Source organism: Cloeon dipterum, chromosome 2 (assembly GCF_949628265.1).
Source record: "Cloeon dipterum chromosome 2, ieCloDipt1.1, whole genome shotgun sequence".
Lineage (NCBI taxonomy): Eukaryota > Metazoa > Arthropoda > Insecta > Ephemeroptera > Baetidae > Cloeon > Cloeon dipterum.
This window is the reverse complement of record NC_088787.1, coordinates 37,247,770-37,319,858: the sequence shown is the minus strand read 5'-3', so window position 1 is coordinate 37,319,858 and position 72,089 is coordinate 37,247,770. Positions and strand designations below refer to the sequence as shown.

At 31.8% G+C, this 72,089-nt stretch overlaps 2 protein-coding genes and 3 long non-coding RNA genes across 5 annotated transcripts; 2 read left to right on the top strand and 3 right to left on the bottom strand.

Moving 5' to 3' along the window:
- Window positions 1-25,646: 25,646 nt before the first annotated feature.
- On the bottom strand, window positions 25,647-29,633 carry LOC135936170 (uncharacterized). The gene is made up of 8 exons (XM_065478889.1): window positions 28,109-29,633; window positions 27,740-28,060; window positions 27,516-27,686; window positions 27,074-27,465; window positions 26,929-27,027; window positions 26,814-26,873; window positions 26,716-26,760; window positions 25,647-26,666 (listed from the first exon to the last, which is right to left on the bottom strand). The coding sequence occupies exons 2-8, from the start codon at window positions 28,005-28,007 to the stop codon at window positions 26,616-26,618; spliced, it is 1,086 nt and encodes a 361-aa protein (XP_065334961.1). The 5' UTR covers window positions 28,008-28,060; window positions 28,109-29,633; the 3' UTR covers window positions 25,647-26,615.
- A 5,645-nt stretch (window positions 29,634-35,278) lies between these two features.
- Window positions 35,279-41,249, top strand: LOC135937757 (uncharacterized). The gene is made up of 10 exons (XM_065480985.1): window positions 35,279-36,393; window positions 36,448-36,532; window positions 36,589-36,710; window positions 36,762-36,882; window positions 38,271-38,407; window positions 38,470-38,593; window positions 38,644-38,715; window positions 38,769-40,676; window positions 40,728-40,994; window positions 41,052-41,249. Exons 1-10 carry the CDS (start codon window positions 36,220-36,222, stop codon window positions 41,105-41,107), a joined length of 3,066 nt encoding a protein of 1,021 aa, XP_065337057.1. The 5' UTR covers window positions 35,279-36,219; the 3' UTR covers window positions 41,108-41,249.
- Window positions 41,250-50,459: 9,210 nt separating this feature from the next.
- LOC135936622 (uncharacterized) lies at window positions 50,460-52,062 on the top strand. The gene is made up of 2 exons (XR_010574347.1): window positions 50,460-51,479; window positions 51,903-52,062. It is a non-coding gene; the product is annotated as an uncharacterized LOC135936622 (long non-coding RNA).
- A 1,110-nt stretch (window positions 52,063-53,172) lies between these two features.
- Window positions 53,173-53,897, bottom strand: LOC135937063 (uncharacterized). The gene is made up of 2 exons (XR_010574439.1): window positions 53,756-53,897; window positions 53,173-53,332 (listed from the first exon to the last, which is right to left on the bottom strand). It is a non-coding gene; the product is annotated as an uncharacterized LOC135937063 (long non-coding RNA).
- Window positions 53,898-55,801: 1,904 nt separating this feature from the next.
- Window positions 55,802-58,340, bottom strand: LOC135938203 (uncharacterized). The gene is made up of 3 exons (XR_010574619.1): window positions 58,007-58,340; window positions 57,771-57,895; window positions 55,802-55,859 (listed from the first exon to the last, which is right to left on the bottom strand). It is a non-coding gene; the product is annotated as an uncharacterized LOC135938203 (long non-coding RNA).
- Window positions 58,341-72,089: the final 13,749 nt, after the last annotated feature.

The window sequence follows — 72,089 nt, the reverse complement described above, 5'->3', positions numbered from 1 at the left end:
TACATATAACATTTCATTTAAAAGCATTTTAAAATGTTACATTATACATTTACATATTACATTTTATTAAAAAGCAAGTACATATTATAACATTACATTTAATATTCACATATAACATTTCATTTTATTAGGTAACATTAAGTATTTACGCATAACATTTCATTTAAAATCATTTTAAAAGGTTACATTGAACATTTACATATAAGATTTCATTTAATAGCAAATACATATTAGAATATTATATTTAGTATTCACACATTACATTTTGTTTTAAAAGCAGATTCATATTTTAATATCACATTTAGTATTAACATATAACATTTCATTTTATAATAAAACATTAAGTATTTACACATAACATTTTGTTTAAAAGTATTTTCTAATGTTACATTTTACATTTACATATTACATTTTATTTAATAGCAAATACATATTAGAATTATACATTTAGTATTTACATATAACATTTCATTTCATTAGGTAACTTAAATTATTTACACATAACATTTCGTTTAAAAGCATTTTAAAATGTTACATTGTACATTTATATTTTACATTTTATTTAAAAGCAAATACATATTAGAATATTACATTTAGTATTTACATATAACATTTCAGTTAAAAGCATATAATAATATTACACTGTACATTTATTATTTACACATTTTTTTAAAGCAAATACATATTAGAATATTACATTTAGTATTCACATATAACAGTTCATTTTATATTGTAACATAAGGTATTTACATATAACATTTCATTTAAAAGCATTTTAAAATGTTACATTATACATTTACATATTACATTTTATTAAAAAGCAAGTACATATTATAACATTACATTTAATATTCACATATAACATTTCATTTTATTAGGTAACATTAAGTATTTACGCATAACATTTCATTTAAAAGCATTTTAAAAGGTTACATTGAACATTTACATATAAGATTTCATTTAATAGCAAATACATATTAGAATATTATATTTAGTATTCACACATTACATTTTGTTTTAAAAGCAGATTCATATTTTAATATCACATTTAGTATTAACATATAACATTTCATTTTATAATAAAACATTAAGTATTTACACATAACATTTTGTTTAAAAGTATTTTCTAATGTTACATTTTACATTTACATATTACATTTTATTTAATAGCAAATACATATTAGAATAATACATTTAGTATTTACATATAACATTTCACTTAAAAGCATATTATTTTATTACACTGTACATTTATACTTTACATTTTATTTAAAAACAATTACATATTAAAATATTACATTTTGTATTTACTTTTTACATTTTGTTTCAAAAGCAGATTCAATAAATAAAATCATATTTCGTATTCTAAAATAACATTTTATTTTATAATGTTACATAAGGTATTTACACATAACATTTCATTTAAAAGCATTTTATAATGTTATATTGTACATTTCAATATTACTTTTTATTTAAAAGTAAATACATTTGAAAATATTACATTTAGTATTCACATATAACATTTCATTTTATAAGGTAACATAAATTATTTATTCATAACACTTCATTTAAAAGCATATTTAAAAGTTACATTGAACATTTACATATTACATTTTATTTTAAAGCAAACACATAAAAATGTTACATTTAGAATTCACACATGACATTTTGTTTAAAAAGCATATTCATATTTTAATATCACATTTAGTATTAACATATAACATTTCATTTTATAATTTAACATTAGGTATTTACACATAACATTTCGTTTTAAAGCATTTTATAATGTAACATTGTAATTTTACATAATACGTTTTATTTTAAAGCATGTACATATTATAACATTACATTTAGTATTTACATATAACATATCATTTTAAAGCATTTTATAATGTTACATTGTAATTTTACATATAACGTTTTATTAAAAAGCAAGTACATATGAACACATTACATTTAGTATTTAAATATAACATTTCATTTAAAAGCATTATAAAATGTTACATTGTACGTTTATTTTTACATTTTATTTAATAGCAAATACATATTAGAATATTTCATTTATTATTTACATATAACATTTCATTTCATTAGGTAACTTAAATTATTTACACATAACATTTCGTTTAAAAGCATTTTAAAATGTTACATTGTACATTTATATTTTACATTTTATTTAAAAGCAAATACATATTAGAATATTGCATTTAGTATTTACATATAACATTTCATTGAAAAGCATTTTATAATATTACAATGTACATTTATACTTTACATTTTATTTAAAAGCAAATACATATTACAATATTACATTTAGTATTCACATATAACATTTCATTTTATAATGTAACATAAGGTATTTACATATAACATTTCATTTAAAAGCATTTTATAATGTTACATTATACATTTACTATATCATTTTATTTAATAGCAAATACATATTAGAATATTACATTTAGTATTTACATATAACATTTCAGTTAAAAGCATATAATAATATTACACTGTACATTTATTATTTACACATTATTTTAAAGCAAATACATATTAGAATATTACATTTAGTATTCACATATAACAGTTCATTTTATAATGTAACATAAGGTATTTACATATAACATTTCATTTAAAAGCATTTTATAATGTTACATTATACATTTACATATTACATTTTATTAAAAAGCAAGTACATATTATAACATTACATTTAATATTCACATATAACATTTCATTTTATTAGGTAACATTAAGTATATACGCATAACATTTCATTTAAAAGCATTTTAAAAGGTTACATTGAACATTTACATATAAGATTTCATTTAATAGCAAATACATATTAGAATATTACATTTAGTATTTACATATAACATTTCACTTAAAAGCATATAATAATATTACACTGTACATTTATTCTTTACATTTTATTTTAAAGCAAATACATATTAGAATATTACATTTAGTATTCACATATAACATTTTATTTTATAATGTTACATAAGGTATTTACACATAACATTTCATTTAAAAGCATTTTATAATGTTATATTGTACATTTCAATATTACTTTTTATTTAAAAGTAAATACATTTGAAAATATTACATTTAGTATTTACATATAACATTTCATTTAATTAGGTAACATAAAGTATTTATTCATAACACTTCATTTAAAAGCATTTTAAAAGGTTACATTGAACATTTACATATAAGATTTCATTTAATAGCAAATACATATTAGAATATTATATTTAGTATTCACACATTACATTTTGTTTTAAAAGCAGATTCATATTTTAATATCACATTTCGTGTTAACATATAACATTTCATTTTATAATAAAACATTAAGTATTTACACATAACATTTTGTTTAAAAGTATTTTCTAATGTTACATTGTACAATTTACATATTACATTTTATTTAATAGCAAATACATATTAGAATAATACATTTAGTATTTACATATAACATTTTACTTAAAAGCATATTATATTATTACACTGTACATTTAAACTTTACATTTTATTTAATAGCAAATACATATTAGAATATTACATTTTGTATTTACTTTTTACATTTTGTTTCAAAAGCAGATTCAATAAATAAAATCATATTTAGTATTCTAAAATACCATTTTATTTTATAATGTTACATAAGGTATTTACACATAACATTTCATTTAAAAGCATTTTATAATGTTATATTGTACATTTCAATATTACTTTCTATTTAAAAGTAAATACATTTGAAAATATTACATTTAGTATTCACATATAACATTTCATTTTATTAGGTAACATAAAGTATTTACTCATAACACTTCATTTAAAAGCATTTTAAAAGGTTACATTGAACATTTACATATTACATTTTATTTTAAAGCAAACACATATAAAAATGATACATTTAGAATTCACACATGACATTTTGTTTAAAAAGCAGATTCATATTTTAATATCACATTGAGTATTAACATATAACATTTCATTTTATAATTTAACATTAGGTATTTACACATAACATTTCGTTTTAAAGCATTTTATAATGTTACATTGTAATTTTACATAATACGTTTTATTTTAAAGCATTTACATATTATAACATTACATTTAGTATTTACATATAACATTTCATTTTAAAGCATTTTATAATGTTACATTGTAATTTTACATATAACGTTTTATTTAAAAGCAAGTACATATGAACACATTACATTTAGTATTTAAATATAACATTTCATTTAAAAGCATTTTAAAAGGTAACATTGATTATTTACATATAACATTTTAATTAAAAGCATTTTTAAATGTTACATTGTACATTTATTATAAAATTTTATTTAATAGCAAATACATAGAATATTACATTTAGTGTTTACATATAACATTTCACTTAAAAGCATATTATATTATTACACTGTACATTTATACTTTACATTTTATTTAATAACAATTACATATTAAAATATTACATTTTGTATTTACTTTTTACATTTTGTTTCAAAAGCAGATTCAATAAATAAAATCATATTTAGTATTCTCATATAACATTTTATTTTATAATGTTACATAAGGTATTTACACATAACATTTCATTTAAAAGCATTTTATAATATTACAATGTACATTCATACTTTACATTTTATTTAAAAGCAAATACATATTAGAATATTACATTTAGTATTCACATATAACATTTCATTTTATAATGTTAGTTGACGAGATTAATTTTGTAGTTTATGAGCAAAAAATGCCATTGTACGCTCTCTTTTTAGACGTGAAAAAAGCGTTCGACTCCGTGAGCAGGTATTTTATCTTTGAGGAGTTGGTGGGCACCGGCAGATTCTCCGTCGGCGAGCTCAACTTGCTGGCGGAAATGCTGGATGCCAATTTGCTGACCGTTCGAGACGGAATATCGGTATCGGAGTCGATCGTGCAATCTAACGGGGTGAAGCAAGGCGGCAGCATGTCTCCATTTCTCTTCATTTTTGCTCTTTCAGACATAAATTCGATTTTTGTTGATTTTCCAGAAGTCAAAATTATTCTTTACGCGGACGATATGGTGCTCTTATCAAGCTCCCTTGACGATATCAGGCGTTCCTTAGAATTGCTGATTGATTATCTTGCTTTCAGGGATCTTGAGCTCAATTTCGACAAGTGTAAAATAATGAAGTTCCGCAATAAAGGGCGGGGGCGGCTGGCCAAATCTGACACTCTAATTGTTAAAAATGAGCCGATTGAATTTGTTTCAGAGTTCACGTATTTGGGAGTAGTTTTTCAGTCGTCAGGAATCTCCTTCTCGAAACACATTGCAAAGAAAGTCAGAGCCGCCATAATGTTACATCATACATTTACATATTACATTTTATTATGAAGCAAGTACATATTATAACATTACATTTAATATTCACATATAACATTTCATATTATTAGGTAACATTAAGTATTTACACATAACATTTCATTTAAAAGCATTTTTAAAGGTTACATTGTACATTTACATAAAACATTTTATTTAAAAGCAAACACATATTAAAATATAACATTTAGTATTTACATATAACATTTCATTAAAAAGCATTTTAAAAGGTTACATTGAACATTTACATATTACATTTTATTTAAAAGCAAACACATTAAAATGTTACATTTAGTATTCACATATTACATTTTGTTTAAAAAGCAGATTCATATTTTAATATCACATTTAGTATTAACATATAACATTTCATTTTATAATTTAACATTAGGTATTTACACATAACATTTCGTTTTAAAGCATTTTATAATGTTACATTGTAATTTTACATAATACGTTTTATTTTAAAGCATGTACATATTATAACATTACATTAAGTATTTACATATAACATTTCATTTTAAAGCATTTTATAATGTTACATTGTAATTTTACATATAACGTTTTATTTAAAAGCAAGTACATATGAACACATTACATTTAGTATTTAAATATAACATTTCATTTAAAAACATTTTAAAATGTTACATATTACGTTTATTTTTACATTTTATTTAATATCAAATACATACTAGAATATTACATTTATTTTTTACATATAACATTTCATTTTATTAGGTAACTTAAAGTATTTACACATAACACTTCATTTAAAAGCATTTTAAAAGGTTACATTGATTATTTATATATAACATTTTAATTAAAAGCATTTTTAAATGTTACATTGTACATTTATTATAACATTTTATTTAATAGCAAATACATATTAGAATATTACATTTAGTATTTACATAGAACATTTCACTTAAAAGCATATTATATTATTACACTGTACATTTATACTTTACATTTTATTTAATAACAATTACATATTAAAATATTACATTTTGTATTTACTTTTTACATTTTGTTTCAAAAGCAGATTCAATAAATAAAATCATATTTAGTATTCTCATATAATATTTTATTTTATAATGTTACATAAGGTATTTACACATAACATTTCATTTAAAAGCATTTTAAAAGGTTACATTGAACATTTACATATTACATTTCATTTAAAAGCATTTTATAATATTACAATGTACATTCATACTTTACATTTTATTTAAAAGCAAATACATATTAGAATATTACATTTAGTATTCACATATAACATTTCATTTTATAATGTAACATAAGGTATTTACACATAACATTTCATTTAAAAGCATTTTATAATGTTACATCATACATTTACATATTACATTTTATTATGAAGCAAGTACATATTATAACATTACATTTAATATTCACATATAACATTTCATTTTATTAGGTAACATTAAGTATTTACACATAACATTTCATTTAAAAGCATTTTTAAAGGTTACATTGTACATTTACATAAAACATTTTATTTAAAAGCAAACACATATTAAAATATAACATTTAGTATTTACATATAACATTTCATTAAAAAGCATTTTAAAAGGTTACATTGAACATTTACATATTACATTTTATTTAAAAGCAATCACATTAAAATGTTACATTTAGTATTCACATATTACATTTTGTTTAAAAAGCAGATTCATATTTTAATATCACATTTAGTATTAACATATAACATTTCATTTTATAATTTAACATTAGGTATTTACACATAACATTTCGTTTTAAAGCATTTTATAATGTTACATTGTAATTTTACATAATACGTTTTATTTTAAAGCATGTACATATTATAACATTACATTAAGTATTTACATATAACATTTCATTTTAAAGCATTTTATAATGTTACATTGTAATTTTACATATAACGTTTTATTTAAAAGCAAGTACATATGAACACATTACATTTAGTATTTAAATATAACATTTCATTTAAAAACATTTTAAAATGTTACATATTACGTTTATTTTTACATTTTATTTAATATCAAATACATACTAGAATATTACATTTATTTTTTACATATAACATTTCATTTTATTAGGTAACTTAAAGTATTTACACATAACACTTCATTTAAAAGCATTTTAAAAGGTTACATTGATTATTTATATATAACATTTTAATTAAAAGCATTTTTAAATGTTACATTGTACATTTATTATAACATTTTATTTAATAGCAAATACATATTAGAATATTACATTTAGTATTTACATAGAACATTTCACTTAAAAGCATATTATATTATTACACTGTACATTTATACTTTACATTTTATTTAATAACAATTACATATTAAAATATTACATTTTGTATTTACTTTTTACATTTTGTTTCAAAAGCAGATTCAATAAATAAAATCATATTTAGTATTCTCATATAATATTTTATTTTATAATGTTACATAAGGTATTTACACATAACATTTCATTTAAAAGCATTTTAAAAGGTTACATTGAACATTTACATATTACATTTCATTTAAAAGCATTTTATAATATTACAATGTACATTCATACTTTACATTTTATTTAAAAGCAAATACATATTAGAATATTACATTTAGTATTCACATATAACATTTCATTTTATAATGTAACATAAGGTATTTACACATAACATTTCATTTAAAAGCATTTTATAATGTTACATCATACATTTACATATTACATTTTATTATGAAGCAAGTACATATTATAACATTACATTTAATATTCACATATAACATTTCATTTTATTAGGTAACATTAAGTATTTACACATAACATTTCATTTAAAAGCATTTTTAAAGGTTACATTGTACATTTACATAAAACATTTTATTTAAAAGCAAACACATATTAAAATATAACATTTAGTATTTACATATAACATTTCATTAAAAAGCATTTTAAAAGGTTACATTGAACATTTACATATTACATTTTATTTAAAAGCAATCACATTAAAATGTTACATTTAGTATTCACATATTACATTTTGTTTAAAAAGCAGATTCATATTTTAATATCACATTTAGTATTAACATATAACATTTCATTTTATAATTTAACATTAGGTATTTACACATAACATTTCGTTTTAAAGCATTTTATAATGTTACATTGTAATTTTACATAATACGTTTTATTTTAAAGCATGTACATATTATAACATTACATTAAGTATTTACATATAACATTTCATTTTAAAGCATTTTATAATGTTACATTGTAATTTTACATATAACGTTTTATTTAAAAGCAAGTACATATGAACACATTACATTTAGTATTTAAATATAACATTTCATTTAAAAACATTTTAAAATGATACATTGTACGTTTATTTTTACATTTTATTTCATAGCAATTACATACTAGAATATTACATTTATTATTTACATATAACATTTCATTTTATTAGGTAACTTAAAGTATTTACACATAACACTTCATTTAAAAGCATTTTAAAAGGTTACATTGATTATTTATATATAACATTTTAATTAAAAGCATTTTTAAATGTTACATTGTACATTTATTATAACATTTTATTTAAATGCAAATACATATTAGAATATTACATTTAGTATTTACATATAACATTTCACTTAAAAGCATATTATAATATTACACTGTACATTTATCCTTTGCATTTTATTTAAAAGCAAATACATATTAGAATATTACATTTAGTATTCACATATAACATTTCATTTTATAATGTAACATAAGGTATTTACATATAACATTTCATTTAAAAGCATTTTATAATGTTACATTATACATTTACATATTACATTTTATTAAAAAGCAAGTACATATTATACCATAACATTTAATATTCACATATAACATTTCATTTTATTAGGTAACATTAAGTATTTACACATAACATTTCATTTAAAAGCATTTTAAAAGGTTACATTGAACATTTACATATAACATTTCATTTAAAAGCATTTTAAAATGTTCTATTGTACATTTATTATAACATTTCATTTAATAGCAAATACATATTAGAATATTATATTTAGTATTCACACATTACATTTTGTTTTAAAAGCAGATTCATATTTTAATATCACATTTAGTATTAACATATAACATTTCATTTTATAATAAAATATTAAGTGTGAATTGCAACTTAGTCAGGAGTAATCTAGCTGATTAATCATTCAAAAATTTGCCTTTATCTAGAATTACGTTGCAACCTTCGCGTACCCAGGCATTAATTCGGGCCGCAGGACAGAACTCCCCAGTAGTTACCCTCCCGGTGAAGCCGTGCCCTTTCAGGATTTTTCTGACACCACCAACTTTAATTAGTTCCCAAAGTTGGAAATGGAAAATTTAGAATTTACTCTAAAAGAATTACTTATTATAAAACAAATGGAATTTAAATATTTAATCTATTGATTTAAAATATGAAACTTAATTTTGATAAAATATGAATTTTAGTCGAGCGGTTTTAAGATCGCGTAGTTTCTTTAATTACTAGGGTAAAGCAATGAAAGAGGTAAGTTTGTTACTTACAAACTAAAGTATATTGTTGACAGGAATTTGAACGATACAGAAAAAATTATATGGTGTGTATTTGATATTGATATTATTAATCACCGGAGAATTGACTCAATAAGAACAGGATTTGAATATTCGAATTACAAACAGGAATACAACATTAAATGAATTATTATTAAACAGAATTGAATTTAAAACAGAAGAAAAATAAGCTCAATTAGATTTTGAATTCTCACCACTCACTCTGCCAAATTAAAGATGGAAAGTCAAATAGGACGCTCTCCCACACTTGCCCGAAGTCAATGCGTGGATGAAAAACTCTCAAGTGACCAGAGTGTTATTTTGTCAAACATTATATAGTGGCAAGTGGGAGTGTCTTTCGATATAACATACGTGAGGTGAGAGTGAGGGTGCAATAGTTTTACAACACTTACTTGTGACCAAATACAATACATCCAAGTGCTCAAGGAGTTAGGTGCTTTAGAATATTAAACAACAAAAAAGAATTACGTTAACATTTAGAATTCTTCTGTTACTTAAGAAAGATTTGGAATTTCGGTAAGAAACATGATTTGGTTTCCAAAGTGATTACTGAATGCTGGGGAACAATATCCTTAAAAGTAACGCGTTTGTCAATTTGGAATGGAATCCATTGTGGTACCATGGTGGATTACTTAACGCGGATTAGCAATTTTGGCGTAATTAAAAAGTTCGGAAATTTCCACAGGTACTGGTACCATAAAGGATTCACACTCCCACACAAAATAGCAAACAGAGTGTGCGATTTTACAAAAAGAACAGAATCGTGACAAATTAAAACGCGGAAATAGCTTAACAAACAACTTAGAACTGATTGGTGCCACTTGTCGATTGGTTTAGTTCGCGGATATCTCCTAAGTCCTTACGGTCAACATATGTAACCATGCGAACTCTACCGGAGTCAGAGTGTTCGAGGCGCGCCTGATGAGATGGAATCTCTTGCAGAGGAATTGCAGCTGGGTGTTCCGGCTGATTGTATTCTGGTTCCTCTGGAGGCGCTGAAGTAATGCCTCGCCTTGCACTCAATGTCCAACCGGTATAACGAAGCACCAAACCACAAGTGACGGCCAATACTAGAACAAGCAATACAATGAAGATTAAAATCTTATAAGTAAAACTGTGGTAGGTTTCTCCAAAAGGTGTGTCAGCCATGCTAAGGCGATCAATTTCTTTTGAAAGAGAGTTAATTTCAAGACCAGTTTTGTCATTTGCAATAGAAAAATTGTCGAACAAATGGAATAAGTTTTACATTTTATCGTTATTTCGGGTTACATTTAAATTGGCTATAGTGGAAAGAATGTCCAACACAGGAAGTGGAGGATAATGGAGTGCGAATGTAACAGATATACGTCCCATATTGATGCGTCCAGCGCCAAAGAGGATCTCGTCTCCAACTAGAACGTGGCACGATGAGGGGACACGGAAATATCCGGTGCCTTTGACGACTGAAGGAACGTGATGCCATTTATTAGCACGTGTACATGTAACATGGAGATTAGTTAAATTTGCAATAACATTGTATAAATAAACATCCGAATTATCTGGTCTATAAAAGATTGGTTTAAAATTAGCGATGGTAGACACATGACAATATGTATGGAGATCCACGCTAACGGTTTTGCTGCGGAAAAGCTTAAACAAACAATGAGGTGTAGCAGCAGTTTGTATTTGAAACCGAGGTTGGCATAACGTGTAAGATAATTTTTGGCAAGAATTGAGGTCGGCCCACGTAAGATAAAAGAAGCTGTGTGTTTGTTCGTTAACGGCTAGCAAATCTTTGTCGGGTATAAAAGAATAATACAAGTCGGAATTATTAATGGGCCTCGGAAAAGAGAATGGCTGATAAACAAAATGCCATTTTGGGAATGTCCGAGTTTAGAGTTGCATGAGCCAAAAAAGGTATGAGTGCCAAAAATGACAGAAATACTAAATACGTCCGTCCCATAACTGTGCTTGGTCAATGTGAACACGGTTACGTAATGGGTACGGCGAACGAACAGGTGAAGCCGGTAGTGGTGCCTCTGTTGCCACGTTAGCCTCCTCTGGTGCGTTAGGAAGTCTGTGAACAAGACTTGAAAAATGAATATCATCATCTGAATCGTCTGAACAAGCAATATTATGTTGGGTATTGCGGTCAGGGTTATTAGTATGGGGATCAAGGGAAGTAGAAGTAGTAGTAGTAGTAGTAGTAGTAGGCGCTTTAGATTTTGGTAAAGTGCGAGATGGCTTAGTTTTAGCCGCGCCAAATTGTCGACCAGGTTGTGTCTTGAGTCGATCTATATGTACCTCATAAACTTTTCCTTTGTCATTAGAAATTTCAACATTGTGATCCAAGATTTTATTGATTTTAAATGGACCTATGAACAAAGGTTGTAAGAATTTGGAAACTGTGGTTGGAAATTGACCACGTTTGAGAAAGACAGTTTGGCCAATTTCTAGTTGTCTCCCTTTAGTGAATTTGTCATATTGACTTTGATATTTTGCCTCTTGTTTGGTTTGGTCAAATTGCAAGTTAAACAGCTTTGGACGTATTGGCGGACTGATGAGTTCATTTCAGGCCAGTAAAAACGTCCACGTAAAGTGTATAGCATTTTCTCAACTGATTGATGACCACAAAAGGGTGCATTATGGAAAGCGTGAAGAAGTCTAAGTCTCATAGCTTCAGGCACAAAAACGAGTGGATTATCGTTAATTGTTTTCGCGAAACGGACCACGCCCTCCGGAGTTCGTGTCCAAAACCCATCCGGGGTTTCAAGGGTCGTGACCGACGGATCAGACTGAGACCAAAGGTCAGTGAGAAAAGCGTCTGCGCGTTGGAAAGCAACCAAATCGTTTGCAGACTAGACAGGGGTATTCCCTGGAAAATCGGAATCTTCCGATTGAATAGGTGCAGCCACTAAACGAGACAGCGTGTCTGCGTTGGCATGTTGACTGCCCTTTCTATATTCAAATTTAAGAGGCCAAGAAGAGAGCTCGATGGCCCAGCGTTCTAACTTACTGGAGCCACCACCTTTCAAATTACGGAAATAGGCGAGAGCTCTATGGTCACTTAGCACGGTAACGTCGCAAAAATAAATGAGTGGTTTGAAGTGCCTAAGTGCCAGAATAATTGACAGCAATTCTTTTTCAGAAGTTGTGTAGCGAACTTGACAGCCAGTAAAAAGTTTTGAAAAGAAAGCAATGACTTGTTCGTGACCCTCTGAATTTATTTGATTCAAAACAGCGCCTGCTGCAAAATGCGAAGCGTCTACTGCTAAGAGAAAAGGTTTCTTGAAATTGGGCTGTGCTAAAACAGGTGCAGTAGTCAAAGCAGTTATGAGTTCCTGAATAGCGTCTAAGCGTTCGGGAGTAATTTCAAATTTAACGTTTTTTCTAGTGAGCTCCACTAAAGGAATAGTGAGATCCGCAAATCTATGAATGAAAACGCGGTAATAATTCAGCAAAGCGAGGAATTGGCGGATTTGAGTAATATTTTCCGGAATAGGGAAATTTTGAATCGCGCTGATTTTATTAGGGCAAGGTCGAAGTCCGGTTGTTGTCAAAACATACCCCAAAAATTCTAGCTTTTCGCAAAGAAAATCGGTTTTGGCAGGTCCGAGTTTGAGATTGAATATAATGACTAATTGGAAAACTTCTTCTAGCAGGGAAAGATGTTCTTCTAGAGTCGGAGTTGCGATGAGAATATCGTCTAAATAGAGGTGAACTCCCTTTTCATACAAAGGCGAAAAGACCATGTCTGCAGCTCGCATCCAAATTGCGGGGCTACATTTTGCGCCGAAAGGTAGTCGTGTTGGCTCAAATCTGCCAAATGGGGTAATAATTCCAAGAATTCGCCTTGAATCTTCATCCAATTCGATGGTTTGAAAGGCACTGGAGACGTCTACGCGACTGAGGAATTTCGCGCCGTTCAAATTGTGCAAAATTTGCGTGATGGAAGGAGTTGGGTATATTTCGTCCATCATTCTGGAGTTGACTTTGCGCAAATCAAAAACTAAGCGAAATTCAGGGACACGGCCAATCTCAGTCTTCTTCAGTACGACGAGAATGGGTGAGCTCCAACTGCCAGCAGCAGGAACTAAATGTCCCTTTTCTACTTGTTCATCGATGAGTTTTTTAACTTCGTCCTTGATTTTAACAGGAATGGTATAGGGCTTGCTGATCACCGGTGGTCCATCAGAGACGGTAATTTTTGCTTTGAACCCGGGAAAAACGCCCAAAAGTTTGTCTTGAAAAGCATCCTTATAGGACACCAATATCTTCTCCAGAATCCGTCTGTTGGCTTCGTGTAGATGATCCAGTTTGAAATGTTGGAGAAATTCGTCCAACGAGTCTATATTTTTCAACTTTGTTTCCGCAGTCACATAAGCGTGAGGCTCCAACAGCTCATCTTGAAAAGGAATAGGGTTGTCGTCACACTCCTCAATAGAGAGTGAAGCTAGCTGTGCTGTTAGCGCTTGAGAACAGTCGGAAACATCATCAATGGGTGTCGCAGTCCACGACACTGATGTTGAGTTAACTGCGTAAGTCTGTCCATCTTGCAAAATTGGTGTTGTAGAATCGTACGGAGAAAGGAAATAACGACGTGGAGGAACCAAGTCATGCGACCCAGGAAGATCTTGATTGGAGGACACGGAGACTGTTGTCGCTGGTGCCGCCAATAACGGGGGGTCGCTAAAATCTAATAAGGCAGTAGTAACAACGCCATTTTCGATTCTGCCCGGTTTGCAAGGGTAAACAGGAATATTGCGATTATGAAAAATGAGTTTATCGGGACCCAAAGACATTTTATACGTTCGCAAGAAATCAATTCCTAGCAGTGCATGATAATTAGAAAAGAGTGGAGTCTCAGAAATTAAAAAGTCACACGGGACTGTGAAATTTTCAAAGTTCAAAGTAATCGTGGCAATGCCAACGAGTTTCAAGTTGGTGTCTCCCAGCCCAAATAATTTCCAATTCGTTTCCCGGCAAATTGAGGGATTCTTGAGAAGCTTCAAAGTCATTAAGCATACAGGAGAGCCTGTATCTATCAAAAGTCGAAATTTTGCAACATTGACTTGAGGACTGTGTGCAAGAACGGTAGCTAAATCGTAGATTGATTTTGAGCCATTAATAGCGATACATTGCGGAGCCGAAATAATATGCGGAAGTAAAATCGGACCTTCTAGAGTAGGGTCTGGTGAGAGAGGAGAGCAAACATCCACCCTATTTAGTTTCCCGAGGATGAGTTGCGTTTAGGCGTGACGCTCAAGGCGATGTAGATTGCGTCGCTGACAGCATTTTGCAGTTTGAAACATCTCTCGATGGGGTGGTTCGAAGTGCCACACATGGCGCAGGGCTCGCGGCGATTCGTTGACCTGAAGTCACCACGGGGCTGATTTGCGTTGAAATTCCTCCTTTGGGTGAAAGGCTTGTTTGGAGCGCGCTGCCCACCTTTATTACCCGATGGTTGGGAAGAGTGTTGGAAGCGCTGCTGTGTGTTGACGGCTCGCTGTTGGTTCGGAGCGCTGGATTGGTTGGTACCAGCCTGCGCACCAGCCGTCTTGAGCTTGTTTAAGTCCACTTTCTTGCCCTTACGAGGAAAATTGGTGCGGGGCGACGTCGTGCCTCCGGTAGGAATAAGCGGAGCTGCTACGGCGTCGTTTTTCTTCTCATGCTCATTTCTTGATTCGTTGAAAATACAGTCCATCTCCATCGCTTTGCGAAGTGTTTCTGCGTAGCTCTTAGTATCTGCGATGCTGAGGAAGTTTTTCACTTTACCAGGAAGAAGGCCAGCCTTTAAAACTTGCGTCTTGGTTTCGTCCATGAGGCTAGTTTCCCATTTCTTCTTGTCGCTATCGGTGACTCCCTTCAGATTGAGAATGAGGTTTGACAAGGCAACAATACGGTTGTTGAAAGCCTCGATCGATTCGCCCGTGCGTTGACGCATGTAATGTAGTTCTACCATCATAGTGTTTATATATCTAATTCGATCAAAGTGATCAATCAAAAGTTTGGACGCTTCGTCCCATTTTTTTGTGTTAATTAAACCTTGCATTTCGTCCGAGTAATTAACAAAGTCATAAGCATTATCTTTAACGCGTGCGCACAGTACTTGTAATTTCTTTTTCTCATCCCAATTGCCGATTTCAGCCACGCTATTGATATTGTTAATGAATTGAGTGGCTGTTTTACTGCCGGTTAATTGGCCATGATATGGTTTTACTTCGCGCAATAATGACGCGACAGAAGGGTCAAAAGGTGTAGGTACGGTTGCCATGTTCGCGCTGTCAATAGGGAGAACAAGAGTTTTTTTGTTTCACTTACTACTTGTTGATCTTTGCCAGCGGGGTGATTCTCCTTTTTTCTGGAGACCCTGAGAACAGCTTTAGAAGACGGAGAATGAGCTAAATGTGCTAAATTGTCGATGAAATGTTGTCGAAATTTGAAACCCTGTGGAACCTCCGCTGGTTTGGGGAAGCAGTGTGTTGTTCCGCTTCTGTTGGTGTCGGGTCTGGTCTTCGCTCGGATGCTTTGGCGATCTTGTCGGAAGAAGATGTAGAACCGCGGGAAGCCACAGTGTCTAAGTTGTGTAATCAACAAAATTATAAATCAAAGTCGCGAGCAATATTCGGATTAAAAAAAAAAAACACGACTGGGATGCACCCAAAGTCGGTTTGTAGGTTTTGTTGTTAAATTTCTCTATTAAAAAGAAGAATTTTTAATTATGTAGGCACTAGTCCGAGCGAAACCAAAGAAATTAAATGACCCGATGTGGTGAGAGAGCTTAATTGAAAAGAAATGTTCCTGTTGTACAGTTCATTAAATTATGTAACATTGCTGTTTACAAATGCTACAAAAAAATCTTAATAGTTCCTTTATTCGTTTAAAAGAAAAAGAAAAATATAAAAATGAGTCAATTTTCATTGAGACACAGAAATGTTTCAATTAATTATTATTAATTCTGTATATTATAAAATCGTGTGGGAGATTTAACTTTGTCCTTTATTCTGACTATTAATTGGCAGAGATTTTATTAATAAAGTGTTACGCCTTCTCGCATAGGCTATAATCAGTTGATTCTGCTTTATATCCTAAAACACCCGCTTTGTCTAGCGGTGTGTGGGACCAATGAGCAGGCTGTGCAGCACTCGGCAGCCGCATGAAATACAGTTTCCTTCTCTTTCAAATTTGAGATTAGGTAAACTGGACTGAGAGAAGCACATGTCTGAACTTGCAGAACATAATAATGCTTTTTTAATGGAGCCACGGAAAACCCATCATCGGAGACTACATAGAGTACAACCAGATGAAAATAAAAAGGAAGTGATTTTTTATGAAAATCTAAATACCGAGTCTTCCCTCAATAGTACGATTATACACGTCAGTATCGCACATTGAAAAACTGGCCTCGTCCAGCATAGTCGCGACGTGAGCGAAAAAAAAAATTTGAAAGAATCTTCATAGAAAAAGTGAAAGAATCTTCAAAGAAAAATAAAAACGGGCTTGTAGAGAACAGCAAGAGCCCGGTGCGAGCAACGTGTCGACTCGTTGAATCGCGAGATAATAATAGTGGTATACCGGAACGGCATAAAGGCACGTTCAAATCGAGGAATTAATTTTGGACTGGAGAAAACATTTCCTAGATTCGATTTTCCCATTTTCAGTACCAAAAATACAACCGCGGGGGCCCAAAAAAAAAAATTACGCGGTGCGTCCGTGATTTATGGTGTAAAAAAACCTCCACAGCATTAAATAAAAATTGAAAGTCGCTCTATTCGTTCAGAGCGCACATTCTTTAATGTCGTTGGCCAACAAAAAAAATAGAAGACAACGGGCAAACTTAATAGAGTAAAGCAAAGAATTTTGAAAATTACTTTGCATTCGATCGATCGAAAGGAATTTTCCTTGAAAATTGAAACAACATAAAAGTTGTAAAATCAAATGATAAAAAATGGTGAATAATACACACTGAAAATATTGTTCCTCTTTCCTAGTAATTAGGTAACAGTTCTGTAAATCGGTTGTGAAATGTTATGTCGTAAAGATATCGGAAGATAAAAATTACGAAATTTTAATTAAGTTTGTCTTAGTGCCGAGGCCTCTGGCATTAGGACATAGTTAATTGATTGAAAGTTGGAATAAATATTTCTCGATTGACAAAGAAACACTTCTGACACCATGTGAATTGCAACTTAGTCAGGAGTAATCTAGCTGATTAATCATTCAAAAATTTGCCTTTATCTAGAATTACGTTGCAACCTTCGCGTACCCAGGCATTAATTCGGGCCGCAGGACAGAACTCCCCAGTAGTTACCCTCCCGGTGAAGCCGTGCCCTTTCAGGATTTTTCTGACACCACCAACTTTAATTAGTTCCCAAAGTTGGAAATGGAAAATTTAGAATTTACTTTAAAAGAATTACTTATTATAAAACAAATGGAATTTAAATATTTAATCTATTGATTTAAAATATGAAACTTAATTTTGATAAAATATGAATTTTAGTCGAGCGGTTTTAAGATCGCGTAGTTTCTTTAATTACTAGGGTAAAGCAAAGAAAGAGGTAAGTTTGTTACTTACAAACTAAAGTATATTGTTGACAGGAATTTGAACGATACAGAAAAAATTATATGGTGTGTATTTGATATTGATATTATTAATCACCGGAGAATTGACTCAATAAGAACAGGATTTGAATATTCGAATTACAAACAGGAATACAACATTAAATGAATTATTATTTCCCAGAATTGAATTTAAAACAGAAGAAAAATAAGCTCAATTAGATTTTGAATTCTCACCACTCACTCTGCCAAATTAAAGATGGAAAGTCAAATAGGACGCTCTCCCACACTTGCCCGAAGTCAATGCGTGGATGAAAAACTCTCAAGTGACCAGAGTGTTATTTTGTCAAACATTATATAGTGGCAAGTGGGAGTGTCTTTCGATATAACATACGTGAGGTGAGAGTGAGGGTGCAATAGTTTTACAACACTTACTTGTGACCAAATACAATACATCCAAGTGCTCAAGGAGTTAGGTGCTTTAGAATATTAAACAACAAAAAAGAATTACGTTAACATTTAGAATTCTTCTGTTACTTAAGAAAGATTTGGAATTTCGGTAAGAAACATGATTTGGTTTCCAAAGTGATTACTGAATGCTGGGGAACAATATCCTTAAAAGTAACGCGTTTGTCAATTTGGAATGGAATCCATTGTGGTACCATGATGGATTACTTAACGCGGATTAGCAATTTTGGCGTAATTAAAAAGTTCGGAAATTTCCACAGGTACTGGTACCATAAAGGACTCACATAAGAATTTACACATAACATTTTGTTTAAAAGTATTTTCTAATGTTACATTGTACATTTACATATTACATATTATTTAAAAGCAGGTACATATTAAAACATTACATTTAGTTATTACATATAACATTTCACTTAAAAGCATATTATAATATTACACTGTACATTAATACTTTACATTTTATTTAAAAACAAATACATATTAAAATATCACATTTTGTATTTACTTTTTACATTTTGTTTCAAAAGCAGATTCAATAAATAAAATCATATTTAGTATTCTAAAATAACATTTTATTTTATAATGTTACATAAGGTATTTACACATAACATTTCATTTAAAAGCATTTTATAATGTTATATTGTACATTTCAATATTACTTTCTATTTAAAAGTAAATACGTTTGAAAATATTACATTTAGTATTCACATATAACATTTCATTTTATTAGGTAACATAAAGTATTTACTCATAACACTTCATTTAAAAGCATTTTAAAGGGTTACATTGAACATTTACATATATTACATTTTATTTTAAAGCAAACACATATAAAAATGTTACATTTAGAATTCACACATGACATTTTGTTTAAAAAGCAGATTCATATTTTAATATCACATTTAGTATTAACATATAACATTTCATTTTATAATTTAACATTAGGTATTTACACATAACATTTCGTTTTAAAGCATTTTATAATGTTACATTGTAATTTTACATAATACGTTTTATTTTAAAGCATGTACATATTATAACATTACATTATGTATTTACATATAACATTTCATTTTAAAGCATTTTATAATGTTACATTGTAATTTTACATATAACGTTTTATTTAAAAGCAAGTACATATTAGAATATTACATTTAGTATTTACATATAACATTTCACTTAAAAGCATATTATATTATTACACTGTACATTTATACTTTACATTTTATTTAATAGCAAATACATATTAGAATATTACATTTATTATTTACATATAACATTTCATTTTATTAGGTAACTTAAAGTATTTACACATAACACTTAATTTAAAAGCATTTTAAAAGGTTACATTGATTATTTATATATAACATTTTAATTAAAAGCATTTTTAAATGTTACATTGTACATTTATTATAACATTTTATTTAATAGCAAATACATATTAGAATATTACATTTAGTATTTATATATAACATTTCACTTAAAAGCATATTATAATATTACACTGTACATTTATACTTTACATTTTATTTAAAAGCAAATACATATTAGAATATTACATTTAGTATTCACATATAACATTTCATTTTATAATGTAACATAAGGTATTAACATATAACATTTCATTTATAAGCATTTTATAATGTTACATTATACATTTACATATTACATTTTATTAAAAAGCAAGTACATATTATAACATAACATTTAATATTCACATATAACATTTCATTTTATTAGGTAACATTAAGTATTTACACATAACATTTCATTTAAAAGCATTTTAAAAGGTTACATTGAACATTTACATATAACATTTCATTTAAAAGCATTTTAAAATGTTACATTGTACATTTATTATAACATTTCATTTAATAGCAAATACATATTAGAATATTATATTTAGTATTCACACATTACATTTTGTTTTAAAAGCAGATTCATATTTTAATATCACATTTAGTATTAACATATAATATTTCATTTTATTTTAAAACATTAAGTATTTACACATAACATTTTGTTTAAAAGTATTTTCTAATGTTACATTGTACATTTACATATTACATATTATTTAAAAGCAGGTACATATTAAAACATTACATATAGTTATTACATATAACATTTCACTTAAAAGCATATTATAATATTACACTGTACATTAATACTTTACATTTTATTTAAAAACAAATACATATTAAAATATCACATTTTGTATTTACTTTTTACATTTTGTTTCAAAAGCAGATTCAATGAATAAAATCATATTTAGTATTCTAAAATAACATTTTATTTTATAATGTTACATAAGGTATTTACACATAACATTTCATTTAAAAGCATTTTATAATGTTATATTGTACATTTCAATATTACTTTCTATTTAAAAGTAAATACATTCGAAAATATTACATTTAGTATTCACATATAACATTTCATTTTATTAGGTAACATAAAGTATTTACTCATAACACTTCATTTAAAAGCATTTTAAAAGGTTACATTGAACATTTACATATTACATTTTATTTTAAAGCAAACACATAAAAATGTTACATTTAGAATTCACACATGACATTTTGTTTAAAAAGCAGATTCAAATTTTAATATCACATTTAGTATTAACATATAACATTTCATTTTATAATTTAACATTAGGTATTTACACATAACATTTCGTTTTAAAGCATTTTATAATGTTACATTGTAATTTTACATAATACGTTAGTAGCTAATAAATACCGTTTGTACCACCACAATCCCATTTGATCCTATGTATAGCAGCCATCTTGAATTAATCAAGGGTGACGACGACCTTCTGCAGCACCTGACCTTGTGCAGTACCTGACGATGACCCTCCTGCCCATCCTTACCCCTCCCCAACCCTCCCCATCCTTACCCCTCCCCAACCCTCCCCATCCTTACCCCTCCCCAACCCCCTCCCCAACCTGCCCCATCCTTACCCCTCCCCAACCCTCCCCAACCCCTCCCCAACCCCCATCCTTACCCCTCCCCAACCTACCCCTCCATAACCCTCCCCATCCAGATTCTCAAACACACAATTAAAAACTGAGAAATAAATAAAGGGAAATAAAAAGAAAGTCCGAAATTTCCATTGAATTATATTTTCAAGCTAAAATATACATCCACCAACAGAGTAAATTATTGAATTAAGATGATAAGAGCTCGCTATAATATCTTTGACAAAGATTCATTTGACCTGATTCAAACAACTTGAATTTGATATCCATACAACTGGATGGATTTGCAAAATATCGTTGCTCTAATTCCCTCAATTTTGGAAGAGTTTTTTCAAACAAATTGTAACAATCAGAAATTTTTTTACATTTTCTTAAAAGTACTCCATATTCAACTTCTGTTAAACGAAAGTTACATGAAGCCTTTATTTCACGTAGAATTATGCTCTTACTATTTGCACCAGGTTTCACATGAAAGCTTTTGGTTACACCACTACGTTGTTCTATAAAAATGTTTTGAATTTGTAATGTTTCTTGAAACATTTTCACCAATGTGTCGACAGAAATATACCACTTGTCATTTTTTTCACAAAGCATTACACTATCGCTATTATAACAAGTTCTTATCATAATTGTCGGTGCAATACATTGTAACCTCTTCGTAACATCTCCAACCGTCCAGAGACGTTCACTTACAATTTGATGCATCACCTCCATCAGATAAGAGAAGTCCTGCAGACTGATATCCAATTCACACTCACCATATTCAGTCCACGTAAACAAGATTTCTTCTTGATCTTCTTCGTGCACGATTTTAAAGGATGGTGTTTCTCCTCCAAATTCCAAACACGAACTAATATAATGTTGCTCACCATCAAGATGTTTTAAAGTGTCGGAGAAAAGCTCGTAACTCTTCTGCTCTTCTTTGTCCCATATACAAATTTCAATCTCAGGCTCGCTACATTCGTAACTAATGTACAACACCTTCTCTCGACCGATCGAGAACCTTTTCTGCAAGATCGCCATGAGACTGAGTGCTGATGAAAAGAATCACGAGAATATATATATTCATACACCAAAATGAGTGGGAAAAAAGTGAAAGTTTTATCAAGGTAATTGTGTGCTGACATAATTGCAAAAAAATTAATTCCAACAATTAAATGCGGTCAATGTCGTAACAAAACTCACTCATAGACACGCTCTGTTAATTTATAATGACCATATGGTAATGTAGAATGGTCTGGTAATATAACACGTTTATCATCATGCGGATCTAAAGCTAATTTACATATTCTGTAAGTATACAACTTATGATTAACAGAACTGATATTACAAAAAGTAACATATTTTCTATCATTGTTTAGAACGCAGTTAACAAAATCTGTATGACAAAGATCGTTTTTAATCGCACATTTTTTAATTCCTTTAGCTTTTTTATATTCCCCATTGTCACAAATAAAGGAGTACATTTTAGATCTAGGTGCAACAAACTCAGTAATCAATGCTCCATTTAATTCATCCTTAAACTTACCATATACTTTTGAATTTTCTGCAGAATACAGCGGATGAGATTTTGGAAGTGAACTGAAATCGAAATGTTGTGATATCTGTTTAAGTTCTTCTATAAAATTGATTGTTTTAAAAGCTACAATAACACCATCAGTGTCGATCATTAAGAGAGACATTCGATTACGAAATTGGTTTTTCAACACATCATAATAGAAATGGTACATGTAGTATTTAGACCAATATAGAATATTACAACCTACAATAATAGGTCGATCCATCACAGTCACCCCTTTTTGCAACTCGACAATAGCCATTCCATCACCGATAATTACTCTTTCAATAAATGTTGGTTTGCGAATTAGTTTTAAAAGAGCATGTTCATTATTGACTAATTTAATTTGAATATGTTTACGAACGTTTTCTATTGTCCTGCCAAACACTGAGTTTGTGAACAATTTATAAAGATTTTTTTCACACTCACTTTTTGCAGCCCCGCGCAATTGCTGCATGATCTCGACGTACGGTTTCATAAACGGTCGCTGCTTGAAAGAAATTATGCGGTAAACCTGTGTAATTTTTACACCTAACCGTTTAGCCTGCTGAACCAATGCAAGAGATGCTTTGCACTTGTATTTGGGGAGCAAATCCAAAATCAATTTGGGAAATTTTGAAATATCGTTTGGAATTTTGTGTACTGGAAATGGAGGAAGACAGCTTAGGTAGTCATGAACTGCTTTGGGGTAAAAACAATCAAATTCAAGAACATAACCAGTTTCACCCATTGCATCAGTATTTTCCCAATCAAAATTTTCGGGGCTAATGAATTTATATTCGGCATAGGGTAAAGGGAATTTTAACATGCAGAACGAATACAGCGCCGTACAATCAAAATATCCTATTTTCTCAGTTTCTGACGATTTTAAATATCTACGACCTATTTGACACATCCCTCCTGATATCCCAGATTCAACAAAATCAAAAATTTCGTCATCATATATTAATTCTATTTCAATCTTTGTTAATTTCAACATTAAATTGATTGATAAATGACTAATCGTGTAAAAATGACACAAATCAATTTTGAATTTATCAAAGATGATCGATCGAAAAAACAAAAGAACATCCAACATAATCAAAACATCCTTTTTAAGATACACAGCGCAGTAATCACGCATTGATGCACACTTAAATGCTTTCCAATGAGTCTTTGCAAGCTCATAATCTTCAGGTGTTAAATCCTCCATGCTCAAATCGTTATAGAAATGACTGATATCAGGTAGATCGGGATGGTTTAATTTTTCCATATCATCCATAAACTTGTAAGGAAAAATTCCTTTCCCCGTAACATACTTATGAACTTCGACAGGAAAATTATTCTTTGTTATTATGAACGATTGATCAGGAAGCGCCGAAGCCAGCGAATCAAGGGAATCGGAGAAAAATTTAAACATATCTAAAAATCTCACTTCAACACCATTCATAGTAATGGAGAATGAAATGTATCTTTCACGTGTCGACGGAATTACATTCACTCTGAAATTTCTTCGCAAAAACATTAAAACTAAGAAATGAGAGTCATAATTAGCACTGTTATGAATAAAGCAGGGTAGAAAATGAATTCTTTTCATATTCAAATTACATTTCGAGCAGCAAGCTCCGTTACGAAGATTGTGATGTGACAGACAGTGATCATGCTCTCTGCATTTTACATTAATTTGATCAAAAGCAACACCGCAAAAATAACAATTAGTCGCTTCATCAAATGCAATCTGTTGTTGTTCGCTGATACTGATTGGGAACTCTCTCTGAAACACCTTTTTAATCGAGGCCGTAATTCGATCAAAATAACTTATTATCGCATTTTCAAGCCGTCGTTCATCTGAGATGTAATGATAATAGCCGAGTGGCACATCCGGAACTTCTTCCTGTTCATAAATTGAATGTAGATATGCCCCAAAAGCGAAAGGGACGTGGATTTCTGTGACTGTGGATGAACTAGTTGCAGGTTCTCGATGGGCTGTACTCACCGAAACGAGTAGGGCTTCCATGTCAAATGCTAAAAGAAACGGACTTTGAACGGCAGCGCTAAATTTTTCAAATTTGAAAACAGAACCTTTTTTTGGCATTTTTATGCGGGTGTACTTTCCTGTTGGACATCTTATTTCGTGATCAGATAATTTGTACTGCTTATCAAAATTCATTAAACATCTTACACAAATATACACCTTATGCATTGTTTTATTTAACATGCTCGAAACAAGACGGCTAAGATTTGAAATTAAGACCCAGTGCGCATTGTCACCTTTTGTCAAATACAAGAGGTCAAAATGATATTGCTTTTTTTCAAACGAAGTTTTTACAGGAAATACATGAAATTCTCGATCCAAAGTAAAAATATTAATTGAAACATGTGAATTTAATCGCAGGAAATATTTAACTTCTTTTATTGTGACAGGAAATTCAATATCAAAATTAAACAAATGCTCTAATCCAGCCTCGGCTGTTCTGTTTACACATCCATTTTTTGTATTGTAAAATTTGGCCAGAATACAGTGTTTAAAACACTTGTCACAATTTGTTTTACATTTCAGATTGATCACTGCTTTTTTTAAAAGAATTTTTTTGGTAATGGTAAAAATGAACTACCAGGTATAAATCTATACTTGCTAACTCTAATCTCTAAACATTTAACTCGAGTAAAAGAAAACCCACTACCCTTAAAAGCATAAGATTCACTCTCTTCAACCAGCTTTGCAAAGTGCTTTTCAACATTTTCAATAATATCAGATTCGTGGAAGAGAGCTGAATTAGAAGATTTGAAATTTGCATCTTTAGTTACATCTAATGGATTAGTATAAACACACACCATAAACAAATTAAACTTTAAAGATTTAAGCAAAAACAACTCTGATTTTAATATTTTTAAAACCCTTTCCCTGTTATTAGATAAAAATATTTCAATAGATAAATGTTTATCGTCATTATGAATAAGGTAGTCGGTGAAATTTCCGCCAAATATTGATTTACCAACAAAAATATTATCCGAATTGAGTTCGTAATTTAGATTTCGCCGACGGATCAAAACCTCTTGCGCGGGTAGATCGCTCGTGTTCTGCATGGCGGATGTGTCTTCCAGCGAACGGTGTTGTTATTTATACCTCATCTCCACTGTCATCGGTTGAGCACATGCCATCTGATTCGTCCTAGACACACATAATTAGTCATTGCTAAATGGAATAAATTGTTGAATACCATGCAAGGTGAGTCAGATAAGCAAGTGCTGTCTGGTTTGACGAGCTAGAAAAAAATTATCATCAACTTTTAAAAAGAGAAAATAACCCGAATTTCACCTTTTGCAAATCACTAGCTCCAACCTCCTTTTGCAAACCGCTAGGACCAGCCTCACAAACCTTGACATAAAAAAATATGTTAATTTTCTGCAATATAAATCCATTTGCTCCATACCTGCTCTTCACGGTCCGAAGGCGGACACGCTCCACTGCTTGAAGGCTCACAACGTAGATCAACAGCAGCGGAAGGTTCATCATTCGCATCTTGAGCTCCCTAATACATAATGAAAACCATGCGAAAAAAATATGAAAAATCTTACCATCGGTTCATCATCCAAAATTTCTCCATCTTCGATCTCAATCACCTCATCGTTCACATCCAAGTAGCGCAAGTAATTGTTGAATGCCATTTTCGCACTCTGCTGCATTAGTTGGCGGCGGTTTGGGTTGAATTGGTTTTTGAATGTTACTCTGTACATGAATTCCTCGTAATCAGTCAAGGCGACGGTGCGAGGTTCTTGAAAAATCTTTGCATAAGCCTGCATATTTATGTGATGAAATTTGTCTCCAGCCTTGACCCGAGCCGAGTTTAATATTGCATTGGTATTTTTTGTAATGACGGCAGGGGTGTATCGAGCCATGTTCAAACATCCAAAATCCTCGTGTAAGCTTGCGTTCGGTATAGGATTATTGTGGAATATTTTCCGACGCACTGTAAAAAGATTAATTAGATTTCATTTATTTTTTATTGTTGTAAAATACCTTCCATGATCTGTTCAACGGTAACATGTTGCGGTGGAGGATTTACGGAAATATCACGCAAGTGTATCATCAACCGCGCACCAACCTCTAAGCGATCACGTCGAAAGCCCATATGATCAGTGTCCAGAACCAGAGGTGTATTGTCAACATTTTCTTCCACAGGCTCCGGCACTGTGTTAAAAAATTATTGCAAAAAATTAAAAATTTTAAGCAAAAAAATTTACATTCCGCCAAGCTGCCAGGCAAGAGGTAGCAAAACTTGTATTCGAATCTACACATCATGCAAGCTTTAGTAAGAGCTCTCAGGAAACAAAGCAGGCAGGCTGCATGTCCGCATTGCACGATGACATCGGCGCTTTTGACGAGACAAACATAGCACGTTGATTTGAAAATCAAATTGACTCTCGGAATGACGACTTCCCAGTCGAACAAGCTCTCCGTCATCACATCGTTCAAGTTCATCTCACGTCGGAAATGAAATCGAGCATTCATGAATGGACACTGCGGACTAAGCCCCCAGTGAAACTGGCAAATTCTCTGCGGGTCTATAAAATGATATTAGAAAAAAGAATCAAGGTAAAAAAAATTCATACCAAAACACGACAGGAATATATTGCAGCAGGGGAAAAAAACCCCTGGCACACCGTCAGGAGTCACATACGGCACTCCGCCTGCAGAGTAAATTGCTCTGGCCGCATTTTCATTTACGCCAATGGAGCGAAATCCTTCGATTACTAGTGCGAGAAATGCACCAACTTCTCTCTTGACATGTAGTGCGAGATTTAACAAAACAATCGCAGCAGGCAGGTTTACCTGAAAATTCAATCATTAATTTGTGATTACAAAATGAAGTGATCGTGCAAAAAAAACCCACATAAGAAGAAGTGATCATGCAAAAAACCACATACACGAATATAAAAGAAGTGATCGTGCAAGAAAACCCTCATATGCGAGTCGTTACTCGTGCAAAAATGTTTTATAAATATACCCATCCTACAACGATGCTTATCAACGGAAATTCTGGTTGTGGCAAAACATTTCTAACGCTATCGCTTTTGTCAAACCCTAATAGATATTTTGACAAGGAAATCAAAGAAATCCTATATTACTATCATATATATAATAGATGTTTTGACGATTTTCCACACATAAAATTCATTCAAGGTCTCCCTGAAAGTTTACCAGATGACAATTTGAATCGTATCATAGTGATTGACGACTCGCATGACAAAGGCATCAATCTGGCAGCTTCTTTGTTTGTCAGAGAGTCACACCATCTTAATATCACCGTTATATTCTTGCTACAATATTTATTCCTAAATTCTAAGCTAAGAATTGTTTCATTAAATTCCAAAAATATCATTACATTCGTCAATCATAGGGATTCCTTGAGCTTTAACACCTTAGCACGTCAGCTTCCATACGATACAAAGCTCGTTCAGAGCATATATAAACATGCTACCAGAACAAAGCACGGCTATTTAGCGATAAACCTCTCGAACGATTGTCCAGAAAATTTAAGATTTAGCACAAACATAACGTCTGAACATCCTACTTATTTCGTCCCAGCAGAAAAATACCATGGGAAAGAAATCGAAATTAATGAGAACGTTGAATAGAATCTTGAATATGCCGTCCGAGGAGAGGCGTGAGTTAATTTCGCACTTGGACAAGGATTTAATCAGAGCTCTTTGCGAGGTGGTGTATAATATTAGGTTGGGAAATATAGATATGGCTCAGTCGGAAATCAGCTTGATAAGAAACAACACAGAAATCTGTAGGTGTTTGCTCAGAAAAGGGGTTACATGTGCCAAGAGAAAGGAGCTGATATTAAAGCTAGACGACAAAGTATTTAACTTATTGAAAAGAAAGTTAAGAGATGTCGTTTAAAAGGCTTTTTTTTAGTTGATGAAAATAGTTTGAAATTGATCAAGCAACGAAAAGAACCAAAATTAATTGATTACGAGGCATTTTACGATGCGCTTATGTCTGGTGAATCAGCGGAAAACGAACCAGCCGTCGAGTATGAACGCGCCGCCGAGCACGCTGCCACCGCCGCCGCCACCGCCGAGCCCGCTGCCACCGCCGAGCCCGCTGCCGCCGCCGAGCCCGCCCCCGCGGCTCCAACCGCCGAGCCCGCGGCCCCCGCCGCCGAGCCCGCCCCCGCGGCCCCAACCGCCGAGCCCGCGGCCCCCACCGCCGAGCCCGCGGCCCCCGCCGCCGAGCCCACCCAAGCCGAGCACCGCACAGAGACAAAACGACCTGTTACGCGGCAGCAAACTACACAAAAAATAAAATCAGACATTTTGAAAAAAATTGATAAACTCCCATTAGGTTTGAGAGAAAGAGCAAAAAAGGTTTTTAAAGCAATAAATAGTTCTGGTAAGTTCAAATTTAAGGGTTCCGCCATATATTTTAATAAAAGGAAAATAGGAGATGATTTATTCTCACAAATCTTAAATTATGTAAATCCGGAGGATAAGCTCGTTTCTGATAGTAAAGATTTTAAGCTTGCTCTGCATAGCATTTCTCCCAAAAAGTGGATGACCCTCGATCATTAATCATGTAGAAAGAATTATGCATATTACAATTACAACACCGACAAATCTCTAGCAGCACAAGCCATCTATTCAGTATGGTATGCAACATGCAGCGCAGACGTGTCGAGCGGTTTGCATAGCACACAAATCTTAAATTATATAAATCCAGGGATAGGCTCATTTCTGATGATAAAGATTTTAAGCTTGCTCCACATAGCATCCATCCTAATTAAACCCTTGATCATGCAGAAAGAATTAAACGATGCATATTACAACTTAAATTTACCGACAGCATACACCAGCAAATCACATTTAATTAAAAAATTAAAACACAAATACGATCCGCAAGCAATTTTAGAGTGGGCGAAAGGGGAGGAAAATATTACCAAATATGCACCAAGAGTCGTAAGATACAAATCAAATCCAATGTACTCATGGAAAGTTAACTCTGTGTGGAACACAGATTTGTTAGACATCCAAAATCTTCACAGAGAAAATAAAGGCTACAGATTTATTATGGTGTCGGTTGACGTTCTCTCTCGATTTTCCTACGTCACCCCTTTGAAATCAAAGTCGGCTGTCGATGTTTTTGAAGGATTAACAGATCTTTTTAAAAACAAAGCGAAACCATCTTTTGGAATTTTTGTTGATGCTGGTAAAGAATTCGACAATAAAATGGTTAAGGGTCTTTTGAATTCTTTAAACATTAAGCTCATGATTGCACGAACAGAAGAACGGAAGGCTGCATTAAGTGAGGCAAGGATCAAATTAATTAAAAATAAATTATACAAGTATATGAGTCATAAACAAACAAAAATTTGGTATAATGTTTTGGACAAAATAAACGATGGAATCAATAATTCGTATAATAGAAACATTAAAATGACACCGGCGCAAGCGCAGGAATCCAAAGAGTCGCAAAAAATAGCATTCCTAAATTTATATTCGCAATACTTGATGAAAACCGCGGAAAAGCCATCCTATACAATAGGCGATAATGTTAGAATCCCTTATTATAAAAAAGTATTTCAAAAGAAATACCTCCAAGGTTGGACAGATGAGGTCTTTATGATTCAAAAGATTTTGCCAAAGAAATTTCCAGTATATAAGCTTCAAGATTCGAATGGACAAGACATTCTCGGTTCTTTCACCAAACAAGAGCTCGAGGTTGTAAAATGATATTGCTCGCAAAGTCAGATTCCTTCACAAACATATACCCCAATACGTACAAGAAATTTACTTTACTACTACCAAGAGAAATTAACGTAGGAAAAATCGCATTGGTAGATGCAAATTTGAAAAATCTTAAACCAGAGAGTTTACTATATATACAGGTTGTAGGAGTGAAAAGCTCATTCGTGTATGATCGTCATCTTCCACTCGTTTACGCCGGTACCGTAAACAACAACGGAACGATTAAAATAAAAAACCCGCAATTTGTAGAATTTGAATCAAATACGATACAGGAGCTCACGTTTATAATTCAAGCAGAATACATCAAAGAAGAAAAAGAAAGTGTTGATAGGGTTTCCCATCTCATTTTCAAGTTGAAATGATTCCTGACGCAAATAAATGCATTTCAATTACTTCTGCGCTTGTCGAACCGACGGTTAAAATCATTAAGAAAATTTCAAAGGAGTTGAAAAAGAAAAAGAAAGCGGTTCGAGGTGCCGGTTTGAAACGAAAGACAAAGAAAAAACAAAAGACGTCGATTGGTGCAGGTTTGAAACGAAAAAAAAAGAGGAGACACGTGATTGGAGCAGGCTTAAAAATGAAGAAAGGGTCTGCAAAATTGCATTATAAAAGACGCACAAAAGCAAAAAATGAGCAGTTGTTTTAAAAAATTCCAAGCAAAATGGAAGAATCTGTCATGCAAAAATACCGTCCTCTTAACCCGATCACTAGAGGAGGTAAAATATTGTTTTCAATTCCTAAACAAGACAATTTTTCGCTCGATTTAACTTCTGTGAAATTACTAGTAAAATTTAAGATCTTATCCGAGGATGGAACAGGTATCAAACCTGCCGCCTCAGAATACTTGTCTTACGAAAATTTAGCCTTATCCAGTCTTTTTTCAAGACTTGATTTATATATTAACGGAGTTTTAATATCCGCAACTCATCTAAATCATTTCATATCGCTTTTCGCGTTCACGCTCTCTAACGATTCAGAATTCAAAAGAACAATTTTAAGCACTGGTTACGATTACGATCCGCCAGGAAAAAGGGGGGATAAGAGTAGCTCAGCTCTCATAAAAAGAGGTGAAAATGCGGTCGATGGTAAAGAGGTTTGTTATATTGGTCAGCTCCAACACTCCTTGTTTCGACAAGAAAAAGTGCTACCTGGAAATTTCGAGTTCAATATCGTTCTCGAGCAAAATCCGGACAAGTTTTTTATTCTAACAAACAGAACAGACAACCCACAGGTGCATATAACGTCGTGTGAACTACTGGCGAGACATGTTAAAGTAGAAAGTTCTGTTAGAAATAAAATGCAAGAGATATTAAATAATTCAGTCTACAAAATAACAACAAAGTGCTCGGAAGAACAATTAATATTCCCATCGAATCTACAACATATAACAATCCAAATTTTATTATCGGAGTTCCTCCGCAAAAGCTTTTAATGTGTTTTGTTGAAAGTGACGCTTATCTAGGTAATTATGAAAAATCAGGTTATAGGTTTCTCCCTCATGGTCTAATTAATTTTAAGTTTACCTATAACAACATTCAACTTCCAAATTATAATTTACCATTTAATTTCGCAACCGGAGATGTAACCGAGTTGTACGATTATACCATTTCTCAGCTTGGATTAGACAGTCGAGGAGTTGGCATCGGTTTGAGTTTAGAAGAGTATAAAAGAGACGGTTTCTTTCTTGCACAAAATTTAGTCAAGGATGTGTCGATGAACCAATTTAATTCGTCTGGTATTATTGGGATAGATTTGCAATTTGCTGAGGCTACAAATAAATTAATAACACTCGTTATACTCATGCAGTACGATGACGCAGAATTACATCTAAGTAATAAAGAAATTAGAGTCCTATGAATTCAGACGAGGTTCAAAAATTGATACCATTTGGCAAATTTTTATCTCTCAAAGATCTGGAACGAGAGATTCCGACTTTTCCAGCTTATTACGTAATTAATATCTCACGAAAGCGTATAGGTCATTTTGTCGGTCTAGTTTTACAAAAACACGGAGAATTAATTATTGCATATTACAATGACAGTTTAGGTATGCCTCCCACGGTTAAGCAATTAGTTGATTTTATCAACAAATATGCACAAAAAATAATAAGTAACAAGTATCCTCAGCAGAGCGAAAAAAGTGTGTCATGCGGAAAGATTTCAATATTATTTTTACATCACATCAAGCAAGGTAAAGATGTGACCTTGTTCTACAAGGATTTATTACGCAATCATACGACTAATGAGGTGACCGTGACCCGAAAGCTGGAGGAAATCAAATAAAAAGCTCGAGTAATACAATTTTTACGATCATAAGCAATCATGTTTCAGCAGAGAGTATTTTATTTAAATTCTAGCTGTAGTAAAAGAATCGCTGTAGGATTTGATTTGCAAGATAATTTGTGTCCAGTTTTAATTTTAAAAGACGGTGTGAACAAGATCTATTTAACACCAGATATTTGGAAATGTCTATCGATTGAATGCGAGCGGATTAAAAAAAGTCTTGTTGAAAATAAAAATTTCTTATTTAATTTCAAAGATTGCGGTTTCTATTCGTTATTAACAACATGTAAGAGAGATGAAAAAACTTTATTGTATGTTAAACAGAGGAGTATATCAACCAACAGCGGATCGTATATTTACTTGGCGTTTACGTCAGTGCAAACTTTGTTTGAAATGTACGATTTAATTAATTCCTACCTTTCATATTTAATTTCGATCGAGGCCGAGGTTAATAAACTCTATATTCTTTACTTGAATTTAACCTCCAAACAGGATATAATTAATGTTGATGACGCAATTTCGAGAAAATTAATTTGTTACGAATTTCTCCTTGATTCAATGATAAAAAAAAGGAGGGCGAAGCAACCAAATAAAAGCGAAGTCGTGTGCGAAAAAACTGTCATAAATGAAAATGGATTCGCTGAGAACTTTCCCCATTACTGAGCAGCGAGAAATCAGCATTTACTTGGATGAAGAAACAAAAACCCCACATGTTCTTCTCTACGGATTTAGTAATTTCCATCAAAAAGTAAGACTACCGTTCTCTCAATTTCGCCACTGGGTAGAAAATGACGGATTCTTTACCATCTTCGACGAGACATTTAAAAAACATTGGGACATTGTTAAAATTTCAAATAGTAGCGGTGTATTTTATATTTCTCAACATGTCTTTGATTGTATTCAATTAATGTTACCAATCTTGGATCTTTATGTATTGAGTATAACCGATAAAAATTAAATGTGCTTTTAACAAAATAAAAAAATTAATCCTGTCTCTTGATTGTATTCGATTAATGTCGTCAATCATGTATATTTATGTATTAAGTTTATTCATGTGTGTTTATAAAAAAATAAAGAAAAAAAATTAACCCAAAAATGATTTTCATTTCTGGAAAAAAATTCCTCAATTAATTCTTGGAAAAAATCTAGGTAATGAATTCAATCTAATTTTTTTCAATTATAACATCGGTATATGACTGCACCTATTCATATCTCAAACATAAATTGCATAAATTGTTGAACGATATTTTGCTACAATCCCAAAAAAGCAGATGTCAAAGCGATTTAATTATTTACGTCTAATATATATCACAATTAAAATTAATGTATTAAATTGACCGACTGAAAATATGTAGTAAATAAAAATTATTTTTTATAAAATCGACATTTAAAAATATTTTTCCAGTTGAAATTTAAAAAAACAATATTCACATTTAATTTTATTAATTTGACTGTATTGAAAGCTTGAAAATATATTAATATTTCACTGAGGAGAAAATTTAAAAAAATTGAGTTTGGTGCGTAAACACACATCGATATGGTTGGTAAAAATGATCAGAAGTTATGGTAGGTGACAGGTGCACTTATTTACTAAATTAATATTTTTATATTAATTTATTTATAAAGAGAGAAATTTTGGAACATGCTAAACGGTTAATCTATCTGTGAAAAAATAATTACTTTATAACACTTGGTCTCAGACAGCTGACTGAATAACTTTGAAATTATTAAAAATGAGTTAAAAAATGAAGTCGTCAATCTTTGCCAAATTTTTTCATTATTTTTCGCATGGCAATTAATTTTCCTTTTGCATAATATTTGTAAAAATTGGAGTTTTGGACGCTTTTTTTATTTAATTTTTCATTATTCGACAAGAAATTTCATTTTTTAAATAACATATGCACAGATAATTCCACACGCGCTCAAATAATATTTTTGAGAAATAAACCACTTACCGCTTCTTATGATATCAGTGATACGTCCGTATGGTGTCTGTTAGCTCAAATTGTGGCGACAGTATTCTGCAGACGTTAAATAATTTAATAGTTGGCAAAGATTAAATAACCTCAAAAACACTGTGAAACACGACTATTGCGAATCTGATCGTTTCCCGCGTGAAAAAAGTTGGCGTCAGCGTTTTTCGATGAGCGCGTGCATCACGTTCATTAAGAGAAAAAATGATTTTAACGCTCTCCGCAATGCCATCGTGTGTGTATTGGATCAACTAGGTTTTAAAAATTAAAAAAGATAAATTGTCTCGTGACGTAAAAAAATAATAAAATACGTTGAATAGCTAATTTTCGTGTTGCTTGATTTTTTTCTGATATTCCCTACTATTATTTTTTCGATTTTAATTATATTTTAATTTGTTTAATTTAATAACTTCAAATTATCATCGTTCGAAGACGTATTTTTATTTCTGTGGTAGACATGATTGCAGCGTCATCTGCTGTGCGAATCGATCACTACTACTATTGCTTTTGCTTTTTGCCCGCAGTAGCGCTTCGCTCGCATCTAGTCATGCCTGTCGGTGATATAATTTAATTCCAATCTGGCGCGACAACGCTTTGGGTGTGTGCGGTAAGGAGACAAGGTTCGCTGCATCTAAAGCATTGCTCGCTATAGCATGTGTCTACACTCCTTTTCCAACACCGCACTTTCTATCTGAGTTTACTCGTCAGTGTCGGCATGGCGATTTTGAAGATGATGATGATCTTTTTGTGCGTTTTGACTGGTTTTGGGATGGTGTCATCGCTTGAGTTTTACAAAACTCAAGGGATGACACGTTGTGTTGCCAATGGGGATGAAAAACTGGACTTTGTGCCATCATCCGTTGCTGCTAGGAGCACCGCAATTGGACAGGTTTGTTTACTACATTTAATTTTTTTTAAAAAATTGATAATTTTTCTTGCTTAGATCGCATTGACAAACTGGCGTTTGAGCAGCATCTTACACACGGATGTCGATCTGAAAGCCTACTCAAATTCGCGCCTGTCAAACGGTAAGTTTTCAGTCATAAGAAAGTTCATTTTCATGTTGTGTTTTTTGGTTGTTTAGAAATGGGTCTCTACAAGGACGATGTTGAGCTGGGATGGACGTCTGAAATGTTGATGATGAAAGCAGCTACACAAGAGTCGTGGTTGAAAGTTGGTAGACAGACAATGCACTTTGGACAGGATGTAAGTTTTTTTGGTTTTTTTCAATTGTATTATTAATGTAAATTCCCATAGACCACGATTTGGCTGATGAAAAGTTCCGGCTATTGGAGTGTTTTGGGAGGTGAAACGTCCAAGATGCGCATCCGCCAAGATGATGATCGTGTCAGATTCAGCGGAATGAGAGTTTCTGATGGTAAAAATATTTAAGATACTACATGTAGTGATACATTTACAAATCAATTGATTAAAAATTTAATAATTTATCTCATTGATTTGAAACTTGATAATTTATTGAATACATGGAAGAAAAATATTTTACATGACTAAAATAATTTGCAAATTTTTGAGTTTACTCAATTTTCTAAAATATTATTTTATGCTCATTAAATATATCCAGATGTATGAAAATATTTTTCAAATTAATTGCACTCTTCAAATTTGGTTCAACAATTTAAAATAAAAATGTTACTTCAAACATTGAAAATTTTTAAAATATTTTACATGGTCAAAAATTTATCAAATAAGTTTAGAAATTGTTTGAGGTAACAATTAATGATCTAAAAATTTAACCAATGAAGATTAATTTTAATGAAGTGGCTGAAAATTTTTTATTTTATTAAAATTCAAATATTATGAAAAATATTATTTGATCAGTAAATTTATTATTTTAAAATTTAAGGAGATAAATGATTAAATTTACACGGTTAATATTTTGGTCAATTTTAAAATTTTTATGGTTTAATTTAATGATCTAAAATAATTAAAAAATGTTTCACAAATCCAATTAAAATATTTTACATTGTCAAATATTTTGCAAAATTAATTTGAGCTATATTAAATTATCTAAAAATTTTAACCAATGGAGATTATTATAAAGCGACTGAAATATTTTTTTCATTCTATTAAATATGATGAAAAATTATTTGTTCAATAAATTTGATATTTTTCAAAATTTAATTGATAAGACTTGATAAAATTTACGTGGTTAATATTTTCGTCAATTTTAAAAATTGATGGTTCAATTTAATTATCTAAAAAATATTTTAATTAAAAAAATGTTTGAAAACTCCAATTAAAATATTTTATATGGATCAAAAATTTAGCAAATAAGTTTTTAAAATATTTTTAACTATATTTAATGATCTAAATTATTTATCCAATGGAGATTAATTATAATGAAGCGACTGAAATATTTTTTCATTGTATTAAATTTGATGAAAAGTATTCGTTCAATAAATTTGATATTTTAAAAATGCAATTGATAAGTTTACACTTTTTTTATCACTTTTAAAATTGTTTGTTTAATTATCTTAAAATAATATTTAAAAATAAAAATGTAATTTTCAAATATCCAAAATTTTAATTGATTTATATTAATATTTGGATATAAATATTTGGAATGCTAAATTTATGAACATGTATTTGCTTATTAATTAATAATCAAATTTTAGAAAATATCAAAAATGCTTATAAATAATTAATGAAATTTTTTAATGCAAATAAAAAAGAGGGAATCAAAATATTTATGAACGATGAAATTTTTAATATTGAACGTTGCTAATGTTTAATCATCTTCCACAGCCCCTCTCTTTGTGTGGTATCCGTTCATGCCAAATACTGCTTTGAATGCTGACGCTGATGGTGTTGCATTTTTCGAGGCAACCGATACAATCGCGGCTGTGGGAGTTGAGAGTCCTACCGGCTTGATATGGTTTGAAGTAATGCTATTGTTTTTTTTATTTTTAATTGAAAAAATACTAATTAAAAAAAATGAATGTAGAATGATGTTCGTTTGAACAAGTTTCACGTGTGGAAGGGAAAGAGTCGACTGATGGTCAAAGAACGCATCCACAGCTTTGACAGCAGAGTGGTTGTGTACACCAACATTTTCAAGACAGAAAATGGTAAAGATTTTGAATAAATTTTAGATGGTGTCTAAAAAATGTTAATATAGATTTGGAATCTGGCGGTCAGCAAGCTGTAGGCTGTCGCAATTCAAGCACCCAAACAAGAAACATCACGACCGGTATTTATTTTTTCAACTAACATTTATTTTGAAAACTGATAATTTATTTTTAGATTGTCCCTGCTATGCGTGCAACGTGCTATTGTGTGTGTGTCGCGACTGCTTGCCGCTGTACAATATCCGTGAGTCATCGCATGAAAACGATATGTTTGCTTCCATACCGTCTTTGGAAAATAACTCAAACTTCACAGAAATGATTATGGAAAACTCAACTATCGCCACTATCCTCTCGGAAACGACCCCTACAAAGGTTGAAAATTCGACCACCACCACTGACCTCGCGGAAATAGATTCTATGGAAAAACACAATACAACCGATTTCCCCATTCTGGAAATGTCTACCGAGACAATAACCGATTCTTCGTCAATCGTTTGGGAAGAAACACTCGCGTTGGAAACGACTACATTCACTACGTTGTTTACGGAAACAACACCGCACCCCTTAGAGAGAAGCACCGAACCTATCACTTCTATGAAAGCTATCGTTCCGCCCCCACTTTCAACACACTCGTCAACCAAAATTCCAAATGTGACAAACGCGGCTAAAGGAGAACCAAATACAACCGATTTGCTCATTCTGGAAATGTCTACCGAGACAATAACCGATTCTTCGTCAACCGTTTGGGAAGAAACACTCGCGTTGGAAACGACTACATTCTCTACACTGTCTATGGAAACAACATCGCGCCCCTTAGAGAGAAGTACCGAACCTGTCACTTCTATGAAAGCTACCGTTCCGCCCCCACTTTCAACACACTCGTCAAGCAAAATTCCAAATGTGACAGAAGTGGTAAAAGGACATGCTATTATAGCAAATTGTGAAAATTGCAGCGAAGAAAACTCTAGTGTAGCGAGTTGTTGCGTGTCAACTAACACATCATCTGATTGTGTAGCTTGCGATCTGGTTGAAAGTAGTCTGACGAAAGAAATATCTTGCAAAAACTGTAGCGTCAATGCGAAAACCGATCAGAATATTGAAAGGTTTGACATGCACGTTGAGATGGTTAAAAAGCCACCGGTGTTGGCTAAAATTGACATTACCAACTCTACTCTAACGAAACATGTACAAAACGATGATCTGGAAAACATTGAAAGATTTGACGTCATTATTGAGATGGAACAATGGCCTCCGGTCTTATCAGAAATTTTTGTTGTCGGAAATGATGATCGCGCAAACGCAAGTTTTGTAAACACACATTTCGAATCAAAAAATGATGAAAAACCACCGCATTCAGAGTCATTGCAGGAACTGTCTCCGACGACAGAATCGAAACTTTTTGTCGGAAATGATGATCGTGCAAACGCTAGTTTTGTAAAAAAAAATGATCATTTTGTAAACGTGCATTTCGAATCAAAAAATTATGAAAAACCACCGCTTACAGAGTCATTGCAGGAACTGTCTCCGATGACAGAATCAGAACTTTTTGTCGGAAATGACGAGCGCGCAAACACAAGTTTTGTAAAAAAAGAACATTTTATAAACGTGCATGTGAAAGCGAAAAATGATGAAAAACCACAGCATACAGAGCCATTGCGGGAACTGTCTCCGACACCAGAATCAGAACTTTTTGTTGGAAATGACGAGCGCGCAAACGCTAGTTTTGTAAAAAATGATCATTTTGTATACGTGCATTTCGAATCAAAAAATTATGAAAAACCACCGCTTACAGAGTCATTGCAGGAACTGTCTCCGATGACAGAATCAGAACTTTTTGTCGGAAATGACGAGCGCGCAAACACAAGTTTTGTAAAAAATGATCATTTTGTAAACGTGCATGTCAAAGAAAAAAATGACGATAAAATTTCTAACACACCACCTGCAGAGCCGTTGCAGGGACAATCTCCGACAGACAGCCCGCTGAGGGGTACGACTTTGACGTCCTCAAATGACATGACGAGCACTCCACCACCAGTCAAAATGATTGACCAACAGTTCAAACACTTGCGTGGAATTTTGATTGGTTTGTTAAAGAGATAATCAAAAAATATGGAAATTTAATTATTTTTAATAGGTGTCTGCCTGTTGCTGACTGTCGCGTTCTTGCTTGCCTTTGGTTTTGGCGTTTACCAACAATTGCGTAAACAAACTCTGGCCAAGCGCTTTGTGGGTGACTGGGATGAAAGAGGTGAAAGATTTGAGGCGGACGAGATTGGTGGTGAAGGACGAGAGTTGACGGATCAAAATGGACAGGGGTCAGAAGAGAAGGTTGAGCAAATTGAAGTTGTTGTGCAAAGGGAGGCTGCAGACGTTCCCTTGTCCGATTCCGAGGATGAGAGTGGTAAGTCTCGTTGGGTTTAATTTTTGCATAGTATTTTAAATTATTGAATTCACATAGCTCCACCAAGCAAAAAAAGACGCAGAAGTCAGCGTCTGGCCAGAAAAAGGTGTTAAGAACACATACCTGGAAAAATTTGGGGAGTCCATTTCTTTGCGTCCAGAGGTTCAGAATGTTTAGTCGACACATGTTGATGTAGAAATGTCTGTCTGGTCAAAAAACATTTTTGCTTTTTTTTCGTTTCCCTGTATGGAGGGGGGGGGGGGATTTTTTAGTTTGACTGATATCCTCATAAGCTCTTGAAGAATATGTCTTGCCAATTGTGTTTTTGCATTTTGAGAGATTTATGTTCTATGCAGCTAGTTTTTTCCCTAATTAGTCACAAGTAATTTAGCATATGTTCAATTACCAATGGGTTGAAATTAAAGACGAAAAAAATTAACAGGACGTGTTTAATTTAGTAGAAAGTTGGTGAAAAAAAAATGCAAATTTGTATCTGTACATTTTAAGGAGCATGTGAAAGCAACAACTTATTAGTGCTAGATATAAGAAACATGCAAATTTGTGCTTTTTATCGCAATTTTCATTAATAATTATCTTTCAGGAAATAATGCTAATTAAAAAACTAGTTTAACCATGCGAATCGAACTCACATGTACGTTAATCTAGGCGTAACAAATGTTCAATCTTGGAATCAGAGATGTTGTAGCTGTGTTCAATTGACTATTAAGCAAAATTAATGATAATAATTGCTGGATCTCAAATATGAAATGCATATTTTCAATTGTAGGAATATATTAAAAATGGAATATGAAATACTTATAATATCGAAGTATATAAAATGGTAAGAATATATTTTTCTAATAAAGTCAAAGATAGATTTATAAATCTTGTGTTTTTATTCGCAAAAAAAAAACATTTATTTTAATTGATGGTTGTTTAAAAAAACATTAAATCTCAAAGTTGATTGTGAAATTTAAAAAGAGCTGATAGATTTCATAGTGTTATAGTGGGTTTTGCATTAATATAATGATCGTTTATACAAATCAAATATGAGTGTTTTAATCAAATACCTATATAACGTAAATATATACCTATTTTTATTCATGAATCGTGAGAGGTTTCTATTGAGTAACTTGAATGACACACATTTTTTGATACCTTGAATATCAACGATGATTAAGACAAACCTTGTAACAATTAATAATAACCTTGTAAAAATTTGGGTATAAGTAGCTCGGAGAGCAGACAGTGTCATTCGCTCACATCGCTTGCATAGTAAAGGAAGCATGCTTCTCACTAAAACATTCGGTGTTGTTCAGGTTGGAATTAATGAAATTGTTGGTGAAGATCGACATGGAACAATTCTTCATATTTATGTATGTTGTTTAATATTGCATGAGCGTTTAGATAAGTGTATTATTGACTTGAAATATCTCAAAGAATATGTTGATAATTCTGATAGATTATTGCATTTCATGGGTGAAAAAAGAAATTATCGGATCGGTGATTTTGTAGACCTTTCCTATAATACAAAACATGACTGTTACTATATTTACCGACGTGAAAATGATTTGAGTCATTCTAATCCAATCACGTTAACTTTGAATGAATTTAAATCGATAGTGGAAAATTTTGATGAAATATACAAATATTACAATTATTTGCAGCATAATATATGGAAAATTAAAGAATGCTGTTACAATCATCATGGTTCTAGAGCAAGCTTGGAGGAAAAATGTTCAAAACTTCTCGACTAAATTGTAGTTTTTGTGATTTAAAAATAAAAATAATCAAATGTGTATTTTTGACTTTTTCTTTTTTTATTTCCCAGTTTTCAATTGTGTGTTTGAGGGTTAGGTTGAGGAGGGGTAAGGAGGGGTTGGGGAGGGGTAAGGATGGGGAGGGTTGGGGAGGGGTAAGGATGGGGCAGGTTGGGGAGGGGGTTGGGGAGGGGTAAGGATGGGGAGGGTTGGGGAGGGGTAAGGATGGGGCAGGTTGGGGAGGGGGTTGGGGAGGGGTAAGGATGGGGAGGGTTGGGGAGGGGTAAGGATGGGGAGGGTTGGGGAGGGGTAAGGATGGGCAGGAGGGTCATCGTCAGGTACTGCACAAGGTCAGGTGCTGCAGAAGGTCGTCGTCACCCTTGATTAATTCAAGATGGCTGCTATACATAGGATCAAATGGGATTGTGGTGGTACAAACGGTATTTATTAGCTACTTACGTTTTATTTTAAAGCATGTACATATTATAACATTATATTAAGTATTTACATATAACATTTCATTTTAAAGCATTTTATAATGTTACATTGTAATTTTACATATAACGTTTTATTTAAAAGCAAGTACATATGAACACATTACATTTAGTATTTAAATATAACATTTCATTTAAAAGCATTTTAAAATGTTACATTGTACGTTTATTTTTACATTTTATTTAATAGCAAATACATATTAGAATATTACATTTATTATTTACATATAACATTTCATTTTATTAGGTATCTTAAAGTATTTACACATAACACTTCATTTAAAAGCATTTTAAAAGGTAACATTGATTATTTACATATAACATTTTAATTAAAAGCATTTTTAAATGTTACATTGTACATTTATTATAACATTTTATTTAATAGCAAATACATATTAGAATATTACATTTAGTATTTACTTTTTACATTTTGTTTCAAAAGCAGATTCAATTAATAAAATCATATTTAGTATTCTCATATAACATTTTATTTTATAATGTTACATAAGGTATTTACATATAACATTTCATTTAAAAGCATTTTAAAAGGTTACATTGAACATTTACATATTACATTTCATTTAAAAGCATTTTATAATATTACAATGTACATTCATACTTTACATTTTATTTAAAAGCAAATACATATTAGAATATTACATTTAATATTCACATATAACATTTCATTTTATAATGTAACATAAGGTATTTACACATAACATTTCATTTAAAAGCATTTTATAATGTTACATTATACATTAACATATTACATTTTATTATGAAGCAAGTACATATTATAACATTACATTTAATATTCACATATAACATTTCATTTTATTAGGTAACATTAAGTATTTACACATAACATTTCATTTAAAAGCATTTTAAAAGGTTACATATAACATTTCATTTAAAAGCATTTTAAAATGTTACATTGTACATTTATTATAACATTTCATTTAATAGCAAATACATATTAGAATATTATATTTAGTATTCACACATTACATTTTGTTTTAAAAGCAGATTCATATTTTAATATCACATTTAGTATTAACATATAACATTTCATTTTATAATAAAACATTAAGTATTTACACATAACATTTTGTTTAAAAGTCTTTTCTAATGTTACATTGTACATTTACATATTACATATTATTTAAAAGCAGGTACATATTAAAACATTGCATTTAGTATTTACAAATAACATTTCATTTTATAATGTAACATTAATTATTTACACAAACCATTTCGTTTAAAAGCATTTTATAATGTTACATTGTACTTTTACATATTACATTTTATTTAAAAGCAAACACATTAAAATGTTTTATTTAGTATTCACATATTACATTTTGTTTAAAAAGCAGATTCATATTTTAATATCACATTTAGTATTAACATATAACATTTCATTTTATAATTTAACATTAGGTATTTATTTATAGAGTACTTGACGGAATGTTTGCGGCATCTTTTTGTCTTTTTCCGCCGTCATAGGTGTCATTATTTCTTGGTTTGTGGCGATTTCAATGTGGATTGGTTGACCAATAACCCCAAAAAACAAAAGTTGAATAAGGTCATGCAGCAATTTCAGTTGTCTCCTCTGAACGGTGGTTTTGTGACGCGGTTTTGCAACTCTGCAAGAACTTCTGGTACAGCGATAGACTTGATTTTTGCAAATGGTGTTGATATGGACTCTACTTGCTATGCGGAAGAGAACTTTTTGTCGGATCATGAAAGTGTGTTTTGCCGTTTGAATCTCTCTCACGAGCCGTTGCAGGATTGGTTTAGAATGGAGCGGAATTTTTCTGAGCAACATATTGCGAGCTTTGCTGAGTTTTTAGGCGTGCAGGACTGGAATTTCTTGCAGACGGCAGAGTCTGCAAGTGTAATGTATGATATGTTTCTGGCAATTTTCATGATTGGTTTCGAGCGGTGTTTCCCACTCAAGAAAAAGCTGTACCGTGCAAACCAAGTAGGTAAAGTCCATCTATCTCAAGATACCAAGAATCGTAGGAAAGAGTTGAGACACTTTTCTAATATGATGAGAAGAACACCTAACTTGGCGTTGAAAGAGAAGCTTAGAAATCTTCGGAAGGTAAAGAAGTTTGAATATTTAAAACTTTTGCACTCTGAATTACAGCAGCAAAACAGTCGTTTAATTGAGGAGTCAGAAAATCGCACTAGGGCTGCATGGTCAGTAATAAACGCTAATATTGGTAATATTCGACAAAAAAGCTACGTTCTGGCAATGCAAGGCAATGGTGGAATTCTGACGGATCCTGAGGATATCGCTAAATTTTTGAATGAGGCGTTCATTGAGCCACCACCACATCAAACTGGACGTCCAGTTCAGAATTTGGAGCCTGCGGGAGAACGATTTCAACTCCTCCCCGTGGGTACTTTTGAAGTAGAACTGTGGATTAAACGTCTGCCGTCAAAGCGATCCAGAGGCTACGATGGTATTCCAATGTTTTTGGTGAAGCGTGTTGGTCCTGCTGTGGCTGCTCCTTTGGTTAAAATTATCAATGCTTCTTTTGAACAGGGCGAGTATCCCTTAGCTCTGAAGAAGGCGGTCGTAATACCACTTTTTAAGAAAGGAGACAGGAAGAATCCCAAAAATTATCGCCCTATTTCAAATTTGCCTGTATTTTCCAAAATCCTTGAAAATTGTTATCTAATGCGACTCATGAATTACTTGCAGGAGAATCAGTTGCTTCCGCCTTCGCAGCATGGTTTTATAAATGGTAAAGGTACTACGACGGCGTTGTTTGAATACGTGAGATCTTTGGCAGAGGCTTTGGATAAAAATCAAAAGGTGCTTGGGATGTTCTTTGATTTGTCGAATGCATTTGGGACAGTTTCACCCGAATTGATATTGAGAAATTTTGAGCACCATGGGGTGCGAGGGTCTCCACTCCTCTGGCTCCAATCTGCCTTCACAGACCGATTCCAGTGCGTCAAGCTTGAGCGAAGAGATGGCAAGTGGGAGCGTGAAATTTTTTCAGACTACTTGCCAGTTTCGCGAGGAACTCCACAAGGAGGAATTCTGTCTCCACTTATGTTTGATTTGGCAATTTTTGATTTGGCAGTTCGTGTAACGGCAGATTTTCTTGTGAGCTACGCGGATGATGCGAGCTTGTTGATCTGTGACTCGCGTCCGCAGGAGTTGGTGCCGAAGGCAGGCGTTGCAGTGGAAACGATGCGGGACTACTGTGCTGAAAATTTCTTAAGGATGAACGTCGACAAGACAGTGGTAATTTCATTCAGAAAGCCAGGTTCCCGACTTGTAGCAGATAATCTGAAGGAGTTGAGTTTGAACGGTTTCCAGGTTTCGTTGGCGGCAGAGGTTAAAATTCTAGGTCTCCGTTTCACAGCGGATTTTTCCTGGAAGCGTCATGGAGAGTACGTCGTTGAAAAGCTGCACTCAGCGACGTTTATGGTGACTTCGCTTTTAAAAATTGTTGATTTCAAACAAGTGCTTAATGTGTACTATGCTTTCGCGTACTCCCATCTCCAGTATGCTGTGATTTTTTGGGGTTCATGCCCCAAAGTACGTCAGGAAGTGTTTGTTGCGCAGAAGCGTCTCATTCGGGCGATGGCTGGAGTTCGTTATTGGCGCTCTCCTGTGCCGCTTGAGTCAGCGAAACCATGGTTCGAGAAGTTTGATTTGTTGCCTGTCTTTTCCATATTTCTATTGCAATGTTGCAAATTTGTGCGTCGTCATCATCACTATTTTCAGCTAGTTAGGGAGGTGCACGGATACAACACTCGCTCCAGAGATAATTATTTTGTGCCCTCCCAGGTGTCAGCGGCGGCTTCTCGAAATCCAAAAATTTACATGCTAAATTTGTATAATAAACTTCCTGAGCAGATTCGGGGCGAGCAGCAGTTAGACGAATACGAAAAGCAGTTAAAGAATTTTGTTTATGCTAACAAATTTTATACTTATGATGAATATCTCAATTTCAGAGCATCAAATGTAGCAAAACACACACACTCGCTTGTTACACAAACATAACGAAATGTTAACACTATGTTTCTTCTTTATTGTTATTAATTATTTTGTTGTTTAAGACTCATTTGTAAATGCGCGGACAGAAATGGAGAAGCTTCGATTTTTGTACCGCTGTGTAATGCAAATAAAGGAAATTAAATTAAATTAAATTAAATTAAATTAAATTAAATTTACACATAACATTTCGTTTTAAAGCATTTTATAATGTTACATTGTAATTTTACATAATACGTGTTATATTTAAATACTAAATGTTATGTGTTAATATGTACTTGCTTTTAAATAAAACGGTATATGTAAAATTACAATGTAACATTATAAAATGCTTTTAAATGAAATGTTATATGTTAATACTAAATGTAATGTTATAATATGTACATGCTTTAAAATAAAACGTATTATGTAAAATTACAATGTAACATTATAAAATGCTTTAAAACGAAATGTTATGTGTAAATACCTAATGTTAAATTATAAAATGAAATGTTATATGTTAATACTAAATGTGATATTAAAATATGAATCTGCTTTTTAAACAAAATGTAATATGTGAATACTAAATAAAACATTTTAATGTGTTTGCTTTTAAATAAAATGTAATATGTAAAAGTACAATGTAACATTATAAAATGCTTTTAAACGAAATGGTTTGTGTAAATAATTAATGTTACATTATAAAATGAAATGTTATTTGTAAATACTAAATGTAATGTTTTAATATGTACCTGCTTTTAAATAATATGTAATATGTAAATGTACAATGTAACATTAGAAAATACTTTTAAACAAAATGTTATGTGTAAATACTTAATGTTTTATTATAAAATGAAATGTTATATGTTAATACTAAATGTGATATTAAAATATGAATCTGCTTTTAAAACAAAATGTAATGTGTGAATACTAAATATAATATTCCAATATGTATTTGCTATTAAATGAAATGTTATAATAAATGTACAATGTAACATTTTAAAATGCTTTTAAATGAAATGTTATATGTAACCTTTTAAAGTGCTTTTAAATGAAATGTTATGTGTAAATACTTAATGTTACCTAATAAAATGAAATGTTATATGTGAATATTAAATGTAATGTTATAATATGTACTTGCTTCATAATAAAATGTAATATGTAAATGTATAATGTAACATTATAAAATGCTTTTAAATGAAATGTTAAGTGTAAATACCTTATGTTACATTATAAAATGAAATGTTATATGTGAATACTAAATGTAATATTCTAATATGTATTTGCTTTTAAATAAAATGTAAAGTATGAATGTACATTGTAATATTATAAAATGCTTTTAAATGAAATGTAATATGTAAATGTTCAATGTAACCTTTTAAAATGCTTTTAAATGAAATGTTATGTGTAAATACCTTATGTAACATTATAAAATAAAATGTTATATGAGAATACTAAATATGATTTTATTAATTGAATCTGCTTTTGAAACAAAATGTAAAAAGTAAATACAAAATGTAATATTTTAATATAAAATTGTTATTAAATAAAATGTAAAGTATAAATGTACAGTGTAATAATATAATATGCTTTTAAGTGAAATGTTATATGTAAATACTAAATGTAATATTCTAATATGTATTTGCTATTAAATAAAATGTTATAATAAATGTACAATGTAACATTTAAAAATGCTTTTAATTAAAATGTTATATGTAAATAATCAATGTTTCCTTTTAAAATGCTTTTAAATGAAGTGTTATGTGTAAATACTTTTAGTTACCTAATAAAATGAAATGTTATATGTAAATAATAAATGTAATATTCTAATATGTATTTGCTATTAAATAAAATGTAAAAATAAACGTACAATGTAACATTTTAAAATGCTTTTAAATGAAATGTTATATTGAAATACTAAATGTAATGTGTTCATATGTACTTGCTTTTAAATAAAACGTTATATGTAAAATTACAATGTAACATTATAAAATGCTTTAGAATGAAATGTTATATGTAAATACTAAATGTAATGTTATAATATGTACATGCTTTAAAATAAAACGTATAATGTAAAATTACAATGTAACATTATAAAATGCTTTAAAACGAAATGTTATGTGTAAATACCTAATGTTAAATTATAAAATGAAATGTTATATGTTAATACTAAATGTGATATTAAAATATGATTCTGCTTTTTAAACAAAATGTCATGTGTGAATTCTAAATGTAACATTTTTATATGTGTTTGCTTTAAAATAAAATGTAATATGTAAATGTTCAATGTAACCTTTTAAAATGCTTTTAAATGAAGTGTTATGAGTAAATACTTTATGTTACCTAATAAAATGAAATGTTATATGTGAATATTAAATGTAATGTTATAATATGTACATGCTTTAAAATAAAACGTATTATGTAAAATTACAATGTAACATTATAAAATGCTTTAAAACGAAATGTTATGTGTAAATACCTAATATTAAATTATAAAATGAAATGTTATATGTTAATACTAAATGTGATATTAAAATATGAATCTGCTTTTAAAACAAAATGTAATGTGTGAATACTAAATACATATAATATTCTAATATGTATTTGCTATTAAATGAAATGTTATAATAAATGTACAATGTAACATTTTAAAATGCTTTTAAATGAAATGTTATATGTAAATGTTTAATGTAACCTTTTAAAATGCTTTTAAATGAAATGTTATGTGTAAATACTTAATGTTACCTAATAAAATGAAATGTTATATGTGAATATTAAATGTAATGTTATAATATGTACTTGCTTTTTAATAAAATGTAATATGTAAATGTATAATGTAACATTATAAAATGCTTTTAAATGAAATGTTATATGTAAATACCTTATGTTACATTATAAAATGAAATGTTATATGTGAATACTAAATGTAATATTCTAATATGTATTTGCTTTTAAATAAAATGTAAAGTATAAATGTACAGTGTAATATTATAATATGCTTTTAAGTGAAATGTTATATGTAAATACTAAATGTAATATTCTAATATGTATTTGCTATTAAATAAAATGTAAAAATAAACGAACATTGTAACATTTTAAAATGCTTTTAAATGAAATCCCGCATAAAAAAATATAACCCAGGAATATCCGGAATAATCTTAGATTAATCAAAATTTACCCGAAAAAATTAATCCAAAAAAATGATACAGGATGAATACTGTATTAATCGAGATTAATCTATGAAGGTTTAAGATCAATCTAGAGATTAATCTAAAAATATATCCTCAGATTATTCTTTGGATCATTCTGAGATTAATCCAAAAAAATAATTTTTGGAATTTTCTTAGAATGAATCTAGATTAACCTTAAAATGTTTTAAAGTTAATCTAGAGATTAAATTACAAGAATATCCCTAGAATAATCCCAAAGGGGAAATTTGAATATAGTTAATAGAATATCCCCAGATTATTCTATGGATCATTCTGAGATGAATTCTCAATATTTTTTTAATGTTCCTAGAATATTCTTTAAAAAACCCCTAAAAGAGAAGAACTTAGATATTTTTCTTACAATTAAAAATATAAAAATAAGTATGAAACATAATTTAATCAAGAAAATGAACTGCCATACTGTTAAATAGTTTGAAATCGTTATCACAAAAATTATTTTTTCTCGCAAATATTTTTTAATTAATGCGATGGATTCAATTTTTATATTAAAACCTAACAAATTTTTCATTATCTTAACACAAAATTATGATGCCTTTATTTTTCAAAGTATCTGCCCAGATTAAAAAGGGTAAAAATCATAAATGCGATTGAATAAATTAATTTCTTAACACAAGGAGTCTTAATTAATGCTACCGACAAACGGGCCAATTTGAATAAAAAATCAGAAGGACAAAAAAGGGTTAAAAGGGCGATTTTAGTGTGCGCGTGGTAGCGGCGGCTGCACATGCATGCACGCACTTGCATGGAATGCCTGCTGCCTGCCTCTGTTGTGGAGCGGGGGAGGGGCGACGGGCGGTGGCAGCAGGACTTAGGACTAGCGAGCAGCAGCAGCAGCAAGAGACCAACAAAATCCTGCTTCGCTCCCTTTGTCTAACGCGTCAACGGTCAACCGCCGTTCAAATCGAAGTTATTAACGGACGCAGGACGCCGGACGCCGTCAATAAGGGACATCACGGACGTCCCGCGGACTCGGACGGATGGCCTGGGATCTTACGGTTAACAGGGTAAGTCTCATTTTATAGATTAGCGTCCAAAGAAATTAGAACAGATCGCGCAACTTTGAAATCCAACGGATTTATGGTAAAATTACACTTTTCGCTGCTACTTGTACGGTTTTCGCCACCAATATTTTGATATGGGATCCTCTCCAGTCCCAAATGTTCTTAATTAGAACCTCATAAATAAGTTTGGGTGGCGGAAACTGTAAATCGGTGATGAAAAATATAATTTTTCCATGTAAATCGCGGTCGCTTTTTTTGTACGCATACGAGAATTTGTATTACACATTCTGATTCAATTGGCTTCGCATGGAAAATGGAAAAATATTTTGCATGAACTTGACATACTTCTACCTTCCATTTTCCAAGCAAAGCTGATTGAAAAAAGCTTTTATTTATTTTTTTCTACGAGTCGCTCCCTTTTTTTAGCTTCAAGCCGTCCGCAGATGTTTTGCACGACGGGAAAAGATACAATCGTTTAAGTTCTGCAGTTTGGGCTTCAAGATTGGCGGTGCTGGCATCGAATGAGAGAAAATTTTGTACCTGATATGATGAAAAACCAATAAATTTTAAAAATTTAACTAAATAAGTTTGTAATTATTTAAGTAATTCCCAATTAAATCGCAGTTATAACATATTTTGAAATATTCTAGGAACAATCTGAAGTAATTTTAAAAATAACTTAGGGATAATATTTGTCACACTTAATATTGACCTTAAAATAATATTAGATTAACCAAAGAATGTTCCAGGATGATCAAAAAAGAATAATCCTATGTAAAGATTTGATACGCTAAATATTATTCCCAGATCAATCCAAAGATTAATCCATAAGTATATTATGAGAATGTTCTAGGATCATTCTTTAGAGCTTTTTGAAACAAACCCCGGCAGAATAATCCTGGAACATTCTAAGGATATTCTCTTAAATTAATCTACGGATTAATCCAGTATCACGATAAACCGTATCATAAGTTCATATATAATTAATTTTTTAGATTAATCCTGGGCGAAATCGGTATATTCTTAGAACATTCTCAGGTGATATTTTTTTATGCGGGATGTTATATTTAAATACTAAATGTAATGTGTTAATATGTACTTGCTTTTAAATAAAACGGTATATGTAAAATTACAATGTAACATTATAAAATGCTTTTAAATGAAATGTTATATGTTAATACTAAATGTAATGTTATAATATGTACATGCTTTAAAATAAAACGTCCCGCATAAAAAAATATCACCTGAGAATGTTCTAAGAATATACCGACTTCGCCCAGGATTAATCTAAAAAATTAATTATATATGAACTTATGATACGGTTTTTCGTGATACTGGATTAATCTGTAGATTAATTTAAGAGAATATCCTTAGAATGTTCCAGGATTATTCTGCCGGGGTTTGTTTCAAAAAGCTCTAGAGAATGATCCTAGAACATTATCAGAATATACTTATGGATTAATCTTTGGATTGATCTGGGATTCATATTTAGCGTATCAAATCTTTACATAGGATTATTCTTTTTGGATCATCCTGGAACATTCTTTGGTTAATCTAATATTATTTTAAGGTCAATATTAAGTGTGACAAATATTATCCCTAAGTTATTCTTAAAATTACCTCAGATTGTTCCTAGAATATTTCAAAATATGTTATTACTGCGATTTAATTGGGAATTGTTTAAATAATTACAAACTTATTTAGTTAAATTTTTAAAATTTATTGGTTTTCCATCATATCAGGTACAAAATTTTCTCTCATTCGATGCCAGCACCGCCAATCTTGAAGCCCAAACTGCAGAACTTAAACGATTGTATCTTTTCCCGTCGTGCATAACATCTGCGGACGGCTTGAAGCTAAAAAAAGGGAGCGACTCGTAGAAAAAAATAAATAAAAGCTTTTTTCAATTAGCTTTGCTTGGAAAATGGAAGGTAGAAGTATGTCAAGTTCATGCATAATATTTTTCCATTTTCCATGCGAAGCCAATTGAATCGGAATGTGTAATACAAATTCTCGTAAGCGTACAAAAAATGCGACCGCGATTTACATGGAAAAATTATATTTTTCATCACCGATTTACAGTTTCCGCCACCCAAACTTATTTATGGGGTTCTAATTAAGAACATTGAGGACTGGAGAGGATCCCATATCAAAATATTGGTGGCGAAAACTGCATAAGTAGCGGCGAAAAGTGTAATTTTACAATAAAACCGTTGGATTTCAAAGTTGCGCGATCTGTTCTAATTTCTTTGGACGCTAATCTATAAAATGAGACTTACCCTGTTGACCGCAAGATCCAGGCCATCCGTCCAAGTCTGCGGGACGTCCGTGTTGTCCCTTACTGGCGGCGTCCGGCGTCCTGCGTCCGTTAATAACTTTAACTTAGAACGGCGGTTGACCGTTGACGCGTTAGACAAAGAGAGCGAAAGTCTCTTGCTGCTGCTGCTCGCTAGTCCTGCTGCCCGTCGCCCCTCCCCCGCTCCACAACTGAGGCAGGCAGCAGGCATTCCATGCAAGTGCGTGCATGCATGTGCAGCCGCCGCTACCACGCGCACACTAAAATCGCCCTTTTAACCCTTTTTTGGTCTTCTGACCTTTATTTACAAATTTGCCCGTTTGTCGGTAGCATTAATTAAGACTCCTTGTGTTAAGAAATTAATTTATTCAATCGAATTTATGATTTTTTACCTTTTTTAATCTGGGCAGCTTCTTTGAAAAAAGGCATCATAATTTTGTATTAGATAATGCGAAAAAGGTTTAGGTTTTTTTATTAAAATTTAATTATCGACTTAATTAAAAAATATTTCCCAGAAAACTATTTTTGTGATATTATTTAACAATATGGCAGTTAATTTTGTTGATTAAATTATGTTTCATATTTAATTTTGTGTTTTTAATTGTAAGAAAAATATCTAAGTTCTTCTCTTTTCGGGTTTTTAAAGAATATTCTAGGAACATTAAAAAAATATTTTGAATTAATCTCAGAATGATCCATAGAATAATCTGGGGATAATCTATCAACTATATTCAAATTTCCCTTTTGGGATTATTCTAGGGATATTCTTGTAAATTTATCTCTAGATTAACTTTAAAACAATTTAAGGTTAATCTGGATTCATTCTAAGAAAATTCCAAAAATTATATTTTTGGATTAATCTCAGAATGATCTAAAGATAAATCTGAGAATATTTTTTTAGATTAATCTCTAGATTGATCTTAAACATTCATAGATTAATCTCAATTAATACAGGATTAATCCTGGATCATTTTTTTGGATTAATTTTTTCGGGTAAATTTTGATTAATCTAAGATTATTCCGGATATTCCTGGGTTATATTTTTTTATGCGGGAAGTTATCGATTTCCTTTCATACGACTGAATAATATTACGAAGATTGATGGAATTCTAAGAATGTTTGACCAAAACTATCGATTCCCGTTATTATAACCGACCGAACCTTAGAAGATTGATGGAATACCAAGAATGTTTGACCAAAACTATCGATTCCCGTTATTAGAACAGACCAATCTTTCGAAAATTGATGGAAGTCCAAGAATGATAGACCAAAACTGTCGATTCCCGTTATTAGAACCGACCAAACCTTAGAAGATTGCCCACCAAGAAATGAGACGTCTCTGGGTCGTTCAAAACCTGTCTCGTCCAAAGGTCCTGGAGACGTACCATCTGAAGGATTTTGACCGTACCCTGGTACGTCCCTGAGTCATGTGTGGCGGACGAGTCAAATTTGAGACGAGACGAGTCCGACCAGTTAGGGACATTTTCGGACCACCCCGGCCCGCGCGGCCCGGCTCCACCCCCGCGTCCCAGCTGGGCCCCTAAGCCTCTTTGGGCCTTCTAAATGCCTTTAGTGGCCCATAGGGACTAATAGTGACCCACGATTGGGCTCGTTTTCAGCTAGACCTAAATAGACGGAAAAAAGACGTACCGAGGACGTTATTTTACAAGTCAAGAAAAGTTTGAGACGAGACAGGAAAAAGAGGGCTCATGGACGTTTTTCTTGTCTCGTCTCAATCTTGTTCAGAAACTTGTCCAAGATGTCCTTTTCGCGCTAAGTTTTAGTTCCCTGCAGAAAATGTGGCCTAAAACCTACACTAAAAATGAGGTTAGCTTGAGAGAAAATCAATTTAAGTTTTAGGTTCAAGGTGCTAAGTTTAATAATTCATAAAAACGTTTACACATAATATTGACAACAGGAGGAAATTTTTCTTTGAGAACCTTTTACATAGGAGCGAACACCTTAGACCTTAGACTGCTGGCGGCGCGGCCACCTGGCAAGCAGCTTTGACGGGGGTCGGGGGGTGGTTCAGGTTAGGGAGCGAGGGTTTGGCGGGTTGGACTCCTTGCATGTCACCTCCTTCGGACCTGAATAAACACAAATTGAATTTATTACACATGGTGCCCACGCGGTAAGGAGACACTTCATTAATGTATAACAAAAGTGGGCGTGTAAAATGATTTTTACTATATATAGAGTGGCAATGTTCTTCATATCATTTATAATCAAAGAAGTTTCTTTTGTACACCGATTAAATGTCGCAAAATTCAAAATTCATGACTTTTCCACTTAGATGGAGAGGGAGTGACGCCTAAAAGAGCTGTCTCACAAGACTTGATAGTACTATTTTTCCAATTTTATTTGTAATTAAAAAATATATTGAAATGCTTTATCTTAGAGATCATATTTACTCATGAAGTAGAGTTTACCTATCAATAGAGACAATAATTTATCAATTTCAAGCAGCAAAACATGCAAATTGAGCGTCACTTCTGTAATTCTAGCATCTTACTACATAAAATCCAAAATTTTATCGCTTTCTCCCACTATATTAAGGCGGCAAAACTTTTAAAATTAATCGTTTGAGTATTTCCTTATCTCAGGGAAGAGCATTGGTAGATACAAAAATTTTATACATCATGTAGGCCAATTACGAATTATTTTAAAAGCAGCCGCCACAAACAAAGTGTCTCGCTACCTTGCGGACACCATACTATGCATCATATGCATATTTGAATAGTTAAGATTTATGATTATTTATTTTTTAATAAGTGTACATGTTTTGATTTCTTAAATTACGGACAGGCTTGAAAGAGCAAAGTGTGTAATATGTATATATTATATTACGCATGTGTATAATGTAATCAATTTAAGCATCAATAATAAATATATATATATATATATATATATATATATATATATATATATATATATATATATATATATATCACATGCATGCACATGCAATAATACATACATCAAGTTTAGTATTTAATTTTTAATTGATTATCCCACAATTAGCAGAATTGACACCAAAATAAACATGTGCTGTATGATGTAATCTGTGAAATTTATAAGGGAAAAATTACATTGCATGGTATTTGTGTACGAATGTAAAATATTGCATGCCGTAAATTCGATTGTCGGCTGTGACATTACATAATCGTGCACAAGGCTAAAATGATGCATGAAAATTTGAGCAACACATCAAGAATTAATTTTTTCTATTATTTAAGCCTAATGCATTATTGTACATATAATGTACATAATGTCACAAGCCAAAACAATTGAATTTACTGCATGCATATCCTTTACATTCGCATACATGCATGTAATGCGGTTTTTCCTTGGTAAATCGTGAAGAAAAAAATTATAGATACAGCGCATGTTCGTTCTGGCATCAATTAAAAATTATGTTAATAATTAGAAGAGCAATTAACATTAAATACTTGGTGTATTATGTATGTGCATTTTATGTTGTGTTAAATTGTGTTGTTATTACTTTGGTAGTTATTGGATATTATATAAGAAACAAGAAATCAAAACAAGAAGTATCTTAAGATACATAATTATTGCAAAAAAAACATATTAATAAATCATTAAACAAAATACATAGCATCTGCATGTAATAATAATAATGAATGCACGCTGTTGTGTTACTCAAATAAATATGTATACATAGATACATACTCTACAAAATGAATGCATGATTATGTATGTATCATATCATACATACATTACTATGTAAAAGCAAGTGAACATGCATGTAAATATGTATGTATGTATGATACGTCATACCCACACATGTCATAATATATGTAACGGATAATATTACATAAATGCCGAAATATTGTGCATTATTTACATTAAAATATGTAGATACATATGTACATAAATTCATGCATATAGGAAATTACGTTTGGAAGTCATTCATTATTTTGTCTACATGATTAAGTTAATATATGCGTATCTAAACAGGAAAAAATATAAAATCTTACCCCAGAAAATACATAATTATCACAATGCCAGGGCCAGGGGTCGCAAGATTCAGGGCGTTAGCATCATCCGCTAAGCAGCATATAACACGAGTTGCATTGTTGTCGCGCAAGCCGCGGGCACGGGTCTGTAAGAAAAATGGGACAAATAATTAATTAAAAAGAAACAAATCGGCGAAACAGACATTTTAACTTTGAACCAGCGGCGAGAACAAAATAAACAAATAGCAAGTCCTTACCTGGGGTTATTTGCGGATAAAACAGCTTGTTCTGCATCCTTGGCTTCTTGCTGGTCGACTCGAGGGCGAAAATTCGGCCGAAAATGGGCAAAATTTGACGAGCCGACATCCAACGGCTTTTCTTTAGCACTCGCGCGGTTTGCCGGCGTCTCCGCATGCTCCGGTCGGCTCGGCTGACTAGTGATAATGACTAACTCTACGTCTACAGCGCAGCAGCAGCACGCAAGTGAAGTGACCGGACCGCGCTCATTGGCTCGCTGCAGCTAGTGCGATAGTGCGCGTGTTTTTCAAAAGTTTCAAAGTTTGAATCACGGCTTCGACTATTCTGGCGAGGTGGCGGGATTTCCGAAAATGAGGAAATAATGCAGCTGCATGCAGCTATCCTATTTCCGTTCTTTCCGTTCTCATTAAATCTAATATAAAATGGCTGAAATTTACGAAATTTACGCTACTTTAAATTTATAATTCGGCGCGCGTGCCTGCTTTTTTCCAACCGCGGATGAATCCCGGCGCAGGTTGTGCACCTTCGAAAATTATCTTGGGTGACGAGAGTTTTGGGCCCGACGGACCCGTGAGGGCTTCGCAGCAGCTCTTCGATTAAATCGCGTTCGACAATGTTTTTCCCCCGCAAATTTTCACCGCTCGTGCTATCCTCGACCACGACCCCTCATCAGATAGGTCCTTGGCTCGGCTTCCATGGGCAATACCCTGACAACCTTTCTCAGGGTACCCCAACCTGAGATCGCGTCCAAAGCGTTCTTTTGGTGCTTTTTCTGCACTTTATTTCAAAGTTAGCGATGCAACCATAAAATCACACTATTTTGTCCAAAAATTTCTTCACTTGTCACGTTCTAAAGTTGCTAAATTCAAGATGTCAAAATCTGGACTCGACTCGACTCGACCTTTCCTTGCACCAATTATGAACCACTTTGAAAACATGGGAAATCTCCTTTTTTTATTGACAAACCTAGTTTTTGAACTTAAAAGGACCAATATCTTACTCTTAGATATCAAAATTTTAAATTCTAAACAACAAAATTTTTGAAGTGTCCGAAACTAGTCTCGACATGACTCGTCTTTGAGTGGACACAGTCGACATGTCCTAAGCTGGACTTGACTTGACTCGACTCGTCCTTGGATGGGTTTGAAACCACTTTTAAATAAAAGGAAATTCACCGTTTTGATGGTAGAAATTATAGCTTCTTATCACAAGGACCATTTTGACGCCCTCAAATTCAAAATTAATTTAATTTAAATCATTCTTATTTTCAAATGTCCGAAATCGGTCTCGACTTGACTCGTCTCTAATCGGACACAGTCGACATGTCCTAAACTGGACTTGACTTGACTCGACTCATCCTTGGATGAGTTTTAAACCACTTTTAAATAAAAGGATATCCACCTTTTCGATGGTTGTATATAAAACTACTTCTCACAAGGACCACTTTGCCGCCCTCAAATTCAAAATTAATTTAATTTAAACCATTATTATTTTCAAATGTCCTAAACTGGTCTTGACTCGACTCATCCATTATTGGACAGGACAAAGAGGACGAGTTTAAGCACCAGATTTGGACCGTCCAAAACTGGTCCACACCGGTCCGTCCCGTCTGACTCGTCAAAACTTGTCCAATTTCTTGGTGGGTGATGGAATACCAAGAATATTTGACCAAAACTATCGAATCCCTTTCTTAGGATCGATTAATCTTCCGAAGATTGATGGACTTTTAAGAATGTTTGACCAAAACTATCGATTTCCTTTTATAGTTCTGAATAATCTTTCGAAGATTGATAGAATTCCGAGAATTTTTAACAAAAGTTATCGATTTCCATTCATACGACCAAATAATATTTCGAAGATTGATGGAATTCTAAAATTGATTGACCAAAACTATCGATTCCCGTTAATAGAACAGACCAATCTTTCGAAAATTGATGGAAGTCCAAGAATGATTTAACAAAACTATCGATTCCCGTTATTAGAACCAACCAAACCTTACAAGTTTGATGGGATAACAAGTATATTTGTCCAAAACTATCGAATACGATTCTTAGGATCGACCAATCTTTCGAAGATTGATGAAATTCCAAGAACGTTTGACCAAAATTATCGATTCGCGTTATTAGAACCGACCAAACCTTCGAAGATTGATGGAATACCAAGAATGTTTGACCAAATCTACCGATTTTCTTTCATACGAGCGAAAAATCTTTCAATGATTGATGGAATTCCAAGAATGTTTGACCAAAACTATCGATTTCCATTCATAGGACCGAATAATCTTTCGAACATTGATCGAATTCCAAGAATTACAGATCAAAACTATCGATTCCATTTCTTAAAACTGACCAATCTTTTGAAGATTGAAGAAATTCCAAGAATGTTTGACCAAAACTTTCGTTCCCATGATTATAACCAAACAATCTTTTGAAGATTGATAGAATTCCGAGAATGTTTAACAAAAGTTATCGATTTCCTTTCATAAGAATAAATAATATTACGAAGATTGATGGAATTCTAAGAATGTTTGACCAAAACTATCGATTCCCGTTATTAGAACAGACCAATCTTTCGAAAATTGAAGGAAGTCCAAGAATGATTGACCAAAACTATCGATTCCAGTTATTATGACCGACCAAACCTTAGAAGATTGATGGAATACCAGGAATGTTTGACCAAATCTAACGATTTTCTTTCATACGAGCGAAAAATCTTTCAAAGATTAATGGAATTCCAAGAATGTTTGACCAAAACTATCGATTTCCATACATAGGACCGAATAATCTTTCGAAGATTGATCGAATTCCAAGAATTACAGATCAAAACTATCGATTCCCTTTCTTAAAACTGACCAATCTTTTGAAGATTGATGAAATTCCAAGAATGTATGACCAAAACTATCGATTTCCTTTAATAGGACCGAATAATCTTTTGAAGATTGATAGAATTCCGAAAATGTTTAAGCAAAGTTATCGATTTCCATTTATACGACCGAATAATATTTCTAAGATTGATGAAATTCCAAGAATGTTTGACCAAAATTATCGATTTCCATACATAGGACCGAATAATCTTTTGAAGATTGATGGAAAACCAAGAATGTATGACCAAATCTATCGATTTCCTTTTATAGTTCTGAATAATCTTTCGAAGATTGATAGAATTCCGAGAATGTTTGACCAAAACTTTCGTTCCCATGATTATAACCAAACAATCTTTTGAAGATTGATAGAATTCCGAGAATGTTTAACAAAAGTTATCGATTTCCATTCATACGACCGAATAATATTTCGAAGATTGATGGAATTCTAAAATTGATTGACCAAAACTATCGATTCCCGTTAATAGAACAGACCAATCTTTCGAAAATTGATGGAAGTCAAAGAATGATTGACCAAAACTATCGATTCCCGTTATTAGAACAAACCAAACCTTACAAGATTGATGGAATACCAAGAATGTCTTACCAAAACAATCGAATACGTTTCTTAGGATCGACCAATCTTTCGAAAATTGATGAAATTCCAAGAATGTTTGACCAAAATTATCGATTCGCGTTATTAGAACCAACCAAACCTTCAAAGATTGATGGAATACCAAGAATGTATGTCCAAAACTATCAATTTTCTTTTATAGTTCTGAATAATCTTTCGAAGATTGATAGAATTCCGAAAATGTTTAACCAAAGTTATCGATTTCCATTTATACGACCGAATAATATTTCTAAGATTGATGGACTTTTAAGAATGTTTGACCAAAACTATCGATTTCCATTCATAGGACCGAATAATCTTTTGAAGATTGATGAAATTCCAAGAATGTTTAACCAAAGTTATCGATTTCCTTTCATAAGACTGAATCATATTACGAAGATTGATGGAATACCAAGAATGTTTGACCAAATCTACCGATTTTCTTTCATACGAGCGAAAAATCTTTCAATGATTGATGGAATTCCAAGAATGTTTGACCAAAACTATCGATTTCCATTCATATGACCGAATAATCTTTCGAAGATTGATCGAATTCCAAGAATTACTGATCAAAACTATCGATTCCATTTCTGAAAACTGACCAATCTTTTGAAGATTGATGAAATTCCAAGAATGTTTGACCAAAACTTTCGTTCCCATGATTATAACCAAACAATCTTTTGAAGATTGATAGAATTCCGAGAATGTTTAACCAAAGTTATCGATTTCCTTTCATACGACTGAATAATATTACGAAGATTGATGGAATTCTAAGAATGTTTGACCAAAACTATCGATTCCCGTTTTTATAACCGACCGAACCTTAGAAGATTGATGGAATACCAAGAATGTTTGACCAAAACTATCGATTCCCGTTATTAGAACAGAATAATCTTTCTAAAATTGATGGCAGTCCAAGAATGATTGACCAAAACTGTCGATTCCCGTTATTAGAACCGACCAAACCTTAGAAGATTGATGGAATACCAAGAATATTTGACCAAAACTATCGAATCCCTTTCTTAGGAACGATTAATCTTCCGAAGATTGATGGACTTTTAAGAATGTTTGACCAAAACTATCGATTTCCTTTTATAGTTCTGAATAATCTTTCGAAGATTGATAGAATTCCGAGAATTTTTAACAAAAGTTATCGATTTCCATTCATACGACCAAATAATATTTCGAAGATTGATGGAATTCTAAAATTGATTGACCAAAACTATCGATTCCCGTTAATAGAACAGACCAATCTTTCGAAAATTGATGGAAGTCCAAGAATGATTAAACAAAACTATCGATTCCCGTTATTAGAACCAACCAAACCTTACAAGTTTGATGGGATACCAAGAATATTTGTCCAAAACTATCGAATACGATTCTTAGGATCGACCAATCTTTCGAAGATTGATGAAATTCCAAGAACGTTTGACCAAAAATATCGATTCGCGTTATTTGATCCGACCAAACCTTCGAAGATTGATGGAATACCAAGAATGTATGTCCAAAACTATCAATTTTCTTTTATAGTTCTGAATAATCTTTCAAAGATTGATTGAATTCCGAAAATGTTTAACCAAAGTTATCGATTTCAATTTATACGACCGAATAATATTTCTAAGATTGATGGACTTTTAAGAATGTTTGACCAAAACTATCGATTCCCGTTATTAGAACCGACCAAACCTTCGAAGATTGATGGAATACCAAGAATGTTTGACCATTTCTACCGATTTTCTTTCATACGAGCGAAAAATCTTTCAATGATTGATGGAATTCCAAGAATGTTTGACCAAAACTATCGATTTCCATTAATAGGACCGAATAATCTTTCGAAGATTGATCGAATTCCAAGAATTACAGATCAAAACTATCGATTCCATTTCTTAAAACTGACCAATCTTTTGAAGATTGAAGAAATTCCAAGAATGTTTGACCAAAACTTTCGATCCCATGATTATAACCAAACAATCTTTTGAAGATTGATAGAATTCCGAGAATGTTTAACAAAAGTTATCGATTTCCTTTCATAAGAATAAATAATATTACGAAGATTGATGGAATCCTAAGAATGTTTGACCAAAACTATCGATTCCCGTTATTAGAACAGACCAATCTTTCGAAAATTGAAGGAAGTCCAAGAATGATTGACCAAAACTATCGATTCCAGTTATTATGACCGACCGAACCTTAGAAGATTGATGGAATACCAGGAATGTGTTTGACCAAATCTAACGATTTTCTTTCATACGAGCGAAAAATCTTTCAAAGATTGATGGAATTCCAAGAATGTTTGACCAAAACTATCGATTTTCATACATAGGACCGAATAATCTTTCGAAGATTGATCGAATTCCAAGAATTACAGATCAAAACTATCGATTCCCTTTCTTAAAACTGACCAATCTTTTGAAGATTGATGAAATTCCAAGAATGTATGACCAAAACTATCGATTTCCTTTAATAGGACCGAATAATCTTTTGAAGATTGATAGAATTCCGAAAATGTTTAAGCAAAGTTATCGATTTCCATTTATACGACCGAATAATATTTCTAAGATTGATGAAATTCCAAGAATGTTTGACCAAAATTATCGATTTCCATACATAGGACCGAATAATCTTTTGAAGATTGATGGAAAACCAAGAATGTATGACCAAAACTATCGATTTCCTTTTATAGTTCTGAATAATCTTTCGAAGATTGATAGAATTCCGAGAATGTTTGACCAAAACTTTCGTTCCCATGATTATAACCAAACAATCTTTTGAAGATTGATAGAATTCCGAGAATGTTTAACAAAAGTTATCGATTTCCATTCATACGACCGAATAATATTTCGAAGATTGATGGAATTCTAAAATTGATTGACCAAAACTATCGATTCCCGTTAATAGAACAGACCAATCTTTCGAAAATTGATGGAAGTCAAAGAATGATTGACCAAAACTATCGATTCCCGTTATTAGAACAAACCAAACCTTACAAGATTGATGGAATACCAAGAATGTTTTACCAAAACAATCGAATACGTTTCTTAGGATCGACCAATCTTTCGAAAATTGATGAAATTCCAAGAATGTTTGACCAAAATTATCGATTCGCGTTATTAGAACCAACCAAACCTTCAAAGATTGATGGAATTCCAAGAATGTTTGACCAAAACTATCGATTTCCATTCATAGGACCGAATAATCTTTCGAAGATTGATCGAATTCCAAGAATTACAGATCAAAACTATCGATTCCATTTCTTAAAACTGACCAATCTTTTGAAGATTGAAGAAATTCCAAGAATGTTTGACCAAAACTTTCGTTCCCATGATTATAACCAAACAATCTTTTGAAGATTGATAGAATTCCGAGAATGTTTAACAAAAGTTATCGATTTCCTTTCATAAGAATAAATAATATTACGAAGATTGATGGAATTCTAAGAATGTTTGACCAAAACTATCGATTCCCGTTATTAGAACAGACCAATCTTTCGAAAATTGAAGGAAGTCCAAGAATGATTGACCAAAACTATCGATTCCAGTTATTATGACCGACCGAACCTTAGAAGATTGATGGAATACCAGGAATGTTTGACCAAATCTAACGATTTTCTTTCATACGAGCGAAAAATCTTTCAAAGATTGATGGAATTCCAAGAATGTTTGACCAAAACTATCGATTTCCATACATAGGACCGAATAATCTTTCGAAGATTGATCGAATTCCAAGAATTACAGATCAAAACTATCGATTCCCTTTCTTAAAACTGACCAATCTTTTGAAGATTGATGAAATTCCAAGAATTTATGACCAAAACTATCGATTTCCTTTAATAGGACCGAATAATCTTTTGAAGATTGATAGAATTCCGAAAATGTTTAAGAAAAGTTATCGATTTCCATTTATACGACCGAATAATATTTCTAAGATTGATGAAATTCCAAGAATGTTTGACCAAAATTATCGATTTCCATACATAGGACCGAATAATCTTTTGAAGATTCATGGAAAACCAAGAATGTATGACCAAAACTATCGATTTCCTTTTATAGTTCTGAATAATCTTTCGAAGATTGATAGAATTCCGAGAATGTTTGACCAAAACTTTCGTTCCCATGATTATAACCAAACAATCTTTTGAAGATTGATAGAATTCCGAGAATGTTTAACAAAAGTTATCGATTTCCATTCATACGACCGAATAATATTTCGAAGATTGATGGAATTCTAAAATTGATTGACCAAAACTATCGATTCCCGTTAATAGAACAGACCAATCTTTCGAAAATTGATGGAAGTCAAAGAATGATTGACCAAAACTATCGATTCCCGTTATTAGAACAAACCAAACCTTACAAGATTGATGGAATACCAAGAATGTTTTACCAAAACAATCGAATACGTTTCTTAGGATCGACCAATCTTTCGAAAATTGATGAAATTTCAAGAATGTTTGACCAAAATTATCGATTCGCGTTATTAGAACCAACCAAACCTTCAAAGATTGATGGAATACCAAGAATGTATGTCCAAAACTATCAATTTTCTTTCATAGTTCTGAATAATCTTTCGAAGATTGATAGAATTTTGAAGAAATTTGAAGTTTGATGAAATTCCAAGAATGTTTGACCAAAACTTTCGTTCCCATGATTATAACCAAACAATCTTTTGAAGATTGATAGAATTCCGAGAATGTTTAACCAAAGTTATTGATTTCCTTTCATACGACTGAATAATATTACGAAGATTGATGGAATTCTAAGAATGTTTGACCAAAACTATCGATTCCCGTTATTATAACCGACCGAACCTTAGAAGATTGATGGAATACCAAGAATGTTTGACCAAAACTATCGATTCCCGTTATTAGAACAGAATAATCTTTCTAAAATTGATGGAAGTCCAAGAATGATTGACCAAAACTGTCGATTCCCGTTATTAGAACCGACCAAACCTTAGAAGATTGATGGAATACCAAGAATATTTGACCAAAACTATCGAATACCTTTCTTAGGATCGATTAATCTTCCGAAGATTGATGGAATTTTAAGAATGTTTGACCAAAACTATCGATTTCCTTTTATAGTTCTGAATAATCTTTCGAAGATTGATAGAATTCCGAGAATTTTTAACAAAAGTTATCGATTTCCATTCATACGACCAAATAATATTTCGAAGATTGATGGACTTTTAAGAATGTTTGACCAAAACTATCGATTCCCGTTATTAGAACCGACCAAACCTTCGAAGATTGATGGAATACCAAGAATGTATGTCCAAAACTATCAATTTTCTTTTATAGTTCTGAATAATCTTTCAAAGATTGATTGAATTCCGAAAATGTTTAACCAAAGTTATCGATTTCAATTTATACGACCGAATAATATTTCTAAGATTGATGGACTTTTAAGAATGTTTGACCAAAACTATCGATTCCCGTTATTAGAACCGACCAAACCTTCGAAGATTGATGGAATACCAAGAATGTTTGACCAAATCTACCGATTTTCTTTCATACGAGCGAAAAATCTTTCAATGATTGATGGAATTCCAAGAATGTTTGACCAAAACTATCGATTTCCATTCATAGGACCTTATAATCTTTCGAAGATTGATGGAATTCTAAGAATGTTTGACCAAAATTATCGATTCCCGTTATTAGAACAGACCAATCTTTCGAAAATTGATGGAAGTCCAAGAATGATTGACCAAAACTATCGATTTCCATACATTGGACCAAATACTCTTTCGAAGATTAATCGAATTCCAAGAATCACAGATCAAAACTATCGATTCCCTTTCTTAAAACTGACCAATGTTTTGAAGATTGATGAAATTCCAAGAATGTTTGACCAAAACTATCGATTTCCATACATAGGACCGAATAATCTTTTGAAGATTGATGGAAAACCAAGAATGTATGACCAAAACTATCGATTTCCTTTAATAGGACCGAATAATCTTTTGAAGATTGATAGAATTCCGAAAATGTTTAACCAAAGTTATCGATTTCCATTTATACGACCGAATAATATTTCTAAGATTGATGGACTTTTAAGAATGTTTGACCAAAACTATCGATTCCCGTTATTAGAACCGACCAAACCTTCGAAGATTGATGGAATACCAAGAATGTTTGACCAAATCTACCGATTTTCTTTCATACGAGCGAAAAATCTTTCAATCATTGATGGAATTCCAAGAATGTTTGACCAAAACTATCGATTTCCATTCATAGGACCGAATAATCTTTCGAAGATTGATCGAATTCTAAGAATTACAGATCAAAACTATCGATTCCATTTCTTAAAACTGACCAATCTTTTGAAGATTGATGAAATTCCAAGAATGTTTGACCAAAACTTTCGTTCCCATGATTATAACCAAACAATCTTTTGAAGATTGATAGAATTCCGAGAATGTTTAACCAAAGTTATCGATTTCCTTTCATACGACTGAATAATATTACGAAGATTGATGGAATTCTAAGAATGTTTGACCAAAACTATCGATTCCCGTTATTAGAACAGACCAATCTTTCGAAAATTGATGGATGTCCAAGAATGATTGACCAAAACTATCGATTCTCGTTATTATAACCGACCGAACCTTAGAAGATTGATGGAATACCAGGAATGTTTGACCAAATCTAACGATTTTCTTTCATACGAGCGAAAAATCTTTCAAAGATTGATGGAATTCCAAGAATGTTTGACCAAAACTATCGATTTCCATACATAGGACCGAATAATCTTTCGAAGATTGATCGAATTCCAAGAATTACAGATCAAAACTATCGATTCCCTTTCTTAAAACTGACCAATGTTTTGAAGATTGATGAAATTCCAAGAATGTTTGACCAAAACTATCGATTTCCATACATAGGACCGAATAATCTTTTGAAGATTGATGGAAAACCAAGAATGTATGACCAAAACTATCGATTTCCTCTTATAGTTCTGAATAATCTTTCGAAGATTGATAGAATTCCGAGAATTTTTAACAAAAGTTATCGACTTCCATTCATACGACCGAATAATATTTCTAAGATTGATGGAATTCTAAAATTGATTGACCAAAACTATCGATTCCCGTTAATAGAACAGACCAATCTTTCGAAAATTGATGGAAGTCCAAGAATGATTGACCAAAACTGTCGATTCCCGTTATTAGAACCGACCAAACCTTAGAAGATTGATGGAATACCAAGAATATTTGACCAAAACTATCGAATCCCTTTCTTAGGATCGATTTATCTTCCGAAGATTGATGAAATTCCAAGAATGTTTGACCAAAACTTTCGTTCCCATGATTATAACCAAACAATCTTTTGAAGATTGATAGAATTCTAAGAATGTTTGACCAAAATTATCGATTCCCGTTATTAGAACAGACCAATCTTTCGAAAATTGATGGAAGTCCAAGAATGATTGACCAAAACTATCGATTTCCATACATTGGACCAAATACTCTTTCGAAGATTAATCGAATTCCAAGAATCACAGATCAAAACTATCGATTCCCTTTCTTAAAACTGACCAATGTTTTGAAGATTGATGAAATTCCAAGAATGTTTGACCAAAACTATCGATTTCCATACATAGGACCGAATAATCTTTTGAAGATTGATGGAAAACCAAGAATGTATGACCAAAACTATCGATTTCCTTTAATAGGACCGAATAATCTTTTGAAGATTGATAGAATTCCGAAAATGTTTAACCAAAGTTATCGATTTCCATTTATACGACCGAATAATATTTCTAAGATTGATGGACTTTTAAGAATGTTTGACCAAAACTATCGATTCCCGTTATTAGAACCGACCAAACCTTCGAAGATTGATGGAATACCAAGAATGTTTGACCAAAACTATCGATTTCCATTCATAGGACCGAATAATCTTTTGAAGATTGATGAAATTCCAAGAATGTTTAACCAAAGTTATCGATTTCCTTTCATAAGACTGAATCATATTACGAAGATTGATGGAATTCTAAGAATGTTTGACCAAAATTTTCGATTCCCGTTATTAGAACAGACCAATCTTTCGAAAATTGATGGAAGTCCAAGAATGATTGACCAAAACTATCGATTTCCATACATTGGACCAAATACTCTTTCGAAGATTAATCGAATTCCAAGAATCACAGATCAAAACTATCGATTCCCTTTCTTAAAACTGACCAATGTTTTGAAGATTGATGAAATTCCAAGAATAATTGACCAAAACTATCGATTTCCATACATAGGACCGAATAATCTTTTGAAGATTGATGGAAAACCAAGAATGTATGACCAAAACTATCGATTTCCTTTAATAGGACCGAATAATCTTTTGAAGATTGATAGAATTCCGAAAATGTTTAACCAAAGTTATCGATTTCCATTTATACGACCGAATAATATTTCTAAGATTGATGGACTTTTAAGAATGTTTGACCAAAACTATCGATTCCCGTTATTAGAACCGACCAAACCTTCGAAGATTGATGGAATACCAAGAATGTTTGACCAAATCTACCGATTTTCTTTCATACGAGCGAAAAATCTTTCAAAGATTGATGGAATTCCAAGAATGTTTGACCAAAACTATCGATTTCCATACATAGGACCGAATAATCTTTCGAAGATTGATCGAATTCCAAGAATTACAGATCAAAACTATCGATTCCCTTTCTTAAAACTGACCAATGTTTTGAAGATTGATGAAATTCCAAGAATGTTTGACCAAAACTATCGATTTCCATACATAGGACCGAATAATCTTTTGAAGATTGATGGAAAACCAAGAATGTATGACCAAAACTATCGATTTCCTCTTATAGTTCTGAATAATCTTTCGAAGATTGATAGAATTCCGAGAATTTTTAACAAAAGTTATCGACTTCCACTCATACGACCGAATAATATTTCTAAGATTAATGGAATTCTAAAATTGATTGACCAAAACTATCGATTCCCGTTAATAGAACAGACCAATCTTTCGAAAATTGATGGAAGTCCAAGAATGATTGACCAAAACTGTCGATTCCCGTTATTAGAACCGACCAAACCTTAGAAGATTGATGGAATACCAAGAATATTTGACCAAAACTATCGAATCCCTTTCTTAGGATCGATTAATCTTCCGAAGATTGATGAAATTCCAAGAATGTTTGACCAAAACTTTCGTTCCCATGATTATAACCAAACAATCTTTTGAAGATTGATAGAATTCCGAGAATGTTTAACCAAAGTTATCGATTTCCTTTCATACGACTGAATAATATTACGAAGATTGATGGAATTCTAAGAATGTTTGACCAAAACTATCGATTCCCGTTATTATAACCGACCGAACCTTAGAAGATTGATGGAATACCAAGAATGTTTGACCAAAACTATCGATTCCCGTTATTAGAACAGAATAATCTTTCTAAAATTGATGGAAGTCCAAGAATGATTGACCAAAACTGTCGATTCCCGTTATTAGAACCGACCAAACCTTAGAAGATTGATGGAATACCAAGAATATTTGACCAAAACTATCGAATCCCTTTCTTAGGATCGATTAATCTTCCGAAGATTGATGGAATTTTAAGAATGTTTGACCAAAACTATCGATTTCCTTTTATAGTTCTGAATAATCTTTCGAAGATTGATAGAATTCCGAGAATTTTTAACAAAAGTTATCGATTTCCATTCATACGACCAAATAATATTTCGAAGATTGATGGAATTCTAAAATTGATTGACCAAAACTATCGATTCCCGTTAATAGAACAGACCAATCTTTCGAAAATTGATGGAAGTCCAAGAATGATTTAACAAAACTATCGATTCCCGTTATTAGAACCAACCAAACCTTACAAGTTTGATGGGATACCAAGAATATTTGTCCAAAACTATCGAATACGATTCTTAGGATCGACCAATCTTTCGAAGATTGATGAAATTCCAAGAACGTTTGACCAAAAATTTCAATTTTTCAATTTTCAATTTCAAGATATTTTTATTTCATTAGTCAGAATATATACAATTAACTTTGAAATACGTCAGATTATAACACTCAATGATTAAGAAATATACAAAATATAAATATTTTGACTACCACACACATTAACAATATATTCATTCAATCAAATCTTATCACACTCACAACTTCTGGCACAAATATTCACTAAGGTCGTAGAAATTGTACTTGCTTAGAATTGATTTCACTATTTCGGTAAATATTTTAATATCGTGGATTTGCTTGACGTTATCTGGGAGGTGATTGAAAATTCTTGCAACAGCTACAATGGGGTCTTGAGTAGACATGGTCAGCGACACAGGCTTCACATAAAGGTCTTCACTATTCATTACGGGCCTTGCTCTTGTACTGTAAAATTGCACGTCAGGAACATCTTTGTTTTTCAAAAACTTTTCCGGATATTTCTTAACAAATTTAACACTCTCCAGGACATACAGGCAAAAAACGGGGAGAATATCATACTTCTTGAATAGCGGTCGACTGGACTCGTACACTTCTCCGTCCCAGTACTTTCTTTTGCCTGCCATGGCACGTAGGACGCGTTTCTGGGCAGTAGCTACCTCTCGAAGGTACGGAGTTCCACCCCAGATTATGATG

What these genes read in the sequence shown, in the direction of transcription:
- LOC135936170 (XM_065478889.1), bottom strand. Translation starts at nt 28,007, where the DNA reads ATGAATGCTCGATTTCATTTCCGACGTGAGATGAACTTGAACGATGTG. An exon ending in CTTCGGACCGTGAAGAGCAG is followed by an intron (nt 26,874 to 26,928) that starts GTATGGAGCAAA and finishes TTTTATGTCAAG; the next exon opens with GTTTGTGAGGCTGGTCCTAG. An exon ending in GAGCTAGTGATTTGCAAAAG is followed by an intron (nt 26,761 to 26,813) that starts GTGAAATTCGGG and finishes ATTTTTTTCTAG; the next exon opens with CTCGTCAAACCAGACAGCAC.
- LOC135937757 (XM_065480985.1), top strand. Translation starts at nt 36,220, where the DNA reads ATGGCGATTTTGAAGATGATGATGATCTTTTTGTGCGTTTTGACTGGT. An exon ending in CGGAATGAGAGTTTCTGATG is followed by an intron (nt 36,883 to 38,270) that starts GTAAAAATATTT and finishes CATCTTCCACAG; the next exon opens with CCCCTCTCTTTGTGTGGTAT. An exon ending in AACAAGAAACATCACGACCG is followed by an intron (nt 38,716 to 38,768) that starts GTATTTATTTTT and finishes ATTTATTTTTAG; the next exon opens with ATTGTCCCTGCTATGCGTGC.